Source organism: Bubalus kerabau, chromosome 11 (genome assembly GCF_029407905.1).
Source record: "Bubalus kerabau isolate K-KA32 ecotype Philippines breed swamp buffalo chromosome 11, PCC_UOA_SB_1v2, whole genome shotgun sequence".
Classification (NCBI taxonomy): Eukaryota; Metazoa; Chordata; class Mammalia; order Artiodactyla; family Bovidae; genus Bubalus; species Bubalus kerabau.
The window spans coordinates 50626586-50690125 of record NC_073634.1 but is presented as its reverse complement, the minus strand read 5'-3'; the positions used below and the strand labels follow the sequence as shown (position 1 = coordinate 50690125).

Below are 63540 nucleotides of genomic sequence, written 5' to 3'. Positions count from 1 at the left end.
TTGCTTTATAATATTGTTAGTTTACATACTGTACACTATGTTGCTGGACAACATTGTGAATCAGCTGTAAGTACACATATATCCCCTCTTTCTTAAGCCCAGCCCTCTAGGTCATCAGAGAGCACTGAGCTGAGCTCCCTGTGCTGTACAGCAGCTTCCCATTAGCTAGCTATTTTGCACATGGTAGTGTATATATATATGTCAATGCTACTCTCTCAGTTTGTCCCCACTCTCCTTCCCCCACTATGCCCATAGTCTTCCCATCTTTATTGTCACACAAACTTAGTTTTTACAAACCTGTCATCAGCCCCTAGAGCTGCTTTGTACTCTGGGAATCCCTCCCTGAAGCCCACACGTGCACAGTTTCCTTTCAGAAGTGTGAAAGGATACCTTTAAATCAGACATGTGGAAATTGAGATACATTTAATTAGGCAGAGACAAGTTAGGAGAAAGAAGAGGGTAGGACCTCCTGGATCAACTGAACCTATCGGGGTATCCATGCCTCCCTGTGGCTTTCACGGGGCTCCCTCTGCCTCTCTTTTCTTCTCCCCTTGGTCATCTTCTCTGTGAATCCTCTGGGCTCAGAGAACATGTTGCAAATATCTATATTCTCATTCCTACTGGGATTTTTTTTCTCTAAGTCTTCTTTTCCACTGTATCTTTTCTTTGGTATTCCCAACTCACAGGCACGTAATCAACGTCCAGTGAATGATGAGTCAGCAAATAAAAACGGTCAGCAGACAATGAGGCCACGTTGTTTCTCGTTAAACAAAAATGAGAGATAGAATAGTCAGGTTGGTCCACCCTATCAAACCACTGAATCGTTGGGGCTGGGCAGCCAGGAGATTGGTGTGTGTGTGTGTGTGTGTGTGTGTGTGTGTATCTAACAGATTTGCACCTGGCTGAAAGTTGAGCATGGGCGGATGTGAATAGGGCTGGTACTGTGGACCCCAGGTCCAAGAGCCAGTGACAGTCTTCCCACCCCTGTCTGTCTCTCTCCTTTCTCTGCAGTCCTGGTCTGCCATTCCAGCTGGAGTCTGAGTGGATGGTGGGAGAGTCCAGGCAGAGCTTTCTCTGTTTGCTGGATAGTTCTCTCCCCCGCTGGGGGATCTTATCTGGTCCCACATGTAGCACAGTCACCAAGGTGCTCACTTTCTCATCTGCCAAACTGGCAGCCCTCCCCACCAGAACTCTGCACCCCAGAACTTGCTGGGCTGCTGGGCCATCTGCTCTGCAAGCCTAGAAGCCCTCAGGTTCTGACTGTGCCTAAGGTAGGGGACCCGTGAGTAGCTGAGGACTCATGACAGGGGACACCGGTGCCCCAGAGCAAGACTAACAGGGTGTGTCAGCCCACGGTAGAGGTGCGTTCCCTTACCTCCAGCCCTCTCACAATACTTTCCCAAACTTCCAGAGTTCAGACTTGTTGATCTAGCAGAGTACCTTAGAAGTCCATGTGCTCATGCCAGAGCCTGGCTCGGGCTTTCCTGGCAGGTGCACTAGCATACATCCTGCCACGGGGAGATCACTACCTGCCGAGCAGTGTGGGCAGAGGGTAGTGGCTGATGTGCCCGAGGATCTGGCACGAGTAAACCTTTTCCTCCAAGTACAGAGGTGGGCTCTGCTCTGCCCTCCCTCTGACTGTGCCTGGGACACAGTGTGCCTTCCAGGCCACAAGTCAGGACAGTCCCTGGAGAATGTTAAGCAGCAGATGTGTATGCTGAGAACTCACAGCCATTTTTAGTCACCATGAATGCCCTGGCACTGGGATGGAAGTGGGGAAAATGGCCCAGAGGATGATGGCACAGCCTTCTCTTGTCTTGTTCTGAACCTTAATTGTGTGAGTCACTTAGTTGTGTTCAATCCTTTGCTACCCTATGGACTGTAGCCCACCAGGCTCCTCTGTTCGTGGACTCCTCCAGGCAAAAATACTGGAGTAGGTTGCCATGCCTTCCTCGAGGGAATCCTCCCAACCTGACCCAGGGATTGAACCCAGGTCTCCTGCGCTACAGGCAGATTCTTTACCATCTGAGCCACCGGGGAAACCTTAGGTTCCTTTAAATATGTCTCATTGTACTGAGGGTCTCCACCAGGTGGGACGATGATTTTTTTGGGGGGGTGGGATATGTAAGGAAATAAATGGAGAAGGGCATGGCAACCTAGTCCAGTATTCTTGCCTGGAGAATCCCATGGACAGAGAAGCCTGATGCCCTACAGTCCATGGGGTCTCAAAGAGTTGGATATGACTGAAGCAACTGAACACACACACAAAGAAGTAAAATCCATTATCCTAAGAACTGGAATCAGAATTTGTCTGAGAGAGGAAACGTGTGTGTGTGTGTGTGTGTGTGTAAGAGAGAGGAAATGATCAGATAAGCTGCTTGGGAGAGAGAGCGAGGGAGCTGGGGAGGTGTTCAGTGAGGCTGAGATGATGAAGCAGGGCTGTGCTGATCAGGAGATGGAGAGAGAGACACTGGTTGCATCTTCTTTCTCTCTCCCGGATGGTTGGAGAGAGGAGGGAGCAGGGCAGCATGCAGAAAGGAGAGGGGCCAGCAAGAACATATGGGGTGACAGGTCACTAAGGCACCCCCAGGCACAGGGAGGTTTCTAGGAGGACTAACGTTGAATCTGAAGCTGCTTATTTGCTGCCAAGTGAATCCCCATCCATCTTTCTTTAATTATCTCCCCAGCTACCTCCATGTTTCAGTAAAGTATAATTCTCGCATCAATAGATGTGCAAGAGGAAAATGATGAGGGGCTGAGCTTCACTTCTGGGTTGATGTGATGGAGCTGAGACAGCACAGTGAAAATAAGAAGTACTGAGAACAGTACCTGGTACTGAAAGCAAGAAATACTGAGAACAGTACCTGGTACTGAAAACAGTACCAGGAAGACCAGTGGCCAAGGGATGCATTCCCTCAGGGATCTCCCAAGATCTTAGCTTTGGTTTAGGAGAAATTCAAGCTAATTTTGTTCAAATCCCAGAGGACCATCCAATCTCTGCTGGCATCTGGGTTACATAGGCTATTGTTGCTTAGTTGCTCAGTCATACTTGACCCTCTGCAACTCCAGGGACTGTAGCCCACCAAACTCCTCTCTTCATGGGATTCTCCAGGCAAGAGTACTGGAGTGGGTTGCCATTTCCTTCTCCCCGGGATCTTCCCAACTCAGGAATCAAATCCAAATCTCCTGCATTGGCAGGCAGATTCTTTACCACCGAGCCATCAGGGAAGCGCATGTAGGCTAATGCCCACAGGCTGACAGCTGCCATGTGTCTGTCTAATGACTGTGCGGTGGTTGAGCCTTGGGCTAAACTCTTTTATACCTGAGACCTCCTCCCACCTCAAAACCCTCCCTGCTCTATCTGGGAGGACCACTGGCAGTGGCCTGGACACCCCACACTCTCGTATGCAATCATGCCTGCCTAACACCCCTTCTTGGGTCAAGGGTTACCAGACATAAATTTCACATCTGGACTCTCTCCCCTTGACCATGAATGTCAAATGCCACACCCACAGCGCTGCTCAGTGGGCCCCAAGGTGGAGAGGGAGACAGAGCATCATAAAAGTTTCTTCATAGGGCAGGACAGTATCAGTCCCAGAGACCTCTCAGGAAGCCTGGATTGGCTACCTTTTCTGGTGTCTGAGGGAGAGCAGTGCCTAAGAACCAACTCCCTGCAAACCTTTCACCTGCTCTGCATTCCCTGCCTCCCCATCCAGGCAGCACTGAGCATGACCAGCTCAGAGACTGGGCAAGGGGCTGGCCTAGCTGCTGGAGACCCTACAGCCCCCACGCAAAGGGACAGCCTGACAGAGGCATGTGGACCAAGACTACAGATATGAAGCAAGGACTTCTTCCCTCCCCTAGACCCAAGACAGAGAGACTCTCAGGCAGCCCTCGATAGCCTGCTCTTGGCTAGACTGTGTGTGTGTGTGTGTGTGTGTGTCCTGAAGCCACAGAGATTAGTGGCCACTGCACAATTTAACACTTGTAAATGGTTTTCCATAAAATCAAAAAGGGTAATGACATTTCTCGCCCACGAGCTAAGTAAACACAAGAGGAGATAAGTCCAATTGCGATGACAAAGTTCAAGTGGCTTCCAAGAAGAAAAAAAAAAGACTCCTGTTTCATGGGCTCAGCTTCTGATTTTGGTCCACTCAGAGACTGCAGCCCCCTCCGAGCCCCACCAGACATTCTTTCTCTTTACTTTCCCTACTAGGTGAGCACTGTGGAGGCATGGGAGCAGGGACAGCCTCTTGGCAGCCAGAATATGACTGCCATTCATTTGAGGCCAGGCTCCTCTGCACTTGGATCTGACCCCAGGATACCTGCAGCACCAGTTTGCCCAATTTCCTGGGTGTTTTGGGAGATGCCATATGAGCCATACTTCTTTAGAGGCAGAGCTGCAGGGGGGGAAGGACTTGAGTTTGGGTCTAGCTCTCCTGCTAACAGATGTGTGACCCTGAACAAAAGCACTGAGCTTCTCTGGGGCTCCACTTACTTATCTGTTGAATGATCCTGACAGTCTCTGTCTCCTGAAAACACGTTGTCAACCTGTGTCACCTTCAGGAATGTGAAGGTCCTATCAGAGGTGGGGGTCACAGCACTTTGCATCTGCTTCTACTGGGTGTCCAGAGGTATCTAAGCTCAAGACCAACTTTTATGTTGATCTGACTTGAGGACAGGACTTCCCAGGTGATTCAGTGTTAAAGAATCCCCGCTGCCAATGCAGGAGATGATGAAAGCTCAATCCCTGGGTCTGGAAGATCCCCTGGAGGAGGACATGACAACCCACTCCAGTATTCTTCCGTGGGAAATCCCATAGACAGAGGAGCCTGGTGGGCTGGCTATAGTCCATGGGGTTGCAAAGAGTTGGATGTGACTGAGCATACACACACACAGAACTTGAGAACAAGCTTCCTTCCCATCTCCCTGGGCCAGTGGGTAATGTCTCTAGGTGCTCCAGGCTCAGCTCACTGCTTACTGCTCCAACTTTCAGTTCCTACAGAGCTCCTGGCATCAAGGGATTTTTCTTTCTTTTCTTGTAACCTCAGCTGTACATCGGAAACACTGTTATGGTTCAAGCGGCAGGTTCATCCTGAGGGAAGACTTTGTATCAGCTTTGTTGGCCATGTCATCATTCCTGCAAGTCTCTTCTTTCTGTCACGTGCTATTTCAGATCCTTTGGGTGGGATTTCAGGATGTACATCCTTCGACAAAAATGTTTAAAATACCTTCGTAAGCCTTGCTGATCATATTCTATTCTGTCTCTTCAATCATTGTAAACTCCTTAAAGAATCTCATCCTACGACTTCCCTGGTGGTCCAGTGGTTAAGAACCCACCTTGCAATTCAGGGGATGCGGATTCCATCCCTGGTTGGGAAACTAAGATCCCATATGCTGAGAAACAACTAAACCCACGCACCACAAGTAGAGAAACCCCGTGCGCTGCAATTACTGAAACCCACATGCTCTAGTGCTCGACACAACTAGAGGGCCCACGAGCTGCAACGACTGAGCCTGTGAGCCACAGCTAGAGAGTCTGTGCGCTGCGATGGAAGATCCTACATGCCACAGCTAGGACGTGATGCAGTCCAATAAATGACATGTAACGTAAATAAATGTTAAAAAAAGACTGCCCTCCTATAACAACTGTCCAGTACCTAGAATGGGAACCACTCAACACCCTTGGCCTTTTAGAGGTCTTGCCTGCTTGAAGAAGTCACTGGGGAGGGGGAAAGGGCAAATATACCAAACAAAAATTGTGGATGGTAGTTTGCCCTGTAAGAGAAATCACACTTACACAGACTATACTGAAAAATGTATTCAATAAATTTCCTTTTCTACAATAACCTTTTGGACTATCCCTATGATAAAAAGTGAGTCCTTCCTGTGATTCACTTTGGGCCCACAGTGAGTTTACTGTGATGCAGTAAAGCAGAAAGTCTTGTGAATTCCATGGGAGGCAGTAGCACTAACTTGAGGGCTGATGTAACAAGGAAGAACGTGAAACTTATCTGCAAGGCTGGTTTGTAAAACTCCTGTGTAGGCTGTAAAAGCTGATAGTGTTTGCTTGCCCTGTGTCCCTGTGTCCTTGTGGCCCTCGCCCTCTGAGTGTTGGAAGCTTCCAGCTGGCTTCAAAGTCAGTCAGCCTGACACTTCAAAAAGAAAGCTCTCCCCAGGCAACCCTTGACCAACTTAACACCCCCACCCTTCAGCCCTGCATTCTCTGTGTCTTTGTGCCCTGAATCATCAGCCATTTAGAGTCAGGATGGCCACTCTGCTGACACTGCTCAAGGCTCAGCTCTACAGTCCCTCTGCATGTAGCCCTCCTGGGGGGCTCAGCTCCTCTAGATCGACAACTTCTTTTGTGATTTCTATTCAGTTCCATGAATTCTATGACATTAACAGTAATAAAATGCACCTTCCACTAATGGACTAAGTGCATGCTTTCTCTGTGAATGGACCTAGAACCTGTCATACAGAGTGGAGTAAGTCAGGAAGAGAAAAACAAATATTGTATATTAACACATGCATGTGGAATCTAGAAGAATGGTGCAGATGACCTATTTGCAAAGCTGAAACAGAGACACATATAGAGAAGAAATGTGTGGACACCAAGGAGAGGTGGGATAAAATGAGAGATTGGGACTGACATATATACACTCCTGTGTATAAAATAGATAACTAACGAGAACCTACTGTATAGCACAGGGAACTCAGCACAGTGCTCTGTGGTGACCTAAATGGGAAGGAAATCCAAAAAAGAGGAGATATGTTTCTAAATATGGCTGATTCACTTTGCAATACAGTAGAAACTAACACAACATTGTAAAGCAACTATATCCCAATTTAAAAAAATGAAAATTATTACTGTATCTTCAAAATGATACTCTAGGGTAAGCATTATTATTCCCATTTTCAGATGAGAGAACTAAGGTGAGAAGCGGTTAGTAATGGCTACCCAAATAGGAAGCTGCCAAATAGCAGCATGAACCCCATGTGCTGGACCCCTAAAGCTTGTCTTTGACTTTTATTATTTCCATATTGTAATTCTTTGAACTTTTTATTTTGTATTAGAGTATAGCCAACTGACAATGTCGGGGTACTTTTAGATGCACAGTGAAGGGACTCAGCCTTACACATACACGTATCCCTTCTCCTCAAATCACCCTACAGTACTGTAATTTTAAAAGGAGTATCTTGGTTAATCCCCCCCAGAATTCTTCTAAACCAGAGATTAGCATTGCATTTTCCATGGAACATGAGTCTAGAAAATGTTGATAAGACAACAGGCTAGGTGCTATTGACCTCTTGAGTCACTGATGGCTGGGTTACTGTCGGTTTAGAAATGCCCTATTGCTCTAGACCAAATAACCAGACAGTTCATGTGCATGAAGCAAGATTTTGAAGAAATGAAAGGTCCTGAGGTTACTGCTGAGCCTTTGTTCAGAAGAGGTGCCCTGCAAAGCATATTTTATTGAATTTTAATTCTTCAAAGTTAGGGTCTGCTGCTCTTCCTGTATTGGATTTACTGGGATATTTCCCTTGGGCCACTCTGTAAGCACTCATCTTGTGCTCCGTGGTGATTGTGTGCACCACTCTGCTCCCTCCTCCAGGGTGGACTTTACCCAGCCTCAGATCCCACCGAAGCCACAGGCATCAGCTAACTCATCTACTTCTTGACTATTCACCCAACAAGTGACATGCTGACCTACTCTATGAAGTTCCTGCACAGGTTATATTTTGAATCTACAAAGGAATTCACTGAGCAGGGGAGTGTGAAAGAGGTCAAAGCTGCCCTTTGACTAGCATGAAGTTTAAATGATACTTCAGAATGTTGGGATTCCCTGGTGGCTCAGAGGTTAAAGCATCTGCCCGCAATGCGGGAGACACGGGTTCGATCCCTGGGTCGGGAAGATCCCCTGGAGAAGGAAATGGCAACACACTCCAGTATTCTTGCTTGGAGAATCCCATGGACAGAGGAGCCTGGCGGGCTACAGTCCATGGGGTTGCAAAGAGTCGGACACAACTGAGCGACTTCACTTTCACTTCAGAATGTAGGGGATGATTAAATTAAGAATGGGAAGGAATTTTCTGGTCAGGGAAGGAATCAAGATAGTTTCATGAATGGAGAACAAAGCATGCAAAGATGTGACAAAATATGCTGTTGCTGAAGAAAGGTATATGGTTTGGGGTGAAGGACAGAGAAGAAGATGGAAGAGTTTGTAGGAGAACCAGACAGGAGCCGGGGAGGGAGGCCACAACCAGATGGTGACATGGAGGCTGTACTGTAGCCTCTAGACTATAGTTTCCCAGAATGGGGTGTATATCAGCACTAGATCTGATTTAAGATGGGAGACAGGGCTTCCCCAGTGGCTCAGTGGTAAATAATCCACCTGCCAATGCAGGAGTCATGGGTTTGATCCCTGCTTGGGGAAGATCCTGCATGCTGCAGAGAGCAACTAAACCCGTGTACCAGAACTACTGAACCTGTGCTCTAGAGCCTGGAAGCCGCAACTACTGAAGCCTGAGCACCCTAGAGCCTGTGCTCCACCACCAGAGAAGTGACCACAATGAGAAGACTGAGCACAGTAACTAAAGAGTAGCCCCCACTCACTGCAACTAGAGAAAAGCCCGTGCAACAACAAAGACCCAGAACAGCCAAAAACATAAGTAACTGACTAAATAAATAAAATTTCCCCAAAAAGATGGGAGATAGATGAACAACTTAAATATTAATAGTTCTGCACTTAGTCTAACATATATTAGACAAACATACACCAACGTACAACCTCATGGATATTATGGCTTTGGATAAGGTCAATTTGCTTCTTTTTACAAAGGGGTCACTTAGAGAAAAATAGTATATAACTAATAGTACAGGAGTCCAGTATGGAAAACAGATATTACCCTAGGTATTTCAAATGCAGGAATTGAATACAGGATATTGGTTACCAAGGTGTTGGAGGAGCTGTAAGAGCAAAAGGAAGAAGGGGATTCGAAGCTGGTGATACCCCTGGGCTGGAACCCAGAGATCTAAACTTGCCTCTACGGTGTTGGAGGTTGTTGGTACCTTCAGTTCTGGATCCACCTTGACCTGGCAGCTGGAATCTAGAGCCACTGTACTCCTACTGCCACAATAACAGCCATGAGAACCTCAAATAAGGAAGATTGCCTCTTCCTTCTGACGTCCAATTGCCTTCTGGTTGGATGATTGGCATACCCTACATCCTAACAGAAAAGCAGCTGGCAAAGGAGTTCAGAAAATATAATTTGTAGATTCCAGTCCCCAAAACACAGAGCAGAGTGGTGAATCGAGGGGAAGGGGCTGAGAGACACAAATTAAGAACTGGCACAAGAACACAGGGAGATGGGACAAAAATATGGGAAATTGATATGCTAGTGAAAAAATTTATGATATTGCTGTGCTAGGTGATGAAAAGTCAGCCAAAGTTCTTAAGCAGAGGAATGATAATCAGATTTGTGATTTTGATAGATCACCCTTAGATAGTATGAAAGATGGGTTGGATGGAGAGAGAACTTGAGGTGGATAAGTAGATTAGGAAACTCCTGTGAAAATTCTCACAGGAGAGGATGAAGATCTAAATGTGGGAAGAGGTGAGTGGGTATGAATTGGAGAGCTATTGTGTGATTGTAACTGAGAGCATTTAGGGATCCATCTCAGATGTTAAAGAAGCTGCTTGCAATGCAGGAGACCCGGGTTCCATTACTGGGTCAGGAAGATCCCATGCAGAAGGAAATTGCTACCCACTCCAGTATTCTTGCCTGGAAAATCCCATGGACAGAGGAGCCTGGTGGGCTACAGTCCATGGGGTCAGAAAGAGTTGGACACGACTGAGCGACTAACACTTTTGCTTTTTCACTTTTATAGGTGGGTGGGAAGGTATGGGAGGAATTGAAGATGCTCCTGAAAGCTGCAGCCTGGGTTACCATGGTGATGTTAACACCATCCATCTGCTCAGGTGGGAGATGTAGGGAGAAGATGCTGAGTCCTGCTTCAAGGCGACAGGTGCGAGGTCTTGTACCAAGGCCACAGAAGTGGAGCCCAGAACCAAGGTCACCTCTGAAGTTGACTGAACCCCTTTGCAAACATTTCCAAAAGCCCCCATGATCATCACCAGCAGGCTTCCTGACCCCAAATTAGGTAAAAATACCCACTCCAGTAATCACCCTATAGTGTCTTAGTCTTAGTCGCTCAGTCATGTCTGACTCTTTGCAATCCCATTGACTATAGCTCACCAGGCTCCTCTGTCCATGGGATTATCCAGGCAAGAATACTGGAGAAGGTGGCCATTCCCTTCTTCAGGGGATTTTCCCAACCCAGGGATTGAACTCAGGTCTCCCACATTGCAGGCAGATTCTTTACCATCTGAGCCACCAAGGAAGCCCTGACCAATCTCCTAATGCCAACCTTCCAGCAGGAATTTTCTGTCTTGAGGGCATAACAATTGGCTACTAAGCCATGAGAACCATTGACTCGCCCTGGTCTGTCCGAAGTTTGGCCCACTGCACTTGCAGTGCTCACATTATCACTGCTCTTTGTTCTTAATAAACTCACTCCCTTCTGAAATGCTCTGTGTCTGGAAATTCTTTTCCAACCCACGTTAGGACTGCCTCCACCAAAGAAAATAACCTGAAGACAATCTTCCTCCCCTTTTCCCTTTCTGCTCCTCCTAGCTGGAAGTATTTCCTCCTCATTCTAGACTCCAGTTGCTGCACCTCTCTCACTGTTTATATAACCCAATTTTACAACCTCTCCTGGTTTTATGCCTTCTCCTCCCTCTGATGCAAGGTGCTCGGTAATAGGGTACAAGCATTCATCCTTGTCTCTGCTACTGGGCTTTCATAGTCTCTGGCACAGAGTCAGGATCAGTAAATGTTTGATGAAAATAGCAGTAGCTGTAATAATGTAATGAAGCTATTTGTGTATTTGGGAGCCCTCCCTTCTCTGCCCTCCACTCAGCTTCAGTTCCTAGTAGGTTGTTTGTACATAATCACACGTCCATGATGCCTTTAAAATCCCAAGGGCAAAATCCAGCATCTATGTCAACAGCTCAACAGAAACAGTCAAAGCAGATGAAAGTTGTTTAGCAGAATTCCTTCAGGCTGCCTTGTCACTTGACCCGTGTGCCAGGCTCCCCTACCTGATAGGATTCTCTGGTTTTGTGTATGTGTCATGGGCTCAGCAAATTCTGATTAAACTTTAAAATGTAGTCCCCACTCATTTCAGGGGTCTGTGACCTGGAATATCCTTAACCCTAAAGCTTGAACTTGTTTGGTTCATGAATGAACATCCTCCACATTGATATTCTCTTTGTAGTGTTATTTAATACAATTTCCCCCAAACAGAGCTGGGGAAAGGATAACTAAAATATCCACCAATAAAGGATTGTTTACATAGATTATAGTCCATGAACAAGAATGAATGTGTCCTGTTTTGAAAATATTTCCAGAGATGTATTACTAAGGTAATAAAAGGTGGTTGTTTAGTCACTAAGTTGTGTCCAACTCTTTTGCGACCCCATGGACTGTAGCCTGCTAAGCTCCTCTGTCCATGGGATTTTCCAGGCAAGAATACCAGAGTGGGTTGCCATGTCCTCCTGCAGGGGATCTTCCTGACTGAGAGAATCTTCCTGACGCAGGGATTGAACCAGAGTGTCATGCATTGTAGACAGATTCTTTACCACTGAGACACTGGGGAAGCCCCAATAAAAGGTAGTTATAGAAAAAAATGCATAATATGATTTCATTTAAAATTTTAAAACCCAATAACCATGATCATAGGTGTACATACACCCACGTGTATGTGGAGAAAGTCTGGAAGGAAGTGTTTATCCCAGACAGTTCATAGGTGTGACCTGTGAAGAGAATAGTGGGAAGGGAAAGAGTCGTGGAAAGGTACTGTTTACTTGCTTTTATTTTATTTTTTCCCCACAACGTATTTGTTTGATAAATAATTAATTAATTGATTAAAATGAGGCAGTCATTGCCATGTGAGAAATACTCAGCGCAGTCTCTCCTTCTGCTAAATAAGGACTCCCTGGCTGCTTCCTGTGGTGATGAGAACAACTGGGGACCAGTTAACTCCCAGATCTAGACCATGGTCCTACACTCAAAATTGCAAGGCCACCCTGTTCCTCTAGCATGCCCTGGACTATTACAGCTATTCACTACACAAGGCTAATACTGAACATTCACTGCTACTGGCTCATTTATATGAATTATCCCGTTTATTCAATATGTTAAAACCTGCTTTAGACAGAGCACTGTGAGGAATAAAGAAACTTACTCAAGCTCTCCCAGGTGAGAAATAGAGAAGCCAGGATTCAAAATCATGGATCCGTCCCTGCCAAGGGAAGAGTCTGGACCATCTCTATCCATGACATCAGTTCGAGATGAGAAGTCAGACTCCATCAGATTTCCCAGGTGCATCAAGAAGCACAGGGATTGATATTCACCAATTGCATAGGAATCATGTATAGAAACCAGGGCAGATGGGTTCATTAATGTGAGAACCGTTCTGATCTCCTTATAGATACTGGACCTAGGACTGACTCCACTTAGGAGGAACCACTGTCATGCCTTCGTCAGTATGCTTCCCACAAATGTACAAAAATTGGGATGGCTTCACAATAAATGGTATCTCACCAAATGATCTGTAGTGTTTTTGAGGCTGCCAAGAAAGATCTCAAAGAGCTGTAAGTTCCAAAAAGTTCTGTTCAGTTCAGTCGCTCAGTTGTGTCCGATTCTTTGCGACCCCATGAACCGCAGCACACCAGGCCTCCCTGTCCATCACCAACTCCGGAAGTCCACCCAAACCCATGTCCATTGAGTCGGCGATGCCATCCAACCATCTTATCCTCTGTCATCCCCTTCTCCTCCTGCCCTCAATCTTTCCCAGCATCAGGGTCTTTTCTAATGAATCAGCTCTTCGCATCAAAGTAACCCTGAGCTATTTTGTAGACCCACCAATAGCCGTGGGAATACCCAAGGTTCCATTCAGTCTGAAGCTAAAGGGAAAATCTTGGGACTCCTTCAATAATCACCTCTCCCCTCGTGCTTCAAACTCTGGTTGGGTTATTAAAATTTTGAGTATTGTGCCATATGTGGAATAGATAGCCAGTGGGAATTTGCTGTATGACTCAGGGAGCTCAAACCAGTGCTCAGTAACAACCTAGAGGGGTGGGATGGAGTGTGAGGTAGGAAGGAGGATCAAGAGGGAGGGGACATATGTACACCTATGTGTGATTCATGTTGAAAAATAGCAGAAACCAAAACAATATTGTAAAGCAAGTATCCTCAGTTAAAAGAATAAACTGAGAGAAAGAGAAAACATATTTTTTTGAGTATTGTGGACTTTAGATTAAGCAGTAAAGTTTCCGCAAAAAGCAAAATTCTTACTTTTAGTCTATTGAACTATGATTGGGAGGATTTCAACTTTCAGGAAATAATAACCATAGTGTTAAATCAGAGGTACAATGATAAAACCAGAAATGAAACTTCTGGGTTTGTAATGACACTTCTATTTCTGTTTTCTTTTGTTTATTATTTGTAAGTTTCTTGAGGACCAGGAGTATAGGTTTATGTGCATCTTTGGAACTTAATAAAGTTGCTGAGAGTAGAAGCCACTCAGGACATGCCTGTTGAATGGCTGAGTGAACAGATAAGAACAAAACAAATGCTAAAAATCTTGCCTGCCAGTGGCAGCTCTTTCTAGCATTTGCAGCCTGATGAATCCTTAATTACACAGGATAAAGGAATAAACTGTGCCTTGAGTGAATATGAGAGAGGCTTGGAGTCTGTTTAGTAATATCCTTATAAGCGTTTCATAGAAACTGTAAAGCTCACTAACCTTTGGAAATAGTTGGGGGCTTCCCTGGTGGTTCAGTGGTTAAGAATCCGCCCACCAATGCAGGGGACACAGGTTTGATCCCTGATCCGGGAAGATTCCCCATGTGCCTTGGGGCAAGTAAGGCTGAAGCCCAAGTGCCCTGGAGACTAAGCCCACACTCTGTAACTAGGGAGTAGCCCCTGCTTGTCGAAACCAGAGAAAGCCCACAAGCAGCAATGAAGACCCAATGCAAGCAAAACTAAAATACGTTAATTTTAAAAAATCTTTAGAAAAAAAAGGAAATAGTCAGGGAAGACTACCGTTCCATGATGCAGACAGAGCTCACAAAATGTACATTGTCCACTGAAAGCAGGAGTAAGACCAGTCCCCCATCTGCTGATAGGTATGTGTGTTGGGGTTGTGGGTTGCATTTTACATCACAAGTCCAGCTCTGACCCAAATCTCTCCTTTGACCAAACTTTTGACAATTTGGTTGAATTTCAACTAATTATTAATATTTGACAGACCCACTTCTCGTAGCTTAGGGCATCGGAGTCTGTCCTCCTTCCTTGGCTGTCTTTGCTGAAAGTAGCTCTGATGGGAACTGTTCTCCAAGGTCAGTGCAAAGCTTTCCAAGAAAACCCTGGTGTCCAGAGAAACGGCAGGATTAGCCGTGAAAAGTGGATTCAAACTTTTTTTTGCCTCATAAATATGTATGGGTCAAGGTGGGACTTGTCAGTGTCTCAGACCATTCACTTGACTCCTTTTCCAGACAGACTCTTGATTCTTTTCTTTATAGTTGGGGAGCCCAGTTCAAAGAAATTCCAAATTTCTGAAGGCTAGAATAAAACGCCAAATGTTATTCTGCACAGCACAGCTTACAAAGACCTACTCATTCCAACAACCCGTTGGGCAGACACGGTTTACACTATCACTCCCGTTTCTCCAGAGAGAAAACTGAGACTCAGAGAGGGAAAGCATCTTGCCTGAGGCCACACAGCAAGGAAACAGCCGAGAAGGCAGGCCTTCTGAGAGTGATCCTCAAACTGTCTGCACTGTGCCAGGGGTGCCTCCCTTCACACCTTCATTCTAAATGCAAAGCAAGGTTTGGATTTCTGTTACTTCATTAGTGAAGCTCTCCTGGGGAAGGTTCTGTGGATGAGATGGGATGTGGTGGCTGGAGGTCCCCCGAGTATCTTGGGGATCTCTCCAGGGGGCTCTCTTTCCCATTTCTCCATCCCTTTTGAAAAGCCTCCTACTAGACCTTCAAGTTGCCCACTATATTGTCTATTCGAGTCTATCAGTGGTCATACATCCTGGCACCCAGAGACCCCTCTGGCACTCAAGTGGGCATAATAAGACTCCAACTGTCATGTACGGTTTATTGCCAATCATCTTCAGTGACTCTTGGGGAGGAGGGGTCCTGGCCTCTACTCTCAATCTCTTCAATGGGCATATGAAATTGTTACCCAACCAAAACTTAGGTCCACTTGCCTGAGTGCAGTAAAGCCAATCTACTGACACTGGGTTGTGGTTAAGGAAAGTGCAGCGTTTATTGGAAGGTGTCATACAATGAGTCTGGGACAGTTAATGCTCAAAAGGCCTGAAATCCCCAATAGGTTTCAGCAAAGCATTTTTTTTTAACTTAAAAAAAAATAATTTGCTTATTTTTATTTTTTGGCCATGCTGTGCAGCATGTGGGATCTTAGTTCCCTGACCAGGGATCGAATGATGTCCCTTGCACTGGAAGTGCAGACTGCCAGGGAAGTTCCTTTTTTAACTTTTTATTTTGTATTAGAGTGTAGTTGATCAACAATATTGTGTTAGTTTCAGATGTACAGCAAAATGATTCAGTTATACATATACATTATCTATTCTTTTTTAAATTCTTTTCCCATTTAGGTTGTTGCATAATATTGAACAAAGTTCCTTATGCTATACAGTAAATCCTTGTTGGTTAAAAATGCAGCAAAGTGGGCTTCCCTGGTGGCTCAGTGGTAGAGAATCTGCTGCCAGTGTAGGAGATACAGGTTCAATCCCTGGTCCAGGAAGATCCCACGTGCTGTGGAACAACTAAGCCCGTGTGCCCCAAGTATTGAGCCCGTGCTTTAGAGTCCGTGAGCCACAACTACTGAAGCCCATGCACCCTACAGCCCGTGCTGCATGACAAGAGAATCAATCCACTGCAATGAAAAGCCTAGGCACCACAGCTAGAGAGTAGTCCCCGCTCGCCTCAACTAGAAAAAAGCATAAGCAGCAACAAAGACCAGCACAGCCAAAGATAAATAAACACACAAATAAAAATTATTTTAAAATGCAGCAAAGTATTTTTAAAGGCAAGGTAAGGGAGGAGAGTCACAGTGTGTGTGGTCAGTTGGTGCACAGTTCTGATTGGTTGATGGGGGGTGGGTGTAATAGGGTAATGTCACAGGGTTTAACATTATCAATCCTTAGGGGCTAGTAGGTGTGGAGGGCATGGTGGTGGTAAAGGGCTCACGCTCATCAAGTGGTTAATTTCTCTCATTTTTTGGGGCTTTTAGCATCTGCAAAACTATCCAAGAAATGTGCATCAGATACTATTATCTGGATACTTCAGAGAGGAGCTAAAGTAGAGTATATGCCGGGTGGGATCTGTCCTGGGAAAGTTGCAAAGGGTCCCAATTGGTTACAAAATAGTCATTGTCATCAATCAGAAAGAGTGCAGAATTTGTAGTCTTGTTACCAAAAGAGGCTGTGGATCTTGCTGCTTGCCACTCCAAAGCCAATAAACAGGCCAGGTTGGTGGAAAAGAAAGTTTGCTTTATTTCAGATGCTGGCAACTTGGGGTAGGGGAAGGTGATGGATACCTGTCCAAAGGCTTACTTCCCCCACCCCTGACAAGCAGACAATGAGAACTTTTATAGACAGAGTGTGTGTGGGGAGGGGGGAGGGGATACACACAAAAAACAGCACAATCATCTCTAACAGTCATCTTTAAATTGGTCATCAGTGGTCTGACTAGCCTCATCTTAGTTGTTTTAGGTACAGGTAATCTTCAGTTCCAGGATCCACTTGTTCCCATTTCTTTGCGGCCAGTTCTTGGAATTGTGGCAGTTCATGTTCTGGATACAATCTGATCATCAGGTAGTTAATTTCTCCACCTGATGTTTTAATATCTATAAGACAGCTCACAGGATGTGGCTCAGAATATTATGTACAGCCCTTGAGAAAGAGCTGAAGGTCCTTGACTATGCTTGCTGCTGCTGCTGCTAAGTCGCTTCAGTCGTGTCCGACTCTGTGTGACCCCATAGACGGCAGCCCACCAGGATCGGCCATCCCCGGGATTCTCCAGGCAAGAACACCGGAGTGGGCCGCCATCTCCTTCCCCAATGCATGAAGTGAAAAGCGAAAGGGAAGTCGCTCAGTCGTGTCCAACTCCCAGCGACCCCATGGACTGCAGCCTACCAGGCTCCTCTGTCTGTGGGATCCTCCAGGCAAGAGCACTGACTATGCTTAATGACTACATTATTATTATTTAGTCTCCTTTGACAGTTTTCCTTTGTTTCTGAATTTCTCACTTCTCTGATTAAACTGATTCTTTGGCTAAGGTTTTCCACAGACAAAAGGTGGGCAGAGGACATGGTGGGGGGTAGGGGGCAAGGACCATAGGTTCCTGCTCTGTTTCAGTCAGACCAGAGAGTCCTGGTTACACAATCCAAGCTTCCCCAACAACAATTTTGTCACTTGCAGAATAAGAAGCCTTTCACTGGGCTGGAGGAAGCACAAACTGGAATCAAGATTGCCAGGAGAAATATCAATAACCTCAGATATGCAGATGACACCACCCTTATGGCAGAAAGTGAAGAAGAACTAAAGAGCCTCTTGATGAAAGTGAAAGGGGAGAGTGAAAAAGTTGGCTTAAAGCTCAACATTCAGAAAACTAAGATCATGGCATCTGGTCCCATCACTTCATGGCAAATAGATGGGGAAACAGTCGAAACAGTGAGGGATTTTATTTTGAGGGGCTCCAAAATCACTGCAGATGGTGATTGCAGCCATGAAATTAAAAGACGCTTACTCCTTGGAAGAAAAGTTATGGCCAACCTAGACAGCATATTAAAAAGAAGAGACATTACTTTGTCAACAAAGGTCTGTCTAGTCAAGGCTATGGTTTTTCCAGTGGTCATGTATGGATGTGAGAGTTGGACTATAAAGAAAGCTGAGCGCCGAAGAATTGATGTGTTGGAACTGTGGTGTTGGCGAAGACTCTTGAGAGTCCCTTGGACTGCAAGGAGATCCAACCAGTCCATTCTGAAGGAGCTCAGCCCTGGGTGTTCATTGGTAGGACTGATGTTGAAGCTGAAACTCCAATAGTTTGGCCACCTGATGCGAAGAGCTGACTCATTTGCAAAGACCCTGATGCTGGGAAAGATTGAGGGCAGGAGGAGAAGGGGATGACAGAGGATGAGATGGTTGGATGGCATCACCGACTCAACAGACATGGGTTTGGGTGGACTCTGGGAGCTGGTGATGGACAGGATGGCCTGGCATGCTGTGGTTCATGGGGTCGCAAAGAGTCAGACACGACTGAGCGACTGAACTGAACTAAGAAGCAATGTATTTATTGCCTCACACAACTAGTGTTTATGAGGCATTTACCTCATGCTGGGATGTTGCTCATCCCTTGTTAATATCCAAGATGTTAACAAGTTGCAGCCCCTGTCCTTGAGGAATTTACTGATTTTCCCAGCATGGCAAATTGTCTCCTGGCACTGCTTGGGGCTTTAATAGAGAACAACCATGTGGGTATCTTCCCCAAGAAGAAAGGCTGAGGAGCCTGGGGGGCTAGAGGTGCCTCTTTGCTCTCCATAGCAGCTGTGAGCTGCTATGCAGAAGTTGAAGGTGCAGGAGCAGGGAGACAGGGGGGTGGGCAACTCATTCCATCTTCCCAAAGCCTGTTCCTTCAATGATGAAACATGGAACTAAATGTGCTATACAGAGCAAATGGTCCAGACTTGGCTTTTGTAAGGATGATAAGGGGTCAGAGGTGTTAAGAGATTTGCCCAAACTTCCAGAGTTCTGGTGTTGAAGCTGATACTCAAACTTCACTCGACTTCTGATCAGGACTGTTTCCCTACACCACAGATGCAGCAGACACTGTGGGGGTTTCCTAACATATATCCTCACCCACTTCTTTTCTAACAAAACCTCAACCTTGTTCAGATGGTATTGCGTTTTCGCCTACTTGCAGTGCTGTGCATGTCTGATAAATCAAGTACTTTTTGTATCTGTGTCTATATCTATATCAATCTAAAGAGAAGCGTTATCTTTATAACATCGTTATCTCATCAAACGCATATCTGCATATCCTCTTATGTTCTTTGTTGTTGTTCAGTCACTAAGTCATGTCTAACTCTTTGCAACCCCATGAACTGCAACGTGCCAGGCTTCCCTGTCCTTCACTATTTCCTGAAGTTTGCTCAAACTGATGTCCATTGAGTCAGTGATGCTACCCAACCATCTCATCCTGTGTCACCCCTTTCTCTCACCCTCAATTTTTCCCAGCATCAGGGTCTTTTCCAGTGAGTTGGCTGTTCACATCAGGTTGCCAAAGTATTGGAGCTTCAGCTTCAGCATAATTCCTTCTAATGAATATTCAGAGTTAATTTCCTTTAGGATTGACAGGTTTGATCTCCTTGCAGTCCAAGGAACTCTCAAGAGTCTTCTCCAGCACCACACTTTGAAAGTATAAATTCTTCAGCACTCAGCCTTCTTTAATAGGATTCAAAAGTTTCCCCACATCAGGAATTTGCTGGTGGTCCAGCTGTTAGGACTTTGCACTTTGACTGCCAAGGATCCTTCAAGCTACATGGCATATATGTACATTTTCCCACAGAAGTGTCATGTGTTTTATAAAGTTAATTTCTCGATGTTTTAGAGATATTGCTAGTATTATGCTCTGTCCTCAGTCCCTTAGTCATGCCCAACTCTTTGTGACCTCATGAACTGTAGCCCATGAGGCTCCTCTGTCCATGGGATTTTCCCAGCAAGGCTAATATTATAGATGTATCATATTTTCTATTGTATTTTTAAATTAAAGGATAATTGCTGTACAGAATTTTGTTGTTTTCTGTCAAACCTCAACATGAATCAGCCATAGGTATACATATATCCCCTCTCTTTTTTAAAAATCCCCTCCCTTTTGAACCTCCCCCCATCTCCCACCCCATCCCACACCTCTAGATTGACACAGAGCCCCTGTTTGAGTTTCCTGAGACATACAGCAAATTCCCATTGGCTACCTATTTTACATATCGTAATGTAAATTTCCATGTTACTCTTTCCATACATCTCACCCTCTCTTGCCCCCTCCCCATGTCCATAAGTCTATTCTCTGTCTGTTTCTCCATTGTTGCCCTGTAAATAAATTCTTCAGTACCTTTTTTCTAGATTCCGTATATATGCATTAGAATACAATATTTATCTTTCTCTTTCTGACTCACTTCACTCTGTATAATAGGTTATAGGTTCATCCACCTCATCAGAACTGACTCAAAAGCACTCCTTTTCATGGCTGAGCAATATTCCGTTGTGTGTATGTACTACAACAACTTCTTTATCCATTCATCTGTTGATGGACATCTAGGTTGCTTCCATGTATTAACTATTGTAAATAGTGCTGCAGTGAACAATGGGATACACGTGTCTTTTTCAATTTTGGTTTCCTCAGGGTATATGCCTAGGAGTGGGATTGCTGGGTCATATGGTGGTTTTATTCCTAGTTTTTAAAGGAATCTCCATACCATCTTCCATAGTGGCTGTATCAGTTTACATTTCCACGAACAGTGCAAGACCATTCTCTTCTCTCTACACCCTCTCCAGCATTTATTGTTTGTAGACTTTTTCATGATGTGAAGTGATATCTCATTGTAGTTTTGATTTGCATTTCTCTAATAATAGGCAGCATTGAGCCTCTTTTCATGTGTTTGTTAGCTATCTGCATTTCTTCTTTGGAGAAATGCCTGTTTAGGTCTTTCCCCCACTTTTTGATTGGGTTGTTTGTTTTTCTGGCATTGAGTTGTATGAGCTGCTTATATATTTTGGAAACTAATCCTTTGTCAGTTGTTTCATTTGCTATCATTTTCTCCCATTCTGAGGGTTGTCTTTTCACCTTGCTTATAGTTTCCTTTGCTGTGCAAAAGCTTTTAAATTTAATCAGGTCTCACTTGTTTACTTTTGTTTTTATTTCCATTACTCTCGGAGGTGGGTCATAGAGGATCTTGCTTTGATTTATGTCATCGAGTGTTCTGCTTATGTTTTCCTCTAAGAGTTTTGTAGTTTCTTGTTTTACATTTAGGTCTTTAATCCATTTTGAGTTTATCTTTGTGTATGGTGTTAGGAAGTGTTCTAATTTCATTCTTTTACATGTAGTTGTACAGTTTTCCCAGAACCATTTATTGAAGAGGCTGTCTTTGCCCCATTGCATGTTCTTGCCTCCTTTGTCAAAAATAAGGTATCCATATGTACATGGGTTTATTTCTGGGCTTTCCACCTTGTTACATTGGTCTATATTTCTGTTTTTGTGCCAGTACCATACTATCTTGATGACTGTATCTTTGTAGTATAATCTGAAGTCAGGAAGGTTGATTTCTCCAGCTCCATTCTTCTTTCTCAAGACTGCTTTGGCTATTCAGGGTCTTTTGTGTTTCCATATGAATTGTGAAATTTTTTGTTCTAGTCCTGGGAAAAATGCCATTGGTAATTTGATAAGAATCACATTGAATCTGTAGATTGCATTTGATAGTACAGTCATTTTCACAATATTGATTCTTCCTACTCAGGAACATGGAATCTCTCTCCATCTGTTTATGTCATCTTTGATTTCTTTCATTAGTGTCTTATAACTTTCTTGTAGTCCCATTAATACTCTTGACTTTCGTTCTGGGATGTGGTTTCAAAACAATTTGATTCTGTTGAATCTTTAAGATTTGATAGGCAGGCTGGAACAGTGCTCCGACTAGGAATAATTATTCCCCGGCAGTGAGATTAGCTCTTTCAAAAGTAAGGACTCAATTCCCATAATTCATGTGGTGGGAGCAGGCACTATTACCTCTAACCCTCTGGCTTGGTTCTTTCCTTGGCTTTGGAGTAGTTCCCTTGCTGATCAGTTCTCTGGTAACACTTGAAGATCTCTGGGATTCTCTGCCTGTGATGCTCTCTCTTCTCTAGTCCTCTGTTTTGCAAGCTTTCACTGACTTAGTCTTCCTGGACGTTCCGTTTTGTCTCCTCAACTCGAGGGGTTCACCAAGGTCTGCCTGGGTTTCCTCTGCTTGTGCCATAGTCTAGGAACTCAAGGCAGTAAGTTGGGACAATCTTAAGACTTATATCATTTACTTTCAGTCTCTGCAAGATTAATTTCCTTCACTGTATGCTGCCCAGACTTCTGAAAACTGTTGTTTCACATATTTTGTTAGTTTTTTTTTTTTTTTTGGTTGTTTTAGGCAGAAAGGTTAATTGTGGCCAGAAACAAAAGTCCTCTCTCTCTCTTTAAGAAAGTTTTTTTGGTCTTGAGTTTGTTTTCTTATTTTATCTCTTTCTATTTAAACAAAATTTTAAAAATGTTTATTTACTTGGCTGCATCTTGTCTTAGTTGCGACGTGCAGGATCTTTTTGTGTGGTGTACAGGCTCAGTAGTTGTGGTGCACAGGCTTAGGTCCCCTGCAGCATGTGGGATCTTGGTTCCCCAATCAGGGATCAGACCCCTGCCCCCTGCATTGCAAGGCAGATTCTTAACCACTGGACCATCAGGGAAGTCCCCTCTCTTTTTAATTACTGATAATCATATAATCTTCAAATAATGACAATCTAATCTCTTCCCATCCAATTCTTATACCTATTATTTCTTTTTCTTGCCTTATAAACTTGGCCAGGACCTCCAGAGCTGTGATAACAATAATGGTAATAGTAGGTCACCTTGCTTTATTTCTAATTTAAAGATTTCATGTTTTCACCTATGATGGTTGATGTAGGTTTTAGCCAATAAACTTCACTTGCTTCAGTCTGTTTCATTTGAGTTCAGTGAATCTTAACACAGAAGTATGCCAAGTATTCCTTTGTAGGTGCTGGGCATAGAAAGATGCAGGTGGTAGTCTTTGAGGAACAGTTCATAGCTTAGTAGGAAAAGCAGGAAGCATCCTTGGTCCCTCGGGACTCACAGGAAGCTTAGCTACTAAGGTCTTGGCTGGGGAGATTTCTATCCTGTTTGTATCTGCAAGCTGGTGACCAGCTCTTTGATCCCATAAAACGCAGAATGAAGTGCCCATTTAGCGTATATCAGGAGAGCCTCATGGACAGAGATTCTAAAGCTGATCTCCAGGTTGAATCCAGCCCTCTCCCCCAACCAGCCTGCCCATAGCATCCAGAATCCAGATCAACCTTGAACATCAGAACTTCAAAGGACACATTCTTTGAAAACGTTCATTCCAAAAGATTGTAACCAAGAATCTATGGGACCCAGAAGGGTCTAGGAACATTCTAAAATTGTGTACAAAGTATCATATTGCATTTTTCTTTTTTTGGTGTGTATATGTTCCACATAACATTGAGAAGAATGTATGTTCTGTTATTTTGTGTTTTTTTTTTATTTTATTTTATTTAACTTTACAATATTGTATTGGTTTTGCCATATATCAAAATGAATCTGCCACAGGTATACATGTGTTCCTCATCCTGAATCCTCCTCCCTCCTCCCTCCCCATACCATCCCTCATGCTCTTTTGACTCTCAACTTTCTCCTCTCAAAACATGCAAGAAGTGATCCCTTGTTAACTTTAGGAAACAGAGAAGTGGAGTGAGTGGCACGAAGTCCCACAGCCAGGAAGGAGTAGAGCTGGAATAGAACTTGGGGGGCAGCTCCATCCCACTCTCTCCCCCAGCTTGGAACCTAGAATAGAAGCCCCCAAAGTGGTCCACCAAGGTCTTGTACCATGTTCAACATCCAGATGTCTGAACCCACTACAGACACACCAGTTGGATCTCTGAAGGTGGAGTCTGGGTGTTTAGGAATCTCCCCTTGTGTTTTGGGGCACAAAACAGTTGAGAATCTAGGACCTTTCCTAGAATTTTAAGATGCACATCAAAACACACCTAGGGCTACCTTGATGGTCCAGTGGTTAGAATCTGCCCTGTGATAAAGGGAACACTGATCGGGGAAGATCCCACTTGCTGTGGAGCAGTTAAGCCTGTGGCCACAACTACTGAGTCAGTGCTCTAGAGCTGAGGGCCGCAACTACTAACCCCTAGGCCGGAACTACTGAAGCCTAGAGTGAGTGCCTAGAGCCTGTGCTCCACAAGAGAAGCCATCGCAAAGAGAGGCCTTCACACTGAAACGAAGAGTAGCCCCCACTCACACCAACTAGAGAAAGCCCATGAATAGCAACGAAGACCTACCACAGACAAAAAATAAAATAAATAAGTCTTTAAAAAAAAAAACACACCCAATAAAAGGTAAAAGTAATGAGATCATTACAACCACTTTCAACTTTTAGCTATTTTTTTTTCTACACATTTCTAAATAACACGTTTTATGATCGTTCCTTTTTCTTCTTTTTTTCCTCCTCTCATTTCTTTTCTGGCTTTAGATGCTATCAATGATTCATTATCATGGAAGATTAGGATCACAAGGCTTATTTGGTGGTTTTCAGGTCCCCAAGTGGGCACACCTCTGCCATCTTGCTGTCAGAGGATGCCCTGGCCATGCCCCATAGCACCTGCCACAGAAAGTCCAACCTCTCCTCACCTTGTGGAGTGTGGGCAGAACTCGCACAAGTGAGAGAAGATGGTGCCAACTGGAGCCCATGAAAAAAAGTAAGTATAACATTACCAGTGTGTATACCAGGTCCCTGGCCAGGAGGTGGGGTAGTAATAAAAGATAATTCTCAATGGTGGTCCAGTGGCTAAGATTTTAAGCTCCCAGTGCAGAAGGTCCAGGTTCGATCCCTGATCAGGAACTTGATTCCATATGTTGCAACTAAAGTGTTCACATATGGCAACTAAAACCCTGCATGAGGAAATTCAAAAAGATACCACATGCTGCCACTAAAGATCCTGCATGCCGCAATGAAGACCGAAGATCTCATGTGCTGCAACTAAGACCCCTGAAGACAAATAAATAAATAAATATTAAAAAAAGAAAATTCTCATAGCAAAACTCTAGTTTTTGCCAATTTTCTTTTCTTGGCCACAGCAGGCAGCATGTGGGATCTGAGTTCCCTGGCCAGTGATCAAGCCTACACCTCTGGCATGAGAAGGCAGGTTCTTAACCAGTAGACCACCAGGGAAGTTATACCAATTTTCTAGGAAAACATTAGGCAGTAATTTCCAATCACCATGAAGAGTCATACTCTAGTATTAGCCTAATTTTTCAGTAAGTTTGGGTGGTGGATATAAATGTCATATACAAATTTATGAAGTAAAGTAAAAGAAATGGAAAACCCTTATTGCCACAAGATTTCTCATCTTGTCCCCCTTTCCCCCCAAACCAAAATTGAAACTAGTTCAACTGATACTAGGGTTTACAGTAATAAAGCCACTGTAGCAAGCACGCTTGACTGAATACTGCCCTCTAGTGGCAATGAATGTAAACACTCTGGTTTATGCTGGAATCAGGAACCAAGAGTTGGAATTCAGGGTGGTGGTACCATGCAGGAGAGAAGGGAGTCAAAGGCTCCTATCACTTAAAATTTCTGCATGGTGTGACTGTATAAAAGACGCCCTCTTCCGCTCCACCTAAAGTTGCAAACTCGAGTCGCCCAGGCTGGACCAGGGGCCACCTCTTCCATGAAACTCTGGCTACATCTCCTGAGCCCCAATTCTATGTGGTAAGCCAGGCCTGTGCTTGCTTCCCTTGGAGCACTTGTCGGTTGTCTGTGTTCCTCTGCTCTGCAGACTATGGGATCATGAAGTGCAGAGCCTGGCCCAGTGCCTGGTACTTTTTTAGGTGCAATATATATATATATATATATATATATATATATATATAATATTTAATTATTGGGCTTCCCTGGTGGCTCAGATGGTAAAGAATCTGCCTGCGGTCCAGAAGACCTAGGTTTGATCCCTGGGTTGGGAAATCCCCTGGAGAAGGGAATGATTACCTACTCCAGTATTCTTTCCTGGAGAATCCATGGACTCCAGGAAAGAATACTGGAGTAGGTATATATATATATATGTATATATATATAACATATTTAATTATGCATCATATATGTACTGTTTATTTAACTTATATGCAGAGTACATCATGAGAAACGCTGGACTGGAAGAAACACAAGCTGGAATCAAGATTGCTGGGAGAAATATCAATAACCTCAGATATGCAGATGACACCACCCTTATGGCAGAAAGTGAAGAGGAACTAAAAAGCCTCTTGATGAAAGTGAAAGTGGAGAGTGAAAAAGTAGGCTTAAAGCTCAACATTCAGAAAACGAAGATCACGGCATCTGGTCCCATCACTTCATGGCAAATAGATGGGGAAACAGTGGAAACAGCGTCAGACTTTATATTTCTGGGCTCCAAAATCACTGCAGATGGTGACTGCAGCTATGAAATTAAAAGACGCTTACTCCTTGGAAGGAAAGTTATGACCAACCTAGATAGCATATTCAAAAGCAGAGACATTACTTTGCCAACAAAGGTTCGTCTAGTCAAGGCTATGGTTTTTCCTGTGGTCATGTATGGATGTGAGAGTTGGACTATGAAGAAAGCTGAGTGCTGAAGAATTGATGCTTTTGAACTGTGGTGTTGGAGAAGACTCTTGAGAGTCCCTTGGACTGCAAGGAGATCCAACCAGTCCATTCTGAAGGAGATCAGCCCTGGGATTTCTTTGGAAGGAATGATGCTAAAGCTGAAACTCCAGCACTTTGGCCACCTCATGCGAAGAGTTGACTCATTTGAAAAGACTCTGATGCTGGGAGGGATTGGGGGCAAGAGGAGAAGGGGATGACAAGAGGATGAGATGGCTGGATGGCATCACTGACTCGATGGACGTGAGTTTGAGTGAACTCCAGGAGTTGGTGATGGACAGGGAGGCCTGGCGTGCTGCGATTCATGGGATCGCAAAGAGTTGGACACGACTGAGCAACTGATCTGATCTGATCTGATGTATTGTACATTAAATATACATCATATATATTATACATAATTTATGCAATAAAATGTGTGAATGGCAGAGTAAATGTTTATCACTTTAACAATGTCGGCTCCAGAGAATGAGAGTTCTATTCCTCTGAAACCATTTTCTAAATGAGGAGGATGCTACAATGCTCTGCTCACACTCTGCTTCAGGAAGGAAGAGCATTTTCCTCAGCCGCTGGGAACCCCTGGGAGAAGACCTTCAACCCAGGAAGCTAGGAACCCCTGGGAGAAGACATTCAACCCATAGCCTTCTTTGGAGATTCTATCAGCTGATGGGACAATTGTAGACACTGATTGCATCTGCTTCATTCAAGGTCACACCTCCCCCTGGGGCAGCCGTATGCAATGACTGACAGATGTCAGAGTGACTTATAGCATCATATCTGATTCCTGAAGACACTGTGATGTCTCCAAGGTCTGGCCTCAGGGACCTTCTTCCCCCAACGGTGGGTAACTTGCCCCATTTCTTCGTGTGTGCTCAGACGTGTCCAACTCTTTGCAACCCCGTAAACTGTAGCCTGACATCAAGGCAAACACACTGTTCTCCCCTCCCCTCCTACTACTTGGGATAGTGCTCCTTCCATTCAGGAAGCTCCGCTGAGCATCGTAGATTTAAAAAATGTAGCCTAGGGACTCCCCAGGTGGTCCAGTGGTTAAGACTCCTTGCTGCCAACTCGGGGGGAGTGGGCTCGAAACCTGGTCTGGGCACTAAGATCCCCTGAGATCCCACATGCTGCGTGGTGCAGCCAAAAGATCAACCAACCAATCAATCAAATAAAAAGAAAACTGTATTTTAAGCTGTTCCCCTTGCCCCTGTGCCCCTCTGTGGCTCACATAGTTTCCTGACCTCAGTGCCTGCCTTCCTTCCCTTGGAAGATATTTTCTTGATGTTGCTGTGGCATCCCGTTGTGAGACAGATCATCATCAAGTCCTGAATCTCCCTCAAAGTTTTCAGACAAATACTTCCCACATTCACTCTCTCCCTGTCAATTCTACTTATGAAGAAGCTGCTAAAACAGGGTGGGCAAACATCCTCTGTAAAGGGCCAGAGAATAAACATATGAGGCTGTGCAGGTGTGGACAAAAAATGTCACCTGCCTTATTGGGAAACAAAGGATATTGGAGCCATCAAACCTTCAGCCACTGCAGCCTCCATCAGACTATACACCCCAGGGAGATTCACATTAGAGAAAAGTGGGATACTGGCCCTAGACAGCTAAGGTGCATATCAAAGGAATGATTTCAATGAACCCAGACTCTTACATCTTCCCATACATAAGTGCTAAATTCATTAACTTGGCATGTCTGATGTCCCTTTTAACAGTTACCTTTTTTATTTTTTAAAGTTTAAAATTTTTTTTAGACAGTTATCTCTTAATGTTCTGACTACTTGGTTTCTGTTGCAAAAATTCCTATATATTCTAGCTCTCCCTTACCTCTTTGGAGCAGTGTTTCAGAGCTATCTGAGAGGCTGCCTCCCAGGCTTAAGTTCTCAGTAAGTCTGCCAAACAAAACGTAATTCTCAACTTTTGTACATTTTTTTCCCAATGGACATGGGCCACAGAGTCTATGGTGCAGCTTCTCCACTCTGTGCAAAAGCAGCCATAGAAGGTACTCAGATGAATGGGCACAGCTGGATTCCTGTAAAACTGTATCCACAAAACCAGGCAGTGGGCCAGATTTGGCCAGTGGGTCATAGTTCGCTGACCCCTGTCTGAGACAGTTGACATCTGCTCCCAGCCTAGCTCGATAGATGACGGTCCTGCCTGACTTGTGTCCCATGTTGTCTCAGGCTTGTTCTCTGTGATCTTGCCCTGTGTCATCCACGTGGTGTGTACAATACGTATATTGACTTAATGGTCACCTATTATTTCTTAACTCACCTGAAGTAATAAATTATATATTGACCTTACTCTATTTTGCCTCCCTCCAAATTTGTTGAAAGCCACACATAACCACACTCAGAGTTATTGTTTAGTTGCTAAGCCATTTCTGACTCTGCAACTTTGTAGCCCACCAGGTTCCTCTGTCCATGGGATTTCCCAGGCAAGAATACTGGAATGAATTGCCATTTCCTTTTTGAGGGAATCTTACTGACCCAGGGATTGAACCTGCATCTCCTACACTGTCAGGCAGATTCCTTACTGCTGAGTCACCGGGGAAACCTTCACTCAGAATAGCACTACTCATTACAAGGAATTAACTGATTGTTTTTATTCCTGGTCATGTGCTGGTAAGAAGTTTGGGACTAAGAGGCACCAGGAGGAAGGGAAGGTATCAGGGTAGAGACAGTGTCAAACATCTCCATCACTGCAGTAATGTCTTCCTTCCTCTTTAAGCAAATACTTTATCAAGCAATTTCTATATGACAGACACTGTTCTGAGCACTGGGGATAAATCAGAGAATGGAACAAAACTATCCTATGCTTTCCGAGGATCTTCCAGTACGGTGAGGAGAAACCAGTGACCCTCTAGATTGTCTGGGGGTGATAAGTTTATGGAAAAGAGTAAAGCAGGGTAGAATAGGGACAGACACTATAGGGATGGACACTCAGTCATGTCCGACTCTTTGTGATCTCATGAACTGTAGCCACGGCTCCTCTGTCCATGGAACAGTACTGGAGTGGGTTGCCATTTCCTTCTCCAAAAGGTACAAAGCAGGTGGTTAAATAGTTCATCTCACTAAAAGATTTAAGTGAAGAAAAAAGTATGGGAACCCCTGTAAGTTAATGATCACTCAAGCAAGCAGATTTGGGAGGGAGGCACAAGAGGGAAGAGATATATGTATACTTAGAGCTTGTTCACGTTGTACAGCAGAAACTAACACAACATTCTAAAGCAATTATACTCCAATTAAAAAAAAAGAAAGAAAGTAGATTTGTTTAACTACAAAACCAAGCAGGGTTGCTTAGCAACAAAACCATGTAATAGAAGCATAAGACATATCCCAAAACAATAAAACAATGGTGGCATGAGACCCACACCCTGACCAATGAGCTCACTAAGTTGCTGATTCCTAGGACACACTCCTCTGCATGCACTAAAAACAAAAATATAAGGAAAAAGTGAAATGATTTACCACTTTTAACATATGTCACTGCCTTTTTGCTTATTTCCATTGTGCCATGACAGCACGCCAGGCCTCCCTGTCCATCACTAACTCCCAGAGTTTATTCAAACTCATGTCCATCAAGTTGGTGATGCCATCCAACCATCTCATCCTCTGTTGTCCCCTTCTCCTCCCGCCTTCAATCTTTCCCAGCATCAGGGTCTTTTCAAATGAATCAGTTCTTCACATCAGGTGGCCAAACAATTGGAGTTTCAGCTTCAACATCAGTTCTTCGATGAATATTCAGGACTGATTTCTTTTAGGATGGACTGGTTGGATCTCCTTGCAGTCCTAGGGACTCTCAAGAGTCTTCTCCAACACCACAGTTCCAAAGCATCAATTCTTCGGCACTCAGCCTTCTTCACAGTCCAACTGTCACATCCATACATGACCACTGGAAAAACCATAGCCTTGACTAGACGGACCTTTGTAGGCAAAGTAATGTCTCTGCTTTTTAATATGCTGTCTAGGTTGGTCATAACTTTCCTTCCAAGGAGTAAGCGTTGTTTAATTTCATGGCTGCAGTCACCTTCTTCAGTGATTTTGGAGCCCCCCCAAAAGATAAAGTCTGACACTGTTTCCACTGTTTCCCCATCTATTTCCCATGAAGTGATGGGACAAGATTCCATAATCTTAGTTTTCTGAATGTTGAGCTTTAAGCCAACATTTTCACTCTCCTCTTTCACTTTCATCAAGAGGCTCTTTAGTTCTTCTTAACTTTCTACCATAAGGGTGGTATCATCTGGATATCTGAGGTTATTGATATTTCTCCCTGAAATCTTGATTCCAGCTTGTATTTCATCCAGCCCAGAGTTTCTCATGATGTACTCTGCATATAAGTTAAATAAGCAGGGTGACAATATACAGCCTTGACATACTCCTTTTCCTATTTGGAACCAGTCTGTTGTTCCATGTCCAATTCTAACTGTTGCTTCCTGACCTGCATATAGGTTTCTCAAAAGGCAGGTCAGGTGGTCTGGTATTCCCATCTCTTTAAGAATTTCCCACAGTTTATTGTGATCCACACAGTCAAAGGCTTTGGCATAGTCAATAAAGCAGAAATAGATGTTTTTCTGGAACTCTCTTGCTTTTTCAATGATCTAGCTAATGTTGGTAATTTGATCTCTGGTTCCTCTGCCTTTCCTAAAACTAGCTTGAACATCTGGAAGTTCATGGTTCACGTACTGCTGAAGCCTGGCTTGGAGAATATTGAGCATTACTTTACTAGTGTGCAAGATGAGTGCAATTGTGCGGTAGTTTGAGCATTCTTTGGTATTGCCTTTCTTTGGGATTGGAATGAAAACCGACCTTTTCCAATCCTGTGGCCACTGCTGAGTTTTCCAAATTTGCTGGCATATTGAGTGCAGCACTTTCACAGCATCATCTTTTAGTATTTGAAATAGCTCAACTGGAATTCCATCACCTCCACTACCTTTGTTCGTAGTGATGCTTCCTAAGGCCCACTTGACTTCACATTCCAGGAAGTCTGGCTCTAGGTGAGTGATCACACCATCGTGATTATCTGGGTTGTGAAGATCTTTTTTGTACAGTTTTTCTATGTATTCTTGCCACCTCTTCTTAATATTTTCTTCTGTTAGGTCCATACCATTTCTGACCTTTATTGAGCCCATCTTTACAAGAAATGTTCCCTTGTTATCTCTAATTTTCTTGAAGAGATCTCTAGTTTTTCCTATTCTATTGTTTTCCTCTATTTCTTTGCACTGATCACTGAGTAAGGCTTTCTTATCTCTCTTTGTTACTCTTTGGAACTATGCATTCAAATGGGTATATCTTTCATTTTCTCCTTTGCTTTTGGCTTCTCTTCTTTTCATAGCTGTTTGTAAGGGCTCCTCAGACAGCCATTTCGCTTTTTTGCATTTCTTTTTCTTGGGGATGGTCTTGCTCCCTGTCTCCTATACAATGTCACGAACCTCCGTCCATAGTTCATCAGGCACTCTATCAGATCTAGTCCCTTGAGCTATAGGGAAACCCCTAGAATAGATCTATGCTTAATAAAAAGTGTTTTCCTACAAAACGATGTCATGAATCCCCGTGGATTCTGAATTCCTGACGCACTCCTGAGAAGTTCCTGAGAAACAGAGAGCTCGTCAACCTTGAGATTTTTGCAGGTGGGAAGCCTGAAGCCCAGAGAAGCTAAGGGCCTTTCTTCTTTCCACCTGGCGTTCAGTTTTTCAAATCTGAAACATGCGGTACTTCCAGGGCTGCAGTGACGATTAAGAGGCTGAATAAAACGTTTAGCAAAGAGGTTTTTAAAAAGGCCAAATATGGAATACAAGGTTCCGTCTCATTTTCATTTCCTCCTCCACTTATTCCGCCCTCGGCCTCCTACCCATGAGGCCCTGCTCATCCTCCGACCCGAAGCCTGGATGCTGCCCGCCCAGTCCCGCCCTCAAGACCGGAACCTGGCACTCCCACTGCGCTCGATCCGCCTCCCGGGCCGGGCTCTGCCGCTTCCGGAGCTTGGGACCGGGTAACCACGCCGCCCCAGCCCCTGCAGCCCTCGTACCATCCAGCTCAGCCGGCCGATTCCGGGGTGGGGGTTGGGGTTCCGCCCCACGCGAGCCTGCGTCCCAGCGGCCGAGCCTCCGGCCGGCGCGCCGGCCTCGGGTCTCCTCCCCGCGTCGCCCCCAGGCAATCGCGGCGGCCTCGCAGAGCTCATCGGTAGCGAGACTTCTGAGCTCCGAAACTTCTCGCGATTTCGCTCAACTCTGTCTTCAGCGTGGCTGGGTCGGCCTCCCTGCCCCGCTTTTTTTCAGCCTCTAGTTCGGGCGCTGCGACTTGGAGGAAACCTGGGAGGGTTGAGGGTTCCCGACGCTTCGAAAATTTTGCAGGATTTCTGCAATTCACGGAGAGCCCCGACACTAAGCCTGTTGGGTTTTCCTAGGCTGGGAGTGGAACTTTATCCCGCAGGCCTGATCAAAAACGCCTTGGCCCAAGGCCAGGCCAGCCAGAGGTGCCAGTGACTTGGAGAGGCTGGCGGCGCCTGCCATGGCCCTGCCTTGGCCACCATCCCAGGGGCGCAGCGATAGCCGCTTAGGGTTCGGCCGCCCGATTTTAAGTCTCCGCCCTGCCCCCATCCTTGCTCAGAAAATCTCTTGGCCTGGAGGAGGAGCCCTTCTTAAAATGTTTCCCTGCCTTGCGGCCATTTCTTGTTTCCTTTGCTCTTCATCCAGATTATTGGTCGGATATTTTCTGACCCGTCTCCACCCTGGAATAGGGCCCAGCGGAGTCACAGGGGCAAATTACAAAATCATGCGCCAGAGGTCATTAGTCCATTCAGAAGTCCAACCCAGGTGCTAGATTTTCTTGGTTAACTTCACCAGTTCACGCCCTGTGGCAGCTGCTTCTGCTTCTGGGCTTCTCTATCTGGTTTGTTGTTGCTGTTCAGACTATGCAACCCCCATGGACTGCAGAAGGCCAGGCTCCTCTGTCCTTCTTTATCTCCTCGAGTGTGCTCAAACTCATGTCCACTGAGTCTGTGATGCCATCCAACCATCTCATCATCTACTACCCGCTTCTCCTCCTGCCCTCAATCTTTCCCAGCATCAGGGTCTTTTCCAGTGAGTTGGCTCTTCACATCAGGTTGCCAAAGTATTGGAGCTTCAGCTTCAGGATCAGTCCTCCCAGTGAATATTCAGGGTTGATTTCCTTTAGGATGGACTGGTTTGGACTCATTGCTGTCCAAGGGACTCGCAAGAGTCTTCTCCAGCTTTCAGTTCGAAAGGATCAACTCTTTGGCCCTCAGCCTTCTTTATGGTTCAACTCTTACATCCCTACATGACTACTTGAAAAACCATGGTTAAAGTTAAACACGTTTAACTGCTTAAACAATGTTTAAAGTCAAACAATTTGACTCTCAGTTTTCTAGGTAGCGCCAGGGGTAAGGAACGCCTGCCAGTGTAGGAGACATAAGAGACTCGAAGTTCGATCCTTGGGTTGGGAAGATCCCTTGGAGGATGGCGTGGCAACCCTCTCCAGTCTACTTGCCTGGAGAATGCCATGAATAGAGGAGTCTGGCAGGCTATAGTCCATAGGGTCGCAAAAGAGTTGGACCCGACTGAAGTGACTTAGCACACATGCATGCCTGATGAGTGATGGCCTAGGGGTTAGCTGAGGGAGCTGGGTGTACTTGGGCTTTGCCCCATGGGGTACTGAGCTTGGAGATTAAATGCCTCTGGGGCTGGTCCCTCTGCAGGCCCCCGGGATCATGTGGTATGTCAGCACTCGGGGTATGGCCCCACGGATTGACTTCGAGGAGGCGCTCTTCTCTGGCTATGCTCCAGACGGGGGCCTCTACATGCCTGAGGAGCTTCCACAGCTGGGCAGAGAGACCCTGCATGAGTGGAGCACACTCTCCTACCCTAGCTTGGTGAAGGAGCTGTGCAGCCTCTTCATTGGACCTGAGCTCATTCCTAGAGATGACCTAAATGGTGAGCACCCCTCTACCTTTCTACTCTTCCACCTCACTATTCTGCCAGCCTAGCCCCCAGAGTTGCAAATCCATCATTCAACACCTAGGAGATCCCCAGTCATATTTCCCAAAGTTTGGCTTCCCAGGTGGCTCAAATGATAAAGAATCTGCCTGTACTGTAGGAGACCCAGGTTTGATTCCTGGGTTGGGAAGATCCCCTGGAGAAGGGACTGGCTACCCACTCCAGTATTCTTGCCTGAGGAGCCTGGTGGGCTACAGTCCATGGGGTCACAAAGTCGGACATGACTGAATGACTTACAAGTCCCCAGTCATATTTCCCAGACTTTGGAGTTTTTCCCAGACTCTGAAATCCCAGAATTGGAAATATCCTCAAAAAGTTGCATCCATTCCAATTCCCACCCCAGTGTGGGGAATGCCAAAGTGATCGGCAGAGAATTTGTTTTTTAAAAAACTTTTCAAAACTAGGGATTTCACCATTGACCTTGAATGAGATACTTGAATGTTTTGAATATTTCCTTCTTGCATATACTTCAGCATTCCTGGGCTTCCCTGGTGGCTAGATGGTGAAGAATCTGCCTGTAATTCAAGAAACCTGGGTTCAATCCCTGGGTTGGGAAGATCCCCTGGAGGAGGGATTGGCAACCCACTCCAGTATTCCTGCCTGGAGAATCCCCATGGATAAAGGAGCCTGGCGGGCTACAGTCCATGGGGTCGCAAAGAGTTGGACTCAACTGAGCAACTAAGCACAGCATAACACAGCACATATATAACACATAACACAGCACAGTATATAAAGCACCCAGACCCACAGATTGCTATTTTATTTCCTCAAATGGCAATTCCAGAAGGGATTTTGAGAGTGTTCTGGACCAGCTCATTTCAGACTGTTATGTGTCTACAGATTGTCCCTGGGAATCTTGTTAAAATGCAGATTCTGATTCAGTAGATCTGGGGCGGGCCTGAAAATTCTGCATTCCTATCAAGCGTCCAGGCTTCCCTGGTCGTGCAGGGGTAAAGAATCTGCCTGCCAATGCAGGAGACTCAAGAGATGTGGGTTCTTGATTCCTGGGTGGGGAAGATCCCCTGGAGGAGAAAATGGCAACCCACTCCAGTATTCTTGCATGGAAAAGTCCATGGACAGAGGAGCCTGGTGGGTCATAGCCCATAGGGTTGCAAAGAGTCAGATGTGACCGAGCAACTGAGCCTGCAGCATCAAGCGTCCAGATGATACTAATGCTGCTGGTCCATGGACCAGCTGTATAACATAATCCCGCAGCAGCAGCCTAATGGTGAGAGTTTGAGACTGAAAAGAACTCAAAATGTAGTTTGGGACTTCCCTGGTGATCCAGTGGTGAAGAATCTGCCTGCTAGTGCAGGGGACACCGGTTCGATCCCTGGTCCCGGAAGATTCTACATGCTGCAGGGCAACTAAGCACGAGTGCCTCAGCTACTGAAACCGGCTCACCTAGAGCTCGTGCTCTGCAATAAGAGAAGCCGCTGTAATAAGAAGCTCGCTCGTGCAACTAGAGAGAGGCTAGCTCGCTCACCCCAGCTAGAGAGTAGCCCACCCACAGCTACTCTGGATGTAATAAAAATAAATAAATAAATAAATTTTAAATGTAGTTCAGTGACCAGCACTGATGGCATTGCCGGGGTATGTGTTAGAATTCTCATTACTTCCTCCGACTTACTGATCCAAAACCTGCATTTTAAGATCCCAGGTGACTGGTTTGCCAATTAAAGTTTGAGAAATGCTACTCTGGATGGGCTTAGCTTTAGGTAGGACCCCAAGTTTCTGGCATCACAGGTGTGAGATTAAGTAATGCAAAACAAAGAAACAACTCTCTATTTTTAGGAAGGAAAATTAGAAGAGATGAGATACTTGATTTGTTTGTTGCATGATTGTTTAACTGAATTTCTACTGGAATACATGCACACAAGAAATCCAAATGGTGAAGAAATATATAAAGTAAAAAATGAAAGTCTTACAGCATCAATTCTGCTGTCTGGGAGAATCACCGTGAGGAATCCATGAACAGTTCGGTTTATGTCTTTCCAAACTTTTCCCCCTAGGATTATACAATTATATTCATACACAGTATCCTTTACGATAAAAATTTCAGGTATTTTACTCTGGTAACAAGATAGAAAATTCAAATTTAAAAGTGTAAAGAGACTAAGAATGAACTTGGAGGACAAGTGTGTGTGTGCATGTGTGTGCGTGTGTGTGTGTGCGCGTGCACAGTGTGCTCTCAGTTGTGTCCGACTCTTTGTGACCCCATGGACTGTAGCACATCAGGCTCCTCTGTCCATGTGATTTTTCAGGCAGGAATACCGGAATGGGTTGCCATCTCCTCTTCCAGGGAATCTTCCCAACCCAGGGATTGAACCCACATCTCTTGCATCTCCTGCATTTGCAGGCAGATTCTTTACCACTAGCGCCACCTGGGATGCCCTGGAGGAGGATGAGAGAATGCCATTTTCACTGTACGATTTCCCTTCCTTCCTCTTGCAGATCTGATTGATCGTGCCTTCAGCAGATTCCGCCACAGAGAGGTGGTGCATCTGTCCAGGTTGAGGAATGGTCTGAACGTGCTGGAGCTGTGGCACGGGGTAACCTATGCGTTTAAGGACCTGTCCCTGTGCTGCACAGCACAGTTCCTGCAGTACTTCCTGGAGAAGAGGAAGAGGCACATCACCGTGGTTGTAGGTGTGCATCGTGGGCATGTGCCCTGGAGCCCACAGCACCCCAGCTGGCCGGTGTCCGCCCATGGGATGCCCTCCACTGATGTCTGTTGGGGAGTGTGTTACTGATTCTTCTAGAGCAGCTTTCTTTAAAAAACAAAAAAAATTGATTTATAATACCACGTGAGTTTCAGGTATACAGCACAGTGATTCGGTTATATGTATCTATTGTTGTTGTTTAGTCGCTAAGTTGTGCCTGACTCTTCTGCGACCCCATGGACTCTATCTAGCCCACCAGGCTCCTCTGTCTGTGGGATTTCTCAGTATTACAAAATCTTGAGTGTAGCTCCTTGTGATATACAGGAGGTCCTTGGTGGTTATCTGTTTTATATATGTGAAGTGCTCAGTTGTGCCTGACTCTGCAACCCCGTGGACTGTAGCCCACCAGGCTCCTCTGTCCATGGGATTTCCCAGTCAAGAGTACTGGAGTGGGTTGCCATTCCCTTCTCCAGGGAATCTTCCCGACCCAACAATCAAACCTGTATCTCTTGTGTTTTTTTGCATTGCGGGTGGATTCTTACCCGCTGAGCCATCAGGGAAGTCCTGTTTTAAATATATATGTTAATCCCAACCTCCTAATTTGTAGAGCAGGGTTCTTAACATTCTCTTGTGCCATGGACCCTTTTGACAGACTGATGGAGGCTATGGAATCTTCTCAGAATAATAATTTAAATAAATAAAATACATGGATGATATGGTGCCAACTTCACAGGTGCCTTGATTTGTATCCATGGGTCTCTTGGAGGTTCAAGGACCCCAGGTTAAGTACTGGGTTCCTACCCTCCAGGGTATCCCCTCACTTGGCAACTGTGCTTTAAGGGCCAATTTCTTTCCATCTTCCTTTGTCTGAAGAGGAGGGTTCCTCCTTCTTCCCATCCAGGAACTTCTGGGGACACAGGAAGTGCTGCCATTGAGAGTGTTCAGGGGGCAAAAAATGTGGACATCATTGTTCTGCTGCCCAAGGGTCACTGTACAAAGATTCAGGAGCTCCAGATGACAACAGTGCGAAGAGAGAACGTCCACGTGTTCGGAGGTGAGCGTTGGGACTGAGGTTCTGGGGACAGCGTGGCCCTGCCGTGAGTGGCTCTATGTTGGGAGATAGACTGGAACCAAGCTAATCAATTGTCTAGCTGAGCATCCTGCCTCCTCTCCTTTCTCTCTCCTTCCCTTCCTTCATCAGTCATATTTTGAGGTTGGTATATGCCCTGACTTAGCTCTAAGTAGGTGCGTGGCTACACAGTCTCAGAAACTATTGGAGGTGACTGGTGCATAAACCATTACTAATAAATTGTACATCCAAGGAAGTGTAGGTTTAAACCCATACCCCAAAGAATGCCACCTCCATGCACATTCAACCTGTTTGTGCCATGTCTGCAAGGCAGCCACCCAGAGCCATAGCCTGAGCCAGATGACTTGGATTTTTTTCCAGGGCACTGAAGTTCAGAGGGCAAAAACACATTGCCCACTGAGAGAATGTGCTGTTACATGTTGGCAGCTAACACCCTCCCTTGCAGTGCTGAATCAACTAATGCATTTGGTTAGCAGGTCTAAGTATTTAAAATAGGAAGCTACTCAGTGGTACCTATGGCTCGTGACTCCTACTTCCTGAGCTGCATCATGAATCATAGCATTTTATGCTTGCAGAAAGGCAAAAAAAATCTTAATGTCTGGCCATCTATTCTGAGCGCATTTAATCATTATGAAGCCCAAGAGTGTAGGAAGGCAGGGTGAGTTTGAGTGGAGCCATACTTTTTATTGTGGGCTTCCCTAGTGGTTGAGACAGTTAAGAATCTGCCTGCCATGTGGAAGACCCAGGTTCAATCCCTTAATCGGGAAGATCCCCTGAAGAAGGGAATGGCAACCCACTCCAGTATTCTTGCCTGGAAAATTCCATGTACAGAGGAGTCTGGCCAGCTACAGTCCATGGGATTCCAAAGAGCTGGATCTGACTGAGCAACTAACACACACTTGTATACTTTTTTATTTCTACCTGTCACACCCCACTGCACCCCAGGGAGCCCCAAGGAAGGGATAGGAAAATGAGCAATAGGGATCTTGGTGAAGTTTTATGCTCTGTGGCCTGGAGCAAGCTGTCTAGGTAGCCTGACTTGGTTTGGTCACTCACTTAGCAGGACAACAAATGTGGTAGCAGAAAACCCTCCTTCTATAGCTGGCCTGGCCTCCTGTTATAATCCCATAGATGATGTTTTATATAACACCAATTTTGTCAAGGACCAAAAACACAGTGAAAACAACTGTTACCCAGGGGAGTAGCGTGAGTATTCTTTGTCTGTTTGTTCAAGAGCAAACAAAAAGCCTCTTCTACTAGCAAACCCATGTACATTCAGTGAAAAGTTTAGCTAAGGCAAGTGTTGGCAGAATTAACCTTGGTAATTCATTGCCCATATCTGGCCACATATTGGGCTTCCCAGGTGGCACTATTGGTAAAGAATCCACCTGCCAGTGCAGAAGATACAAGAGATGCGGGTTTGGTCCCTGGATTGGGAAGATCCACTGGAATAGGAAATGGCATCCCAGTCCAGCATTCTTGCCTGGAAGATTCCATAGATAGAGGAGTCTGGCAGGCTGCAGTCCATGGGGTTGAAAAAGAGTTGGACATGACTGAGCAGAGCATCTGACTACATTTTCTTGCAGTCATGGCAAGATTTTAATGCACGAGATTCAGGTTCCTAAGGGTTTTTGTTAAACCCTAAGCACCAGAATTGCTATTTATGGATCTGCAACTGTCTTTGCCTAGAATCAGATCAGAGAATAGCTTTTTGTGCCTCCGTTCTGGACCTGCAGCCTTCTCTCCTTGTATACAGATGTTGGAAGGCTTTTATCTAAGGGCATGTATAGAAGCATCATTCCTGATCATGAGTTGGAGAACAGTGCACATTAGGAAAATGTGGCGGACATGTGGATGGTGATGAATACCGTATGTCATAAATGTGCATAAATTAGTTTTTATTTCAAAACAGTACTGTTCAAGTTCTTCCTTTCCTTTCTGGAATCTTCTGACTTGGTTTCCAGGAGAATATGCATTAGTTCGGGAGCTAGCAGTGGGTGTGTGTTTTCCCTGGACTAGGGAGCTCAGGGAGCAGAGATGGGTCACCTGGATTGTTGTGTCTTAGACACTGATGTTTTCTGAAGTCATTAATATCCATTGTACATTATATACTCAATTCTTCTTAAGCACAGGATAATCAGCCAATGCTAGTTATATATTATTTGGGTTGTTTTTGCCTGGAAATAACAGAAAACCTAACTCAGACTGACTTGAACAGGGATAGTTTCCAGCTCATGTACCTGTAAGTCTAGAAATGGAACGGGCTTCTGATTGGTTGTTTCACTGCCTTCTGGGAGCCAAGTATTCTTGGTTCCATCTTCCCCAATTCTCAAGCTTTTTGTGGTTCATGATGATTACTGAAGGTAACCAAGTCTCTCTTCCTTTGGCTGTCTCTTGAAAGCAGTGAATCTTTTCCTTGAACCCCAGCAAATATCCCCCTTGTAACATGGATCTGGAGTTAGTCCTGCAGTCTCAGTGCTACTACATGATGAAAGGGGAAATGAATGGTAACCTCCACGTCTACTCTGGCATTTACCTCCAATAATCTTATCCCCCTCTGGCCTCCAAGTTTGGATTCAATGGAGAAATAGACCCAGGTTTTAGATAAGAGATTAATGTTGGCTTGATTGCTGGTTGGGCTGGGTTGAGGGGTGCAACTTGGACTAGGCGCTGGTTTGCCCAACAATTACCCAATTAATTTATCCATAAATTAAAAGTGCACACACACCCAGCTTAAGGAGAAATCCTGCCCATACCAGCTTCCCTGCCACGTAGGAGCCGAGGGTAGAACCTCCACCCTTTGATCTAAATGAGGGAACAAGGGCAGACCCCACAGAAAGAGCAACTCTTTCCCCTCAGCCCCTGATGGAGAACCATGGAGTAAAGCTCAGCCTGTCACCATCTTACAACCTGATAAACTATCCTGTCCTTGTTCCCAGAGCCTGGGGAAGAGGACCTGGACTACAAAGAGGAATTCTTCCCCCAGTGTCCCAGAAGGTTGACATTTAATATCTAATTTTAGATAATGGTAGAAACATTGGAAATGTGACCACAAGGATATGAGCCATGGGTTGAGTGAAGGTCCTGGTGCGATGGGCTCAGTCTGAAAGGCTTTGTGGGCACATGCTGACCATCTGGGGGTTCTCTGTGCTCCTGACAGCTCCTTCTCCTCTCTCCCCTGACAGTGGAGGGTAACAGCGATGAGCTGGATGAGCCCATCAAGACGGTGTTTGCTGACGTGGCCTTTGTCAAGAAGCACAACCTAATGAGTCTGAATTCAATCAACTGGTCCCGGGTCCTTGTGCAAATAGCCCACCACTTCTTTGCTTACTTCCAGTGTGCACCATCCTTAGACATGCACCCCCTGCCCCCCGTGGAGGTGGTTGTGCCAACGGGGGCTGCCGGTAACCTTGCAGGTGAGGAGACCCCTGGACAGAAGTGGGCTTTCCAGAAAAATGCCTGTGGTCCTTGTCCTCCCAGCCCCACTTCAGCTATAACACGGGTTGGGTCCTTTGTTGTTTCGTCACTTAGTCACGTTCAACTCTTTGCAACCCCAAGGACTGTAGCCCACCAGGCTCCTCTGTCCATGGGATTTCCCAGGCAAGAATACTGGAGTGGGTTGCCATTTCCTTCTCCAGGGAATCTTCTCGATCCCGGGATTGAACCTCGGTCTCCTACATTGGGAGGTGGATTCTTTATCACTGAGCCACCACGGAAGCCCAGGTTGGGTCCTAGGTGATGGGGAACTACACAAAGAACCTTCCAGAAAATGTCCCCCTGACTTCCTGGGAGGACATACCGGCCTTTCGCCACAGGGGGAGAGTAACGGGTTAACCCCAGTGTGCTCGGCCGCCTGATCTGATGTGTCGCTCAGCAGAGTGTGGGGAGATGAGGTGAAGGTTCAGCTGCTGTTCCTGGATGGCAGAGCCCTCTGCCAGGAACGTGGACTTTCCTCCCAGCCCTGGCCAGCTCCCTGCTCTGAGGATAAGGGCTCACCTGGCACAGTGTGTTCTCCTCAGAGACCGTGTGATGTGGAAAGAGTCCTGGACTTGGGCTTCTGGCTCCAGTTCTGTCCTTTACTAGCTGAATGGCTGTCCCTTAGGTTCAGCTCCTCGGCTATCAAAGGGAGGTTGGACCACTTATCATATCTCTCAGGACGAGCGTGAGGTGCAAATTAGATTCTGTGTGTATGTGAACTTTGTGAAGGTCGAGTGCTATAAAGCTGCGTGGCATGAAAATCATTTCCTGTAATAATTTATAGGAATGTTGATCAAGCACTGACTATGTGTCAGGCAGTGCTCTGAATGCTTCCCTCATATTAATTCATTTAATCCTCACATGGGCCTATGAGGGGCACAATACTGTTCATTTCATTTTACAATGAGGAGGCTGTGGCACAGAGAAGTCCTTGGACAGCCTGTACTTGTTTATGCACTGGTCAGTCCCAGGGCCAGGATGGTGGCCCAGGCAAGCTGGCTTCAGAGTCTTTGCCTTTTTGAACTTATGAGGCTGCCTCTTGATGGACGTGACCTTTTTCTGATGGTTCTGTTAGTGGCATCGCTTCTGATGGGTGCCCAGGTTGGCTTAGGTGAGACCATGAAAGCATCTTAGTGCGCAGGAGTCTTTGTGACTTCAGCTAACACAGGGATGGAAAAAATGAGCTGGCTGTTAGACAATGACGGCTCAGACTTCTTCCCCGTCCGTGGAGTGAAGCCCACCACACTGCCCATTTGCATCACCCCCCAGGGAATGGTACCACCTGCCTGTGCCCTGTATCTGCCACAGTGCCTGGCACAAAAGCAACGTTTGCAGAGGGATCTCCGATCTAGCCCTGCTCCATCAGGAACTAGCTGCTTGACTTTAAGCCCCTGGACCTCCTAAGCCTCCATTCTTCCCCTGTCATATAAGGATATCATGGCATTTACTGAGGATCCCATGAAATAAGACTGTGAAAGTGCTTTGCAAAATTGAGTGACATTGGGTGGTGTGGGTATCCCTTACTCCTTTTACTTACTCATAGAGATAAACTCTTCATGGGAATAGGGACCTTCCTAAACTACGTTACCTTTCTGGGCTCTCCATCTCTGGGGGTGAGGCATTTTATTTGTTTCATGCAAACAGGAGCTGCTGTCAGGTGGACAGTGGCTGCTGCCCCGTCCTCCCTCGGCCCCTTTCCAAGAGACTCAGCCTGAAAGCACTGGTTCTTCATCTGGGGACTCAGCGTGTGCTCCAGACTTAGACAGACCTCTTAAGTTCACATCCTCACTCTGCCACTTAGCAGGCTCTGAAAGTACGAGTATTAGTAGCTCAGTCGTGTCCGACTCTTTGCGACCCCATAGGCTGTAGCCGGCAAGACTCTTCTGTCCGTGGGATTCTCCAGGCAAGAATACTGAAATGGGTTGCCGTTCCCTTCTCCAGGGCATCTTCCCGACCCAGGGATTGAACCTGGGTCTCTTAAATTACAGGCAGATTCTTTACCATCCGAGCCACCAGGGAGGCCCAAAGCAGGCTTTGGGTGGGTCATTTCAACTTCTCAGAATCTCCATTTTCTCTTCTGCAAATGGTGTGTGTCGGTACCTGGTGGGGGCAGGGTTTGGCATGGAGAACAGCATCAAGGCACAGTAACCCCTCCTACTCTTTTCTCCTGTTTTGTTTTTTGGTAGCAGCTTTATTGCTCTATGATTCACGTACCATACAATTCACCCATTTAAAGTATTCAGCTTAATAATTTTTAGTGCACACAGATTTGTGCAACCATCACCATAATGTTTTAGAGCATTTTCATCACCCTAAGAGGAAGTCCTGTTCCCATGAAGCAGTCATTCCCTCCTCTCTCCCAGCTTTAGGCAGTCACTCATCTATTTCATCTCCGTAGATTTTCCTATTCTGGACATTTTATGTAAATGGAATCATCCAATATGTGGCCTTTTATGTCTAGCTTCCTTTCACTTAGCATGACATTTTCAAGGCTCATCCATACTGTAGCACGTGTTAGTACTTTATTCCTTTTTATGGCTGAATACTATTTTATTGTATCGATGTATCACATTTTGTTTACACATTTAACAGTTAATGGACATTTGGATTGCTTCGGTTTTTAGTTATGAATAATGCTGCTGTGAATGTTTGTGTATGTGCTTGTGTGGCTCTGTTCTCAGTTATCTTGAGTATATACAAACTAGGAGTGGATTTCTGGGTCGTACTGGAGCTCTGTGCTTAACTTTTTGAGGTACTGCTGGACAGGTTTCCAAAGTGGCTGCACTATTTTCCATTCCCACTAACAGTATATGGGGGTTCCAATTTCTCCACATCCTGACCAAGACTTGTTATCATCTGTCTTTTTGATTCTAACCATCCGAGTAGGTATGAAGTGGTGTATCATTGTGATTTGGGTTTGTGTTTTCCTGATGACTAATGATGTTGAGTGGGCTTCCCTGGTGGCTCAGTGGGAAAGAATCCACCTGCCAATCTCTGGGTCAGAAAGATCCCTGGAGGAGGAAATGGCACCCCACTCCAGTGTTCTCACCTGAAAAATCCCATGGACAGAGGATCCTGGTGGGTTACAAATGTTGCAAAAGAGTTGGATACCACTTAGTGACTAAACAACAGCAACAATGATATTGAGTATCTTTTCATATGTCCATTGGCTATTTGTATATCTTTTCTGGAGAAATGTCTACACAAGTCTTTTGCCTATTTTTTAATTGGATTATTTTAATTGGATTATTTAATTGGATTATTTGTATTTTAGTTGTTGAGTTGTAAGAGTTCTTTATATATTCTCGGTTCAAGTCTCTTATCAGATATACGATTTGCAAATGGTTTTTCCTATTCTGTGGGTAGCCTTTTTATAGTGATAAATTGATAATGATGTATTGATAGTGTCCTTTGAAGCATGAAAGCTTCAAAAAGCACAAAAGCTTGTAATTTGATGATGTTCAATTCATCTATTTTTTCTTTTGTTGTCTGTGATTTTGGTGTCATGTCTAAGAAACCATTGTTCTCCTCTCATAAGCTGGGTACATTGCTCAGAAGATGGGGCTGCCCATTCACCTGGTCGTGGCAGTGAACAGCAATGACATCATCCACAGGACGGTCCAATGGGGAGACTTCTCTCTGTCCAAAGCGGTCAAGCCAACCTTGGCGTCAGCCATGGACATTCAGGTGGGATGTGTGTGCAGGTCTGCCCCAGGTGTTGGTTGGATGGAGGTGGACAAGGGCTGAGGTCAGCATGACCCCTGGGACCCTGCCTCTCTGCTCAGGTTCCCTACAACATGGAGAGGATCTTCTGGCTGCTGTCTGGCTCTGACAGCCAGGTGATAAGAGCCCTCATGGAGCAGTTTGAAAGGACAAAAAGTGTGAGTCTACCCAAGGAGCTGCACAGCAAGGTCAGTTACCACTCACACACCATGGAGAAAGGAAAGGATACAGCCACGAGACCAGAACTGGGGTTTGAAAATCTTTTCAAGGAGAGGAGATGCTTGGGTATTTTTTTGAGTACCTGCTATGAGCCTCACACTTCTGGAGTTTATGAGGATTTATTTTTTGAATGGGGAGAGGTGGTTGGTTTAGAGGTTATTGGTTTAGAGTTAGATGCATGTAAATCCAAGCCAGTTATGAGACCTTGGGTTAGTTTCTTAAACTCTGTGCCTCAATCTCCTCATCTGTAAAATGGGAATCATGAGAATGCCTGCCTCATGGCATTGTTGAAGATTTAAGTCCATCAAGCGCTTTGTATACTGCCTGGCAATATAGGGCTTAATATATTAACTATCATTATTTTATTCATTATTGTTGTTGATTTCCAATAATAACAACTGGAAGCCACTTTCTCTATCCAGTATGTGCAGAGACTATTGTTCAATTAACTTTTTTAAAAAAAATAAGGAGAGGGAGTTTCTTGGCAGTCCAGTGGCTGGGGCTCTGTGCTTGCACTGCAGGGGACCTAAGTTTGATCCCTGGTCAGGGAACTCAGATCCTGCAAGTCACAGCACTGCCAAAAAATTAAATTAAAAAAATAAAGAATAAGGAGAAATTTTGTCTCCAAATGGATAGGAGTCTAGGGCTCAGTTGCTCAGTTGTGTCCAACTCTTTGCGACCCCATGGACTGTAGCCCTCCAGTCTCCTCTGTCCATGGGATTCTCCAGGCAAGAATACTGGAGTGGGTTGCCATTTCTGTCTCCAGGGGATCTTCCTGACCCAGGGATCGAACCCAGGTCTCCTGCATTGCAGGCGGATGCTTTACCGTCTGAACTACTAGGAAGCCCTCTAGGGAAGGATTGCTTTTATTTTAATGTAACCTGGTGATGGAAACTTATTTAATATCAAAAAAGGATTTCATATATTGAATTTGACTATAATTTTCTCTACCACATTCCTACCAATTGGTCATCCAGACTGTGTATACTTCCAACAACAAGGACCTTACTACCTCACATCAGCTGTAGTCATTACAAAGTTCTTTATGTCAAGCCAGAATCTGTTCCTTCTAGCCTGTGTACTGGTGAGCTGATTCCCATACTTGAAGAGAATCTTCCTTTACCTGCTAAGCCTTCCTGGTTCCTTTAGCTACATGGTGTAAATTACATGGCGTAATTTTGAGTGGTTACTGTCCATCTTAAAGAGTTGTTCCCAGAACTAGATACAGTTCTGTGGGCTCAGTCACTCATACAGACTGGTGTGGAATTTGTCTTCTGGAATCTGTGCTTCTTTTCCTCTCTTTTTTTTTTTTTGGCCATGGCCTGTGGTTCCCCACCAGCGATCAGCTCTGCCCCCACGCTGCATTGGAATCCAGGAGTCTTAACCACTGGACCACCAGGGAAGTCTCCCTATGCTTCTTCAATGCAACCTGTTTTAATCAGTTTGGACTGCTATAACAAAGTACCACAGACTGGTGACTTATAAACAATACAAATGTATTTCTCACAATTCCAGGGACTGGAGGACCGAGGTCAAGGTGCTAGCATCAAGGTCAAGGTTGGATGCTGGTGAGGGCCCCCTTCTGGGAGGTAGTAGGCCGCCTTCTTGTATCCTCATATGGGGGAATATGAGACACTAATAAAGATACTAATTCCATTCATGAAGGCTCCACCCTCATGACCTAATTACTTCCCAAAGCCTCACCTACAAATACCATCATATTGGGATTAGGGCTTTAACATATAAATTTGGTGGGAACACGACTATGAAGACCATAATACAACTAAAGTTCAGCTTATTCAATGGTTTGTTTTGATATTCCTTCTCCTCATATAAATGAGATGCTATGTGAAGACAGACACCATATCCCGTGGTTCTTCATTCTCTCCCTGGCTGTACATGTAGAAGTTACTCCATCTGCTGAAACAACATTCATTCATTCGTTCATTCATTCATTCATTCATGTTATTTATTGACCATGAGCCAGGAACTGTGCTTGGTGCTAGAGATTCAAATATAAATAAAACAAACACACTCATTGTCTGCTGTGAACCATAATGGGTCAGGAAGATGTCTAAACAATTTGTAATAACCTGTGGTTTCTATTGGGCTTCCCAGGTGGCGCAGTGGTAAAGAATCCACCTGCCAATGCAGGAGACATGGGTTCAATCCCTGGGTTGGATAAATCCCCTGGAGAAGGGAATGGCAACCCATTCCAGGATTCTTGCCTGGGAAATCCCATGGACTGAGGAGCCTGGCGGGCTACAGTCCATGGGGTCACAAAGAGTCGGACATGACTTAGCAACTAATCAGCAGCAACATGGTCTTTATTGATTGAAGTTGATTATATTCATGGTTTTTGGCACATGCAGTGCATTTCCAGAGAATGATCAAATAAACCATCTACGCTGAGGGAGCACTGAAAAGGGATTCTTCCTTTTTCTGAGGTAGTGGGCAATTTTCCTAAAGGAAAGCTGGAGATCTGGGTGGAAACCGATGGGAAGCTATTCCCACACCTACAGGGAGGGGGCGCACTAACAGCAAAGCGCTAGGAATGCTTGAGTGCCCTTAGCCTGTTTCCTTTGGTTGCTGAGCAAGCATATGTTCTATTTTGCTGATCCAGAGCCAAATTCTAACTAAATGTATTGACCTGAAACTCAAACGTGTGCTTCCTCTAACTTGAGTAAATCTGTTTAAAACTGGAAAACATGGGAAACTAGCTTTTTCTCTGAGCTGAATCTGAGCCATTTCATTTGAGTTTCTGATGTGTACCCAGATGGTTGTACTGGGTGGTAGGTTTTTGGTCACCTCTTCCCCACTTCCCCTCAGCTTTTGGAGGCAGTAAGCTCTCAATCAGTGTCGGATGAGGCCATCACCCAGACGATGGGCCGCTGCTGGCAGGAGAACCAATACCTGTTGTGCCCGCACTCGGCCGTGGCCGTGAGTTGCCATTACCAGCGGGTGGACAGGCAGCAGCCCAGGTACTGGTGGTGGGCACCTGAGTTTCAGGGAGGGAGGACCCCTTCGGACCTCTCTGGGCCCATCCTTTTCCCCAAGCAGGGGGCACAGGAATGTGAGCAACTTGCTTTTTTTGGGAGGAGGGGTGCCCCACATGGCATGTGAGATCTTAGTTCCCCGACTAGGGATCAAACTCAGGCTCTCTGCAGTAGAAGCACAGAGTCTCAACCGCTGGTCCACCAGGGAAGTCCCACAAATGGGTTTTATGAGCATAGTGGGTGCGGAGTGAAGGTGTGTGCTGAGACTGTGGTCCCAGAAGAGGGAGCATGAACCCCAAAAAGGAGGAGCAGTTGGCTAGCAGAGTCATTGCAGAGATGAATTCAAGGGACCAAACCTGTTTTTTTCCCTCTCTCCACCCTACCTCTAACCTTCCCCTGTTCCTTCTTCTCCCACCTCACCTTCTTCCGGTACCTGCCCCACTATCTATTATCTTCCACCCCCTGTTTTCACCTCCCCCACTTCCCCCAGCCCTCCCCGCTGTTGTCTGGCTCCCGCCTCTGCAGCCAAGTTCCCGGAGGCTGTGCGGGCTGCCGGGCTGACCCTGGACACCCCGGCAGAGATCCTCGCCCTGGAGCACAAGGAGGCACGCTGCACCCCAATGCGGAAGGGCGACAACTGGACACGGATGCTCCGGGACACGATTGAGGACCTGAGCCAACGGTGGCAGAGGCGCTTCCTGAATCTCCCGGCATAGCCCCGCTGGAGATGGCTTCCTTTAGGCCTCGGACCCTGGGAGGTGTCCCCTGTCAGCCGCCTGGGGCATGTTCTCCCCATTGAGAGTCTGTGCAGGAGGTTCTCAGGGGGCTGCTCTAGAGGTGGGGGGTCTGGAGCCAGCAGGCTGTGCTCTGTTCCCAGGATGCTCTGTGCTGTCACTGCCTGATGTTGCGCCTGATCCCCTGGGAGGCGGGGAGGGCTCCTGTAGATGTTGCTGGGGGTGCACTCCCACCGCCGGACAGTGCAGGAGCATTGCTGCTGCCTGTGAAAGTTTCAGTGGATAAGAATGTGCCTGCCAGTGCAGAGGACACAAGTTTGATCCCTGGTCCAGGAAGATCCCACATGCCAGGGAGCAACAAAGCCCCTGTGCCACAACTGCTGAGCCTGGGTGCCTGGAGCCCGTGCTCCACAACGAGAGAGAGCACCACAATGAGAAGCCCGTGTGCTACAGGGAAGAGCAGCCCCAGCTTGTAGCAACTAGAGAAAGCCCGAGCAAAGCAACGAAGAATAAGTAAATACATAAATAAATAAATAAAAACTTAAAAAAGAAAGGAAAGTCTGGGCTTCAGGGTCAACCTCGGCTCTAAGATTTTGGACCCAGGCAGATGGGGACCGCTGACTCCATTAGCACAGGTCTGGCTTGAGTCTTAGTTTATCTGGTCCCCAAACCAGATCAGAGGCCTTGGCCTGCCTTGTCAGAGGCTTTGTTGTTGTGTTTAGTAGATAAGTTGTGTCCCACTGTTTGCAACCCCATGGACTGTAGACTGCCAGGCTCCTCCTGTCCGTGGGATTCTCTCAAACAAGAATACTGGACTGGGTTGCCATTTCTTTCTCCAGGGATCTTCCCAGCCCAGGGATCCAACCTGTGTCTCCTGCATTGGCAGGCGGATTCTTACTATCTAAGCCACTAGGGAAGCCCAACATATGTGTACTAAACTATGTATAATTTCCCTGGTGGTCCAGTGGTTAAGACTCCATGCTTCTAATGCAGAGGCACAGGTTCGATCCCTGGTCAGGGAAGTTCATATAGTGTGGCAAAAAAAAAAAAATATATATATATATATATACATATATATATATATATATATATATATATATGTAGCACACACAGAGTGTGCTAAATAGACATGAAGAAATAATAACAGCACTTACATTTATCTCTTCTCCCCCCGTCCAGTGGATTGCCTGTGGGCCTGTCTTTGGTAGTCCTGGTTGAGCACTGTGCCTGGTGCATTCTGGAACTGGCAGGACCAGGAACATAGCTCCTCTGTGATTGCACATCTACCAGATACTGTGTGATGACTCTCAAAGTGTGGTCCTTGGGTTTCCCCAAAATGCAAACTCCCAGCCCCCACCCTGCTGCTGCTACTGCTGCTGCTAAGTCACTTCAGTTGTGTCTGACTCTGTGCGACCCCATAGATGGCAGCCCACCAGGCTCCCCCGTCCCTGGGATTCTCCAGGCAAGAACACTGGAGTGGGTTGCCATTTTCTTCTCTAATCGTGAAAGCGAAAAGTGAAAGTGAAGCCCCCACCCTAGAGCACAGCAAATCTGTGGACATAGGCGGGGTGTCTTCAGTTCTTACAAATGCCCCCACATAAGTTTCCACCCTCTAATTTCAGGAAACCCTGGCCAAGGACTTTAAGTTTATAAATAATTGTCTGTCACAGGGAGATATGCTTTGTTTCCACAAGGGCATGCTTTCTTCCTGCTACTGTTTTTATGATCTAGCCTATACTACCCAATTCAGGAACCACCAAACATTTGTTGAGTTCTTGCAATGTGAATAGTCCGAACTGAATTTTAAATTTTTTAACTAATTTACATTTAAATGTCAAATTTTCTTACTTGATTCAGTTATTGGAAAACTTTTAAGTATGACTGGAAAAATTCAAGTAATATGGATCTGCTTTTTCAGCTATAAAATTTATGAAGTATATAAAATACTTTGTTTTGGAGTATAGTTGATTAATGTTGTGTTAGTTTCAGCTGTACAGCAAAGTGATTCTGTTATACATATACATGTGTCTGTTCTTTTTCAAGAAGATTCTTGATAAGGTATCTTGTTCTGATTGAGATGTACCACGAGTGTAAATTACATGTTGGATTTCAAAGACATCTAATGAAAAAAAATCTAAAATATCTCATTAGTAATTTTATATCAATGATCTGTTGAAAGGATGGTGTTTTTATGTATTAGAATAAATAAAATATAATATTAAATTAATTCCATCTTTTTCCTTTTCTTTTTCTAAGGACATTTAAAGTTGTATATGGGGCTTGCCATTGGGGGTTCCCAGTGTATTTCTAGAGACAGCAATGATCTAGAGCTTAACCTTGGCTTTGTGTGTACATGAACATGCCACAGATAGTTGTGGATTTACTTATATTATTGGGTTCAAATCTTGTGTGGATTGAGGGAGGGGGTTAGACAAACACACAGACTCCAATATCAGCACAACCCTCAGACCCTGGACCCTGGGAGCCCCTTCGGATGGCAGGTGAGGCAGGCACAGTGTGGAGAGATTTTTGACCACTAGAGGGCACTGTTGCAACGACTCTGAGGGCTGCTGTGAAAGGACCCAGTGGCCGTCTAGCTACCAAAGCTGTCTTCTCCCCATAGTTAAGGGGAGTTTGGGATGGACATGTACACACTGCTGTATTTAAAGTGGATAACCGACATGGTCCTACTGTATAGCACAGGAAACTCTGCTCATTGTTATGTAGCAGCCTGGATGGGAGGGGAGTTCAGAGGAGAACGAATACATGTATGTGTACGGCTGAGGCCTTTGCTGTCCACCTGAAACTATCACAACATCGTTAGTCAGCTATAATCCAATATAAAACTAAAAGCTGAAAAGCTGCCTGCCTTCGCCCTGAGATCTACAGGAGCTTCTGGTCGCCCAGGCTGATCTCTGCCTGCCACCCCACATCAGAACTTCTAGGCCTGCATCTCCGTGGTGTCCAGGGGCTTGAAGGGAGAGGCCAGAGGGCACCCTCTTACTGAAAAACTTGACACTGAAGCAGGACACTCAGTGCAGAGAGAGCAGGAATGCTGGACACACAGGCGGACGGGGAACCTCCTAAAAGAATGACCATGACCCTTACAGCCACAGGACTTCACAGCTTCTGAGACACTTTAAGAGCAAACGTGATGGAGCCTCTTGAACCCATTTATCCATCAGGCATGACAGGCCTGATACTTTGGGGACATGAGATATTTTAGAGGTCCATGGAGATATTTTAATTTCTTTTAAAAGCTGAGGAGAGCATGGCAGCCCACTCCAGTATTCTTGCCTGGAGAATCCCCATAGACAGAGGAACCTGGAGGGCTACAGTCCATGGCAGTCACAAAGAGTTGGACATGACTGAGCGACTAAGCACAGCACACAAAAGGAAACGAATATAATCTGGCTTGGGTTGTATTCGTGTTTATACCAACACACAGTAGCACAAAAATTTTTTAATATTTTTGCCCACTGAAAGCAAAAGTGCCTGGGGCCCACCAAAGTCATAGTGCAGCCCTGAAAGGACCTACTGTACACCAGGTGATATTTCATCAAAGCAACTAATTTAATCCTGATGGCAAGTTGTGAAATGATTGTTACTATCAACTAGGTTTTAGAGCTGAAGTAACTTGTCAGGATGGCACCAAGAGGAAGCAGAGGGGTGGGACTTGAGCCCCATGTGACTTCAAGTTCAGCGTGCATTTTTCATCTCCCCAGGTCATAAGGATCTGGTCACATTCTGCTCTGGTCTGCCATTCTCCATCCTGCCCCAGATCATGGCCCTTCTGCTGGGTCCTCCTCCGCCCTCCCTTACATGGGAGCAGCACAGCTGTGCTGTTCCAGGAGGCCTATTACAGGCTTCTGCAAACCTGCTTCCCACGTCTCTGCCTGCAGCACCCCCCACCCCACCCCCACCCCGGCACCCAGGACCTGCTGCGTGAGGCCAGAAACAGTGGTTCCTTATTCTCTGATGCCATATTTCTGAGGCCCTCAAGGCAGTGTTGGGGGTCACGTGTGTGTGCCAAGTTGCTTCAGTCATGTCTGATTCTGTGCAACCCTGTGGGCTGTAGCCTGCTAGGCTCCTCTGTCCATGAGATTCTCCAAGTAAGAACACTGGAGTCAGTTGCCATGCCCTCCTCCAGGGGATCTGCCTGAGCCAGGGATTAAACCTGCATCTCCTGCATGGGCAGGTGGATTCTTTACCTCTGAGCCACCCAGGAAGCCCTAAGTAAGGCGTGCATGCATGCTCAGTCACTTCATGGGGTCACAAAACCCCTCACCTTCTGGATGGTCTGGAGACCTGTCCAGCAGTGAGAGGCCACCATATATCTATGAAAGGGGACCCAGAATAAAGCCACTGGACACTGCACAAATAGCATGAAACATGAACTTCAGGATATTCTGGCCATCTTCTGGGGCTGATTGGAGAAAAGGATAGGAGTGAGATGAGGTCAGAAGAAACATCTACCCTTGTGAACAAACAAAGGCACACAGACACACGTACAGACAAATACCTGCGGCTGCTGCTAAGTCGCTTCAGTTGTGTCCGACTCTGTGCGACCCCATAGACGGCAGCCCACCAGGCTCCCCCGTCCCTGGGATTCTCCAGGCAAGAACACTGGAGTGGGTTGCCATTTCCTTCTCCAATGCATGAAAGTGAAAAGTGAAAGTGAAGTCGCTCAGTCGTGCCCGACTCTTCGCGATCCCATGGACTGCAGCCTACCAGGCTCCTCTGCCCATGGGATTCTCCAGGCAAGAGCACTGGAGTGGGGTACCATTGCCTTCTCCGAGACAAATACCTACATATACCTTATCATACTTACTTAGACAAATACCTACATATACCTAATCATACTTACATACAATGCATCCCCCTCAATGGCAAAAGCAAGGATCCCGGTACGAAAGAAGTTAGAAGCAGGATGAAGTTGTCTTTCTGAGTTATCCACTAACTGGCAGTGTGACTACACACAGGCCGTTCCGTCTCCCCGAACCTCAGTTTTCTCATCTACTAATTATAACACTTACCATGCTGGTTTATTTTGAGAATTACATAAGATCATGCATTTCCAATAGCTAGGTAAATGTTAAAATGCCATACAAATGCTTCTTCTTATTAATTTAGTCTGCACTGAACAATTTAGTACTTCAAAGCTGTCTTGTGTTTTTTTCTAGTTGCTTCCCGAATTTGTCTTCTCTTGCCTCTTCCTGAAGAATAAATTTCCCTCGTGGCCCCATGGAGTTGGCAAGCTCTGGGTGCAGTGTTAGAGTTGTTCTGGCTTGATCAGCGTGCCTGGGAGAATCTCTGCAAGGGTCAGTGGGAGACTGAATGTCAGTAGGGGCTCTTCTGGGCCATTAACAAGTCTTGTTAATTTGCATTGATGAAGATAATTGGGATGATACCCTTTCTTGAGCACTCATAATGGGCTGTTGTTGTTCAGTTGCTAAGTCATGTCCAACTCTTTGAGACCCCATGAACTGTAGCCCTCCAGTCTCCTCTGTCCTCCACTCTCTACTGGAGCTTGCTCAAATTCATGTCCATTGAGTCAATGATGCTATCTAACCATCTCATCCTTTATCATCCCCTTCTCCTTTTGCCTTCAGTCTTTCCCAGCATCAGGTCTTTCCCTATGAGTCAGCTCTTCACATCAGGTGGCCAGAATATTAGAGCTTCTGCTTTAGCATCTGTCCTTCCAATGAATATTCCGGGTTGATTTCCTTTAGGATTGACTGGTTTGATCTCCTTGCAGTACAAGGGACCCTCAAGAGTCTTCTCCAACACCACAGTTTGAAAGCATCAATTCTTCAGTGCTCAGCCTTCATGATCCAACTCTCACATCCAACTTTCACCACTGGAAAAACCATAGCTTTGACTATATGGACCTTTGCTGGCAAAGTGATATCTCTGCTTTTTAATACGCTGTCTAGGTTTGTCATAACTTTCCTTCCAAGGAGCAAGCATCTTTTAATTTCATGGTGGGCTCAGCCTCTTGTAAAGCATGTTCCAGACACTGGCCTCTTCAGTGCTGACAAGGACTGAATGAGAAAGTACCACTATGGGCTCCATTCTAGAGATGAGGAAATGAAGCTCAGAGAGGTTAAGTAATTTGCCTAAGGCCACCCAGTCAGTGAGTCCTGGAGGAAGGATGTGAGGCTGAGTGCAGGGTTTGTGAGCGTAACCTCAGAGGTAGATGAGGAGAGGAGCTCTGGGCCCGATGGCTCCCATGTTCTCTTCAGATCAGACCCTACGGGCTAGATGGGGTGAGGGCCATGTCTGAGGGCGGAGGAGCAGAGAAGAAAGCACATCACTAGCAGAAGGGCCATCTGGAGGGGGTGGGGGTGGTGGTGCACAGAACCAGCGTCTTTGCAGGGAGCTGTCCTCTGGCTCAGGCTCCAGCTTGGAGCTGAGTTCCTCCTGGGGATCCCTGGAGCTGGTGTCTGCTGAGTGGAGTGGCTGTGGTCGTGGGACTAGAGGGAAGTGAGAATCATTTGGTGGGATTGTCAGCCGCTGGCCAGGAGGCCCAGCCTAGTGGTTCCCACTGGAAAGACTCAGATGGATGAAGTCAGGGAGCTTTTGCTGAGTTTTCTGTGTCCCCAAATAAACAAAGGGTGAGCATCACAGGAAAGGCTGGACAACTGGCTTCCTGGAAAGAGGAGAGGGCCCCCTTCTCTGTCCTGCTCATGGCCTTTGCCCAAGAAAGCATCTTCCCCAGAATTCCTTTTTAGGCCCTACCCATCGGTTGATAAATGAATAACATTCCACAACCTGGGCATCTCCCAGGTGCCTGCTGGGCAAATGCTGAGGGCCAGCGTGCTGGCTTCCTAACAAGTGCTGCGGAGAGAGAAAAGGTAGGAAAAGATGGGGCGGGGGTCAACTTATGGAGAAACGTAAAGTTTGTGGGAGCCCCCAGGGGCTGTCCCAAGGCTATGAGGTCTGGTTACTGGTTCTCCAGGGCAGGAGACCAGGTGTCCTCCTGCAGCCTTCTCCTTCTCCACCTGCCCTGACCTGTGTCATGGCGACTGGTTTAGGGCCTGCTCCCCAATTACTAAAACATTCTTTAAGGGCTGCTGTCAAGTACCCCATAAGCCAGGACCTGGCCTCCACTCCTAGCCTTCCCTGAAAAGAGCTTCATACTCAGTGTATAGAACAGAACATACAGGGGGCGCTGCAGGGCCCAGAGGAGGAAAGATGATAAAACTGGAGAGGGTGGGGTGGGGTGAAGAAGGCTGGGCTGGGTCTCCAAGGGTCTGATGCTCCTAGACTCAGGACTATCTCCTTCTCCTCAATGGTTTAGCTATCAAAGTACCTGCCTGTTCAGTCATGTCCGACTCTTTGCAACCCCATGGACTGTAGCCCACCAGGCTCCTCTGTCCATAGAATTTCCCAGGCAAGAATAATGGAGCGGGTTGCCATTTCCTACTCTAGGGGGTCTTCCCAATCCAGGGATTGAACCTGCATCTCTTGCGTCTCCTGCTTTGGCAGGCAGATCTTTACCACTGCACCGCTTGGGAAGCCTCAGCCATCACAGAGATCTATTACAAGAAGGTGAGGGACCTCCTGTTGTAGCAAAAGAATCTGTGTACTTGCTCCTCGGGGAGGGGACCTCCTTCCCACTGAATGAATGCGCAGACCCTAAGTCACCAAGGCCAAGGTCCTGTAGAGTGTACAGAGCCAAGAACTGAGGCCGGGCTCTGGGTGGTCCGGTCAGGGTGAAGCCCCTGGAGTCTCCTTGATTTGGCCGCTAGGGGGACATACTGAGCGCCAGCTCTCCAGCCTCCCCTCGGTGTCCTCAGTCGCCAGGATCACAGTCTTCCACCATCCCTGAGCCAGACCTCATCCCGAGGCAGGGACAGCGCTAACTTGTAAAACCCACGCAATTTAGGTCTTGAGCGTTCAGAACAGTCAAGACCCAGCTCTGGGCAACGCTCCTGAAAATGCAGGTCCTTTCGAGATGCATTCTCGCCCCCTTCCCCTGTCCCCCTCAACCTCTGGACCAATTTGTTGTTCAGTTGCTAAGTCGCGTCCAACTCTTTGCGACCTCATGGACTGCAGCACGCCAGGTTTCCCTGTCCTTCGCCATCTCTGAACCAAAGGAAAGTGAAAGTGAAGTCGTTCAGTCGTGTCCGACTCTTTGCGACCCCGTGGACTGTAGCCTACCAGGCTCGTCTGTCCATGGGATTTTCCAGGCAACAGGACTGGAGTGGATTGCCATTTCCTTCTCCAGGGGCTCTTCCCGACCCAGGGGTCGAACCTAGGTCTCCCGCATTGTAGACAGATTTTGGCTCTTTTGGCTCAGATTTACTGTCTGAGCCAAAAGAGCCCTCCAAATTCTCCAAGTCTGGAATGAGTCCAGCCGAGTATTCACATGGCCAGCAGAGGGCAGCAGAACACACCCAAAGTCTCTCTCCTTCCAAAGATGACTGACATCTCCCCACCCAGCCCCAGCCCCACCCCCGCACCCCACAGGCATGCAGGTCTGACTTTGTTCTCTAGAAATTAGTGTCCCTGAAGGTCAGAGGGTGTGATGGGCCCCAGAGATTTTTATTTTTAGCTCATTGCTTCTCAAATTTAATATTTGGAGCTCCCTCTTTTAAAAGTTAAATATGTATATAATGTGTTTGTGTTTGTGTGTATCACATATATTTCCAATATTGTCTTACATAGTTTTTCTTTTGTGATCATGCTACTAAAACATATACAAAGGTAAAACTACCTATGAACCTATTATACTGATAATGCGCATACAACGAGAAACAGGAATAAACATTCCAATTAAACAAGAACAAATCCACAAACAAAATCAATAAAATTCAAAGTAATCCCATTGATGTATGTGATCGCTCGCTCATGTACTGCACTCAAATCTCTGGTGTCCTGTGACGGGGCGCTGCACTCCTTAGACGTGATTGTTGTGGTTCGTTTAGTGTATTTACCTCCCTTTTTCGGTGGAATAACTTCCTCCTCCATCACTTTTCGTATATTACACGTGGGGACACATCCCAAGCACAGTCCATTGTGATGTTATATAATCTTTACTTCTGTTTGCCTCTTCTTGCTGGTTTGTGATAATTGAGGTGATATTGTTGCTTGCAATTGTAAATACAGGTACAAATGCAGACTGTAAAATTATGTGTTGACTTACTTTTAAGGGGGCCGGACAGATGGTGCAGAAAATGCCTTTAAAAAATTATCAAATGAAATCATCACACACACAAATATACTACTGATCAAGAATTCTTAAACGGCAAGAATATTTACTCTTTGATGTTACTTACATGTGAAATCTAAACACGGATACAAATGAATGTATATGCAAAACAGAAACAGAATCACAGACATGGAGAAGAAGCGAGTGGTCACCACAGGGGAATGGGGAGGCAGAGGGGGAATTAGGGGTATGGATTAAGAGATGCAAACGACTATGTATAAAACATACACAATGAGGATAAATTGTAAGGCACAGGGAGTTACAGTCATTATCTTATAATAACTTTTAATGGCATATAGTCTGTAAAAATACTGAATTACTATGCTGTATGCATGCATGTTGAAACTCCAGTACTTTAGCCACCTCATGTGAAGAGTTGACTCATTGGAAAAGACTCTGATGCTGGGAGGGATTGGAGGCAGGAGGAGAAGGGGACGACAGAGGAAGAGATGGCTGTATGGTATTACAGACTCAGTGGACGTGAGTTTGAGTGAAGTTGGTGATGGACAAGGAGGCCTGGCGTGCTGCGATTCATGGGGTCACAAAGAGTCGGACACGACTGAGCGACTGAACTGAACTGAATACATGCATGTTTAGTCACGTCTGACATTTTGTGACCTTATGGACTGTAGCCTGCCAGGCTCCTCTGTGCTTGGGATTTTCCAGGCAAGAATACTGGATTGAGTGCCATTTCCTCATCTGGAGGATCTTCCCAACCCAGGAATCAAACCTGTGTCTCTGGTGTCTCCTACATGGGCAGGCAGATTCCTTACCACCGAGCCACATGGGGAGCCCCTACTATACTGTATACATGAAACTAATATAATATTGGTAAATCAACAATACTTTAATTAAAAAATAAATAAAATTTCAAAAGAATGCAGGTCTGGAGACCTGTTTGACAAACATCTTCTCCCCAAACCTTGCTTTTTACAGATAAATGAACAGGTTCAGAGAGGAGAATTGACTTAACTAAGGTCACACAGCTAATTAAATAAAAGCTTGATAACTCTTGAGTCTCTCTCACTTTGCAAAGCGATGCTTCCTGTTATGGATTGGACCCAAGGAAAGGAGTTTGGGGAATTCTCCCAGAAATCTTGATTCCAGCTTGTGCTTTGTCCAGTCTGGCATTTCTCATGATGTACTCTGCATATAAGTTAAAAAAGCAGGGTGACAAAACACAGCCTTGACGTACTCCTTTCCCGATTTGGAACCAGTCTATTGTTCCATGTCCAGTTCTAACTGTTGCTTCTTGACCTGCATACAGATTTCTCAGGAGGCAGCTCAGGTGGTCTGGTATTTCCATCTCTTTAACAATTTTCCACAGTTTGTTGTGATCCACACAATCAAAGGCTTTGGCATAGTCAATAAAGCAGAAGTAGATGTTTTTCTGGAGCTCTCCTGCTTTTTGGATGATCCAGCGGATGTTCGCAGTTTGATGTCTGGTTTCTCTGCCTTTCATAAATCCAGCTTGAATATCTGGAAGTTCACAGTTCATGTACTGTTGAAGCCTGGCTTGGAGAATTTTGAGCATTACTTTGCTAGTGTGTGAGATGAGTGCAATTGTGTGGTAGTTTGAACATTCTTTGGCATTACCTTTCTTTGGGATTGGAATGAAAACTTCTGGAATGATCTTTTCCAATCCTGTGGCCAAAGCTATTTTCCAAATTTGCTGGCATATTGAGTACAGCATACTACATGTACTTAAAAGTATTTTGGTAACTGTCTATCAGTATCATTGGTTTCCTTTTTTATCCCATGTATTTTATGTTGTGCATTTAAAAATAGGCTGTTCTAGAAATTCATGCACAAAAGAATTACTCTATATTTGCGGAAACCCTGTAAAGTTTTGATTTCTTGAGCATCAGTTATAAATCAGGCACATTATGGGTTCTGTACAGTACATTATTGCTTAATCTTACAACAGTGAGTTGGAGGTTATCATTCCCCTTTTATACATGAGGAATCTGAGGCTCAGAGAGGTGTCTAATATCACTCACTTCACAAAATATAATATGTCCAGTACTATAATAAATATATTGTCCAGTACTGTAAAAGACCCTGATGCTGGGAAAGACTGAGGGCAGGAGGAGAAGGGGATGACAGAGGATGAGATGGTTGGATGGCATCACCTACTCAGTAGACGTGAGTTTGAGCAAACTCCAGGAGACAATGGAAGGACAGGGAAGCCTGGCGTGCTGTAGTCTATGAGTTCCCAAAGAGTCAGACACAACTTAGCGACTGAACAACAACAACTGTAATGGAAATAGAGACAAAATGAAGGTAATACAGTATCTGTTTTTGTTCACGACTGTATCCCCCATGCCTGGCACTGCCTAGATGTTCAGTGGATGTTTGTTGAACGATGAGAAGACATCAAGCGGCCCTGCAAGAGGTGGGATAGGAAATGCTTCAAAGGAAAAATGAGAGTTAAGATGAGCCCTGGGACTTGGGGAAATGCAAGCTGATATAAAGCAATCATGGTCCTCCATTCCCCATGCCAATTTCACAAAGGGCTAGTCACCTGACTTTGGCCCGTGAGATGCCAAGGGAAAGCTCATCCAGGACTGGCTCTGCTTCTTGACGTTGGAATGGGAGGTGGGGACACTTGGAGCCGCTGCAGCCACTTTGCCCTCGTGAGGGTGGCAGAATAGAAAGGAGACAGGGTCCTTGGCCCTCAGAGGCGCTGTGAACCTCTGGGCTGAACAGCTCAGCTTCCCACCTCTGGATTTCTAGTTAGAGGAGATAACAGGCTGACTATATTTAAATCCACTTTAGTTGAGTTTTATGTACTTTGTGTCTAAAGGCATCCTAAAGAGAAGGTGTTTGTGAAAAGAAAGGTGTCAGGAAAGACTTCCATGTTCTTCTAAGAATCTTGTGGTTTATCCCTAGAGGTGGTGATGTGTGTGTGTGTGTGTGGGGGGGGTGTTATGTGATTAAATGATTAGAAGAAGGGACTGAAATGGTGTGATTTATGTCTAGAAAGCATACTTTGGAAGTGGTGTGGGGGATGGGAGAGTGCGAATGTTTAATAAAATGGTGCAAAGATGGTAAATAAGCAAAGGATGGGGGTCTTGTTGTGCTTTCATCTTGAGGAAAAAGAGAAGTGGAGTAAGTAGCATTTTGAAATTGGACATTTATGGTAGAACTCAACTTCCAGGAGACCCACCATGAAGTTCGTCAGAGACCCACTTGCAGACCTCAGAGAGGACACGTTGTGGGGAGGATGCTCAGGACAGTGACCTGAGGTCCTGCCAGGACCAGGCCATCAGCATCATCAATGGAAGGGTCAGTCTATTTGCTCATGGATCAGTTGTTAGGACTCAGCACTTTCATTGACATGACCCGGGTGCAATCCCTGGTCCAGGAACTAAGATCCCACCAAAAAAAAAGAGAGAGAAGACACAAAAGAAAAGGTCAGTCTGCCCATTGCCATTTAGTATCAGGAATCTTCCATTCTAGTCTACATAATTCTTTGAAAATTGGTAGGGCTTCCCAGGGGCTTCCCTGGTAAAGAATCCACCTGTAAGGCAGGAAATTCTGGTTTGATTCCTGGGTCAGGAAGATCCCCTGGACAAGGGATAGGCTACCCACTCCAGTATTCTTGGGTTTCCCTAGTGGCTCAGATGGTAAAGAATGTGCCTGCAATGCAGGAGACCTGGGTTCGATCCTGGAAATGCAAGAGATTCAGGTTTGATGCCTGGGTTGGGAAAATCCCCTGTGTAGGAAATGGCAACCCCCTCCAGTATTCTTGCCTGAAATATTCCATGGACGGAGGAGCTTGGGGGGTTACAGTCTGTGGGATTGCACAGAGTCAGACACAACTGAGTGCGCACACACACACAAAAATCTTTCAATGATGTTTTAAAATTCTTTAATTTATTTTATTTTTGGCTGTGCTGGGTCTTCATCACAGCCTGTGGGCTTTCTTCAATTGTGGCACTTGGGCTTAGTTGCCCTGTGGCATGTGGGATCTTAGTTCCCTGACCAGGGATTGAACATGTGTCCCCTGCATTGAAAGGTGAATTCTTAACCACTGGACCACCAAGGAAGTTTCTCTTTCTACAATTTAAGTGGCTCCTCTCAATGTGACAGAATATGCCCTCCCTTTTTTAGATAAACGAAAACTTGCTGTGTTTGGGTGTGTCGATGTGTGTGTAATTGACTCAAGGAGTTGGACCAGATTGTTCCAGACATCCAAGCCGATCCTAGGGACAGAAGTGGTCCTTGTAGTGGATGTGGGAGTGGCCTGGGAGTCAGGAGTCCCCCTTCCTGCTCCTGTTTCTGCCGTAGTCCAGCTGGCGGTCTCAGATGTAGCTCATCCCCTCTTGGCGCTGTGCATGGTGGGTTCGGTCCTTTCTCCCTGCCCCCAAATCCTACACTCTTGTGTTCCTTCCCAGTCTCCATGTCCCTCCATTGGGCTGCATCTTTTACTTTCATTGGTCCTTCATGGGGAGAGGATGGAATTCCTCAGATTAAAAAGTTGTTCTCAGTGTCTGGTTTGGTATCAGCAGCTAAGTGAATATACAGCATTTATAAAGCCCCTACTATGTGCTCAGTACCATGCAAGGCATGAGGAGGCATCCAGAAGAAGAAAGTTGACTCCACTCTCCAGTAGTTGTCCATACACACACATACACACACAGACACACACACACACACACAAAGTGTTGGGAGCCTGGGTAGTTTTCTGTGGTGGTTCTGAGAATAGGCAAAGTCACTAGTGCGGTGTTGACAGTTAGTAAAAGCTTCTAGAGGAGGACTTCCCTGGCA

General features: G+C 45.7%; 1 protein-coding gene across 2 annotated transcripts; it reads left to right on the top strand.

The window, feature by feature from the left end:
• Window positions 1-32510: 32510 nt before the first annotated feature.
• On the top strand, window positions 32511-50582 carry THNSL2 (threonine synthase like 2). 2 transcript variants are annotated; one of them, XM_055540285.1, is made up of 9 exons: window positions 32511-32625; window positions 34351-34585; window positions 37103-37297; window positions 38213-38365; window positions 41587-41817; window positions 45417-45565; window positions 45664-45789; window positions 48650-48801; window positions 49307-50582. In XM_055540285.1, exons 2-9 carry the CDS (start codon window positions 34363-34365, stop codon window positions 49530-49532), a joined length of 1455 nt encoding a protein of 484 aa, XP_055396260.1. In that variant the 5' UTR covers window positions 32511-32625; window positions 34351-34362; the 3' UTR covers window positions 49533-50582. The 2 variants fall into 2 exon arrangements, with proteins under 2 accessions (XP_055396260.1, XP_055396261.1); XM_055540286.1 differs by lacking the exon at window positions 48650-48801.
• The last annotated feature ends 12958 nt before the right edge of the window (window positions 50583-63540 follow it).

What these genes read in the sequence shown, in the direction of transcription:
- THNSL2 (XM_055540285.1), top strand. Translation starts at nt 34,363, where the DNA reads ATGTGGTATGTCAGCACTCGGGGTATGGCCCCACGGATTGACTTCGAG. An exon ending in GCACATCACCGTGGTTGTAG is followed by an intron (nt 37,298 to 38,212) that starts GTGTGCATCGTG and finishes CTTCCCATCCAG; the next exon opens with GAACTTCTGGGGACACAGGA. An exon ending in GGCTGCCGGTAACCTTGCAG is followed by an intron (nt 41,818 to 45,416) that starts GTGAGGAGACCC and finishes TCCTCTCATAAG; the next exon opens with CTGGGTACATTGCTCAGAAG.